Consider the following 72,089-nt stretch of genomic DNA (forward strand, 5'->3'; position numbering starts at 1 on the left):
TCTTCTCAATCTTTCAGCTCTTAAATTCCTTCCGCTGCTTCTTCTGGGATATTCTCTAACCCTTGGTAGTGACAGTGGTGGTTCATTAAGATGACCTTTTTAGGGTATTTTAGGGCTTTCTTGTTCTTAGTGTTTTGATAAGTTATGCATCTATCTATTGACTGCTGCTCACTGCAATGGGAAGCTTCTCTGACTAAGGTTGAGAGCAGTCAGGTCTACAGGTATAAACCAAACACAAGTGTTTACAAGACAAATTGACAGCATGACCATGTAACAAAATTAAAATAGTAGGTTCTGCCATAGGGCCTATGACCTCCCACCATAGGCATTTGACCCAGATTACAGTAGTAGGAGTGAAATCCCAGCCTATGGAGCAGGCCCCAAATACAATCAGAAAATGATTATCTACCCCAAGTCATCAAGCATGCCACTCTCATACCAACTCACCCATATTACCAGATAGATTGGTATTGCAGCATACACCATCCAATGTTGGGCAAGACAGCTGATGAGTTTTCCACCTCAGCAGCCTACACTCCACCTTTTGACACTAATAAAGCATGACAGTGTGAATAAAGATTCCTGGTCAATCGGATGTTCCTTTCTTCCTTACCCTATATCTGAAGTATTTGGTGTCTTCAGCAATAGGTTCTTGCCTTGTTGTTATAATATGTAACCAAAGGCAATAGCAAAGTCCCATGTTGTTCTAAGGAACCTCTGGGGCCCCCTTGATCAATAACTCAGGGATGTATCCTCTGCATGGCCTTGAGATTTTCATTTAATAATCCATATCTTTGAGGAGTAAAGTTGTGCACCAACATAGAGGAATACTATTAGGAATGAAGTTTGATGTCCATTTTTTACACATCTCTAGTTTTGTTTGACACCACCCACTGCCCTTTATGTGCTTTCATTTCCATACATCTGTCTTAACTAGCATTTTAACCCCTGGTATTATTCCTTTTCTCCCACATTTGTTTTATTATCCCTGCTCATGTTAATTTATAGGTTGAATTGTGAGAAAGTAGACTTCCATATAGCTTACATCGCCCCTTCATTTTGGGTTTGTTTTTGATTTCCTTATTTCAGACTACTCCCATGTTCCTTTCTGCTTTGTGCCTGCCAGTATTCTACCTCACAACTATAATCACCTAAGGTCTAGTACCCTCCCATTATTTAGTAAGTTCGCTCCCCAAACATTCCCTTTCTAGTTGCCTGACTTGCACTTGAGCACCAAGTGAAAGACATAAAACAAAAGTACTGAATCTAGGATCTACGTGAGTGAGAAAACAAATCACCTACAATTGGTTTCTGTTCATATCCATAGCTCATTTTTTAATTGGATTGATTATTTTCTCAATGTTTATGCTTTTGCATTCTCTGCATATGTTAGATACTTATCCTGTATGGGATGAATATATAGTGAAGATTGTCTTCCATTATGTGGGGAGTTTAATTAGTTACATCACAATTCCCTTTACTATATGGATGTCTTTTGTTTCACGAGGTCCTATTTGTCATTTTTGAAGTTGTCTCCAGTTCTACTGAAGTCTTATTCCAAAAGTTCTTGTCGTCACTTAAAAGTTAAAGTGAGCAGTTTCCTCTAGCAGTTTTGAGGTATCAAATTTCATGTCAAGATGTTTACCCATCTGTAGTTGAATATTGTTCATGGAGAGTTTGTTTGTTTCTCATTTTTCTGCATATAGAATCCAGTTTTACTAGCACAAGTTGTTGGAGGTGTGATTATTTTTCTGGAACATACCTGTAGAATCTGTCAAAAATCAGGTAACTGAGGTTACTTGGGTCTATATCTGAGTCCTCAACTCTATTGGCTATTGTCTTTGTGCCAATATAATACTGTTATTATTACTGTGGTTCTGTAGTATGATTTGAAATCAAGCCCAATGCTACGTCCCATAACATTTTGATAAGCATTGCTTTGACAATAGCTTGTCTTTTTTGCCTCCATACAATCTTTTGTGTTGTTTTCTATGTATGATGAGAATGGCATTGGAGTTTTTTTTTTTTTTTTTTAATAAGGCCTTGCATAAAACCCATAGACCAAGTTAGTAAGATGTAATTTTTACATTAATTCTGATTCATGAGCTTGGGATGTCTTTTTATTTTCTAATATATTTCTATATTTCATGCTTCAGTGTACACCATAAAACTATTCTTGCTAAATACATGGAAGATCTGTTCCAGGAGGAGTTAAAGTGGAAGTTCTGAGATTTTGTCCATTCCTGGGTTAACTCATTCACTCAGCAGCTAGTTACTTAGTGACAGGATGGTTTTGAAATAACTGGTAAGTTTTCAACAGAGGTGGATAAATGTTAGGAAGTTGATAAATTATATAGATCTCAATTGCATTTGTCTCAAAGTACTTTCAGGTACCAAAATAAAATGTATATATTTGTAACATTTGAACATTATTCAAAAGATTGTTAAAACAGTGCATTTTAGTGCAGTGTTAATTGAGTACACACATAGGTCACTGTAGAGAAATATTTCTATATCAATTACATTCTGACCTGGTTCTAAAGAAAAATCAACTGATATCTCTATTCAAGATATTACTAGAATTTATTATGAGTAGAAATAAATAAAAGATAATTCCCATGTTATGGATGATGATACTTTCAACTGTTGTCAAGCTCAAGAACCTTGTAGCTCATCGAATCAGACTAAACCTGTTTACATTCATCAGTAAAATAGGTAACAACAACAAAAAATTTAGTTTAAGACTTTCCTAGAAATGAGATGATTTATCAATTTATCAATCAGTGGTGTCAGTTTAACATTAAACAAGCAATTATTGTTGGACTTCCTTGATGAAATATTTTTGTCTGTGTCAGGTTGTAGTGAGCTTTGCTCAAGTTTGCTTTTGGGCAGTCTTTTGCTAATATTATTGTGTCCTGTGATATTTGTCCAAGTTCCTCTACCCAGGAATTATAGTTGTGATTATGACTGGTCAAATTCCAGAGTTTAATCAACAGGGGGATGTTTTAAAAGAAAGACATCAGTGTACATATTGAACAAGGCATTTTAAGTCAATGTCATTTTAAGTCAATAATAGACAATAAAATTTTTAATCAACTTTGCTCTGCAAACCACAGGTATTACAGTAGATGATATTCTAATAGTCTAAGCTTGGTATCATAGGATGAGTAATTAATATCCATATTTAGTAATACAGTAAAAATAAATTCTATAGTTCACAATCACTCTACTGTGATGCAATACAGCAAAAATGTTCCACATAAAAAATTTGTTAGCAGTGAGCTAACAACAAATCATAACTGTTGTTTTTTTGTGTATACATAAGAAAATTGATCCTATTATATTTATTCATTAATACATTCTTTATCTTCAACTCAATTCCCCAATTTCTGTAAGAAAATTATTTCAGTGTATCCAAAGAGTAACTGTTGACTTTATATTATGTATTCCTTTATAGCTTTCTCTTCAGTGTAAGCTATTTGTGAAAATAGTTTATCTTACTTTATCAATTTTTAAAATTTAGTGTCCTTGTAACATTCTTCACATAAGATATTGTAATATCTGTGAAAAAGTAAAAGTTAAAAGACTGTAGTAATTAAGAATCATTCAGTTAGTGGCTTGGCATTAATCAGAAAAGCAACCTTAGACTATTTCTTGAAGATTTCTATATCATAGTTTACTCATTTACAAGTGTATGGAAGAGGATTTTATTATTGTCCTTATTCTGTTTAGTTTTTTGCTTACAAGAAAGAATATGGGGTTCTCATGGTGACCAATATTTATGTGTTGGCTATACATGCACTTTCTGAATCCTTACAACAATCCAATGAGGTAGACAGTGATAGCACTATATTTAGGGGCATGAACTGATGCTCAGAGTGATAACTGCCATAAAAAGTCTCCCAGATAATGGTTATAACCCCTCTCCAAATGTCTCACCATAGCACTTGACATGGAGGAAGTTCACAATGAATATCATCTGTAGCTATTGTTTCTACTGGAGTCTCCTTTGATTAATGAAGCTTCTTTGATTGAATTTGAAATCTTTTAGGCAAGTTATTCATTGTCCAGTTGACTGCAGTCTTTCTACTCACTATTGTCAAAGTTATTTATAAGACTTCCTTCCATCCTCAAGTTTTGGGCTCAAAATATTTGTAAAATAACCCTTCATTTGTTTTTGTATGTTTGCTTGTTCTGGTATTTTGAATTCAGTAGCCTTTGTATTAAATATACTTGGAAATAAAAAGCCCATCGAAGTGTTATGCTCTCAAATAGCTTCCCATCACATAAGAGACAACAAGAATCTGTACTGAGTCTCATGAAGGTATTTTTGACCACTTGAACGACATGTTTGCCAGACCACTCCAATATAAAATGAAAAGTCATCCCTCTACAACTAATATGCGTATTCCTTGGAAAGATAGTGAGCCTATGTAAATATCCCTTAATGCTTCAAATTTCTAATTAATATATTTACATTACTATAACTTTAAAGCTAAATCCCATAGAATCCAATACTTATAATCCACTTATACCATTATTTTTCATTTCTAAACATTTTTGCTTTAGAATGTTTGAGATTCATGTAAAATTTTAGAAAACTATTATTATAGTGACAGCAGTTATTTCTAGTCTTCCCTCTCTCTCACCACCCATTATCAATGGTTTATATTCCAGGTCATTTTTATGAAGGCAGGTGCAATGCCATAATAACTGAAATGCTACTTTAATTCCTAGTTTGTTATTTCACATCACCATTGTCTATTATCAATCCTAGCAGCCAATCAGCTTGATAATTTGCCCTTACTCAATTTAGGGATAATTTCTCTTTGACCTCTGATCAGTGACAGTTCTCAATCTTTCCCATTGACTGTGACCTTCCAGTTTTGAAAATACTCAGTTGAGGTTTTTGAAGAAAAACTTCCTAGTTTTCCTTCCTAGACAACAGTCAGGACAAATCTCTGTCACCCGCCAATCCCACAGCTGCTCAGACCCAACCAAGTAAACACAGAGACTTATATTGCTTACAAACTGTATGGCCATGGCAGGCTTCTTGCTAACTGTTCTTAGATCTTAAATTAATCCATTTCTATAAATCCATACCTTGCCATGTGGATCGTGGCTTACCGGCATCTTCACATGCTGCTTGTCATGGCGGCGGATGGCAGTGTCTCTCATTCAGCCTTCCACTTCCCAGAACTCTCCTCTCTCCTTGTCCCGCCTATACTTCCTGCGTGGCCACTGGCCAATCAGTGTTTTATTCATACAGAACGATATCCACAGCAACTTCCCTCTTTGATTATCTAATATTTTCTTATGATTGAATTCTGGGCTTCATTAAAGATTACTGCAGATGAGAAATGTCCTACTCATTCCAATAAATCAGCAGGTACATGAATTCAGCGTGATTTATTGTTGGTGATATTAAACTTGACTACACAATGAACTGATTTCTACTAGATTTCTCAAAATTGAGTGTGTGTGTGTGTGTGTGTGTGTGTGTGTGTGTGCAGGTATATGAATATCACAGCCACATGTAAAGGTTAGAGGTGCACTTTTAGGAATCAGTTCTCTCCTTACCACGGGCTCTAGAATTTGAATTCTGTTCCATAATTCTGATCAGCATGTGCCTTAATTTGCTGAGCCATCTCATGGCCCCTGTTCTGCATTGCATTCCACAACTACTCCTAGTCAATGCTTTTCTCAAAGTATTTGATATTAACCTTATAGTATTTGTACCTATCACTCTTTATTGTTATGCCATTCATTATTGAAGACTATAGTGTCTTTGCAGTTTCAAATTTCTTGATTGAACTCATATTATTTGCTGTACAATCCTTAGGCTGGGTCCTCCATGCATGGTTTCTTGAACACTAAATGACTGAAGCCTCATCATAGATTAAAAAAAAAAAAAAAAAAAAAAAAAACCTGCTTGAGGACAGCAGAGCCAGGCCTGAGATCTAAGTCTATGCTCTATGTCTCAAGTTTTAGCTTCCTCAAAAGCTTTTTCAAATTACGAAATGACCTTTCCTTAGGACCATTTGTCCATAGAAACAAATTTAACATGTTCTGTCTCACAGATTATTAGAAATTCTAAGTATATATTGGGAAATACATCTTCAAAATTGTATGTAAAATCTAAACATAACCTTATTTATAAAAAGTGGTCTTCACCTAAAACTTAGTTAAAACTTGAAGGGAAAGAATATAGATTTGTCTTTGTTTTCCTTCAAATAGCTTAACAAATTATATAGCAAATTCAATACTTTTTGAATTTTCAAATAATTGTTTAATTTTGATCCATTCAACCATTGACTTGCTTTTTTACTTTCCATTATTTTGTGAAGCACACAATTTCACCTGATATTTGAGCCTTGCAGACAGAGCATATCTGAGAGAAAATTAAATGTTCCATCCTTTTATGTCTGTAAGAATGCTTGGATTAACCTGTGTCTTTAGAATGCAAATATGTAAATAAGTATGCAACTGAGATTATAAGGTTATTTGTTTAAAAGTTCCAATGATTGAATGACGGTACCTGTGGCATTCATCTTTCTTTCCAGTGCAAAGTTATTCATAAACACCAGAACTAAAATTTACTGTTCATCAAAATAGGCTATAGAAGTATACCCATACAAAGATCTGCTGAAGATTACCTAAATAAGGCATATTTCACAGGAGAGACTTATTTTTTATGCCATGTTGTCTACCATTCATGGGCTTCCTTCCCTATATTTCCTACAAATACCAAAAAAAAAAAAGTAGGAATGTTGTGAAGACAGTTAATAGTGTGGTATGTTTTTCCTCAGACATAGGCTCTGTTCATATTACATATAGGTCAAAATGTTTTCTATAGTCTCTCCAATGTCAAATTACTAGTATATGTAAAAACCACTTATGTTCACAATTTCAGGGGTACATCAGTACAGCAAATATACTTTCAGTGCTTCATAAGATTTTCAAACACACCGGGTTATCAGGAAGTATTATTTCTGAAAATCAAATATATAATGGCAACATCACTTACAGTAACTGAGCTGTCAAAGAAGGAACCTCAACTGAAGAAATACCTCCATCAAACTGGCCTCTAGGCAAGCCTGTTGGGCATTTTCTAGATTAAGAATGGATGTGAGAGGGTTTAACTCATTGTGGCTGGTGCTAGATCTGGGTAGGTGTCGCTAAGAAAGCAGGGTGGGCAAGCCATGGAAAGAAAGCCAGTAAGTAGAATTTCTCTGTGGTCTCTGCTTCAGTTCCTTGTCTCCAGTTTATGACCTTGAATTCTGGATTTGGCTTCACCTGATGCTAGACTATAACCTCTAGGTTAAATAAACCCCTTTCCTCCCCCAAGTTTTGCTTTGTTGTTTGATTTTTTTGAGACAGGATCTCTCTGTGTAACAGCTCTGACTGTTGGAACTCGCTTTGTAGACCAGGCTGGACTTGCCCTCACAGAGATCCTCCTGCCTCTGCCTCCCGAGTGCTGGGATTAAAGGTATGTGCCACCACCACCTGGCTTTTAGTCAGTGTTTTATCACAGAAAAAAACAAAAACAAAAACAAACAAAAAGTGAAACAATACTTATTTGTGTACTTAGGTGTCAGTGAATACTGAAATATTGAAATGAATATTTATTTTTTAGGACATTCCTTTTGGAATTTTTGTTGTAAGTCAGGTTGTGATATAATTTATTAAAATAAATCATTTTAAATGTGCTCCTATTTATTCAGTAAGTAAACAAAAGCAAACCTACGTAGTTACCAACCACAGAATACAGCAGTGCTGTAAATTCATCTGATTCCCTGTTATCCTTGTTATAAATTTGATCTTTACTGCATAATAAATACACTGAAAGGTTATTAGTAATTTGTTTCCTTTTCCATCTTAAGCAAAATTGCAACAGTCGGATATATATCAGGCTTTTAACTTTTCATCCATAGAGGACATATAAGTTTATTTCAGTATCTGATAAGTATGAGTAAAATTAGCATAAGTTTTTACATGTAATATATGTCTAAAAGAATGTGTAAATGAACATTTATTTGGGTTTTGTTGGATATTAACCTAAAAAGTAAAATTCCTAATTCATGTGATAAGCATATATTTAGCTTTTTGAAAAAAACAGCTAATTTGTTTTGCAAAAGGGCTGTATCATTTCATATCCTTATTGAATGCTTGGAGGGTATCCAAGCATCCCTTATTTTAAATAAAAATCATTGAAATTTGGTGTATCATATCTTGACTCTAATTTGTATTTGTCTGACTGATTATATATACTTTTAATTGTGAAACCATCTTTTCTAAAGTTCTTTTATTAGTTTGAGTCTATCATAATATTATGTTTGATATTCTTCATACTTCTGAAGTCTCAAAAATATTTTGTTGCAACTTGTGGTTTACATTTTAACATTTTTTCCACAGTTTCATTTGATATAAAAAGTTTTTGTTTTTGATAAGGTCACATTTTATTTTTCTTTCATGGGCCCTGTCATTGCTGCTAAGTAACATGGATCTAATGAGAAATCAAAGGTGTTTTTTCCAATGGTAACCCTTAGGGATTTTATACCTCAGGGCTTAAGCTCTTGTTTAGTGTCTGAGGTGTGGGTTGAGAGTTCTTTTGACTTTTAGACCTTCATTGTTCCAGAATCCATTGTGAAAAGCAGGATTCTCTCACCTATCTCTAAATAAACTGACTGTGTATGCCTGTGTCTGTTTCAGAAGCTTCATTGTGCCCCTTTGATCTCAGTATCTATCCTTGTACCGGCAACACACTACCTGGATTACTGAGCCTTTGTGTTAAGCTTTGGAATCAGATATTGTCAGTTATGACTTCTGTCAAAGTCATCTGCACTCTTCTATCTCCTTGCTTTCCAACAGACTGATCAAAATCAGACAGCTGATTTCAAAAGAAGAAAAGTGAGTCATCAGCTGTTCTTTCCAATGGAAGTTGATTTCCATCTTTATATTACTTTGTGGACAATAGGTAAATCAACTATACTGAATCATTTGGTCCATTCACTTGAATCTCCATTTGTTTATATCTTGGTTTATTTTGTTTTATTGACCTACATGTTAAACTTTTCAGCATAGAGACATCATATTTATGTTATTCAGACAACTGAAATGAATTGTCCTTAGTATATGTTCTTGTAAATTTCAATTTTTATTGGCATGGTATGAAATATATTAGATGTTAAAATATTTACCTTACAACTTGACAAACGCAAAATAATGGAATTAGTTCTAGTAGCTTTTTTGTAGTATTTTGGGGTTATGTCACCTAAACAAAATGATGGGAACTGAGAAATCTGCATCATGAGTAATCCATCTCAGAACTACAAGCCCTGGCCTCACTCAAAGGTTCAAGAAACCATGGCCCCAGTGACATTTGACTCCAAACATTTTAGGCCCTAAAGCCAAAAATTCAGCTAATCAATTCCTGAGATACTGACTCACAAAATCTGCGTATTTAAAAAGAAATAAATAATGCCTGAAGAACCTGTGTTTTGAGACACTTTGCTCTGCAACTACGCACAAATAATACAGGTCCCTTCAGTGCACCTCAGGTCTGAATTCCACTTTCCTACTTTGTGCTTACAGTATAGATCTTCACCTGTGACTACTGGTCTTAGCTGAATAAATTTCTCCACAGCAGGCTGTATGTATATGTTCTTGCTTCATCTCAGTAACAGATTGCATATGGACATGTGTTCACTAGCCAGGATCTCAGAGCAGAGAATCTGAACAATTTTCTATCTTTCGAATATCACTAGGTGCTGGGTCTCCTGGATGATATAATTTTTTTTCATGTGATTACTAAGCTCTGCTTGGAATCTTTGATGGCACTTATGCAGCTTATTTTCTGCCCTTCTCCAGTTATAGATCACTTGATTACAGGTCCAGGATGACTCATGATCATATCTCAAGGATATGAATTATTATTTTACACATTTTACTGTTACCAGGACACTTTGGAACTCCCCCTATGTTCACAGTGGCAAGGTTTATCGAGATATTTTACAATCAAGTTGATTTTTTTTTAAACTAGAAGTGAACAGGAAGAAGGATCAAGATGAAATACTAGCTTTTCCTGTATAGGCAGATACTCTCTTCCTCTTAGGACACAAAGGAAGCTTTATTCCAGTCTCTCAGCCTACTCTCTACGTTAATGATTGACTGCCAGTAGAGACTGACAGGGTTATGAATTTATGACTAAAGTGCCCAGAGGTGCTAGGCTTCTGTGAAGATCTGCAAGCTTGCTGAAATGTGAATTAACTATCTCATTTGAATCCCTTTTCTCAGATCTGCAGTGGGTCTATCCATACTCTGCCACAGTGATGAAGAGAGAGTCTGTGTTCCATCTCTTTTGGGTAGGTGCATCTTACATATCAGATCACTTTTTAGTGTTTTTAACAGAAATTTCTGAGGTAATTAAGAAAATTTACACTATCTGATGTTTTCTTGTTATGAAAGCAGAAATGGCAGAAGTCTCCCAAATAATTTTCTTTGATTACTTTGTATAACCACTGAAATATAATAAAATTTTCTCTACATGAATAGGTAAATTATATCATCTGTTAATTTTTTCATTATACATAACAAAAAATCTGACATGAATGTTCTTAACAACATTATCCTAATAACAATACAGGAAAAATAACTCAAATTTCCACAATTTGGTTGCATAAGCAACAAATGCTTAAGGAAAACCTGAACTACTGATGTATGCAACAACATGGTCACATGTTAAAATCATTATGTTGAATAAAACAAGCCATTCTAAAGAGGATGTGCATGATATGAATTCAGTTTCACTTATTAATATTTTATAGAGAAATGGATTGCAATTAGGCTTGCCAGCTCTTTCAAGGTGTGAGAAATCTATATATGAATAGTAGTAGGAATTTCAGAACCATAAAGGTCTATCCAAAATTATTTAATTTGTAATTTAAATTGATAGTTTATGTTATATACTTAAATGTATTTTAAAAATTATTGGATTCATCTTTTTCATATTGGTGTATGTGGAAAATAAATAAATGGATTCCATTACGTTTAGAAAAGAAATATCTATACTCTGATATTCACTATACATCATAGCAAACTGTGTGTATAATAGTCACAATGCACTTGAATGCCCCTTCTGTAAAATGGGGACCTTGTCTGGCTTGTCTATTTATTGAGATACCCCAAAGAACAAAATATGACAAACATATAGTGGATATTGCTTTCTTCCACTTTGTCTTTCAACCACTCTTGAATTTTTGAAGGGTAATTTCAACGTATTTTTTCCCAGTGTGGACCCATCTATTCAAACTATAGTGACTCCCATTACCTAGTTCATAACATTTTTTCTTATTTATTGATTAAATATTTTAACTGACTCTATGTTGTTTCACATAGCAGGATGAATTATGTATTTTTTATGGAGAGACAGGCTGATGTGTTTTTGATTTGCATGTGTATATGGATAAGCAATACTTTATTAATAATGAAATTATAATGTCAAATACATCATGATAAAGTTTCTGTTGCATTTCTATAGCTTAAGAGACAGCATACCATGCATTTTAAGAAGGAACACTTTAAGGATTGAAAGATGACTCAAGAGTTAAGACTGCTTACTGTTTCTGCAAAAGACCCAGACTCACAACCATATGTAATTCCAGTTCCAATGGATCCAGTGCCTCCTTACAGCTTCTGCTGGTTCCTGAACTCATATGGTGCATATAAACTCATGCAGACACACATATAGTCACATAAAATAATAAGTAAAAATGTTAAGGAGGAGCCAGTCGGTAGTTGTGCAGGCCTTTAATTTAATCCCAGCACTCAGGAGGCAGAGGCAGGAGGATCCCTGTGAGTTTGAGTTCAGCCTGGTCTATAGAGTGAGAACCAGGATAGGCTCCAAAGCTACACAGAGAAACCCTGTCTCAAAAAAAAAAAAAGAAAAAGAAAAAAGAAGGAATATTTCCATAGGAAACACAATACAGAAATTGTGACTTTGTTTCCCTTGAATTCTTCATTAATTAATTTTTTCATTTAATTGACATATAGACCAGTTTCCCCTCACTCCTCTCCTCCTGTTCCCTTCCCCCCACCCCCTACCTCCCATCTACCTTATCCCCAACCCACTTCTCTATCTCCATTCAGAAATGGGCAGGACTCCACGGATGTCAACAAAGAATGGCACATCAAGGCTGAGCAAGGCTACCCAACATGGGGAGTAGGTTCCCCAAGCCAGTTCAAGTGCCAGGAACAGGACCAGATCCCACTGCTGGGAGTCTGACAAACAAACCAAGCTGTAGAACTGTCACACATATGCAGAAGTCCTAGGTTGGTCCCATGAAGGTTCCCTAACTGCTGGTCCCTATTCTTGGAGCTTCTACAAGCTGAGGTCAGCTGTCTCTGTGGGTTCCCACATTGTGACCTTTACGCTCCGTGACTCATACAATCCCTCTTCTCTGACTTCAGGAGGAATCTCAGAGCTTGCACAGTGCTTGGCTGCGGATCTGTGCTTCTGGTTTCATCAGTTACTAAATGAAGGCTTTCTGATGATGATTAGGGTAGTCATCAATCTGAATACAAGAGATGGCAAGTTCAGGCACCCTCTATGCTATTGCTTAGAGTCTTAGCTAGGGTCATCCTTGTAGATTCCTGGGATTTTCCCTAGCACCAGGTTTCTCCCTAACCCCAAATGTGCCCCCCCATCAAGATATCTCTTTTGTTACTCTCCCCCTCAGTCCTGTCCCCAATCCACGCAATCTGATCTTTAGTGTTCCAAACCCCACCCCTAGTTTACCTAGGACATATAGTCTATTTCTCATTCCCAGGGAAATCCATGCATCCCTCTTTGTGCCCTCCTTGTTACTAGCCTCTCTGGGGTGAATTGTAGCCTGGTTATCCTTAACTTAAACCAAATACCCACTTATGAGTGAGCACACACCATGTTTATCTTTCTGGGTCTGAGTTACCTCACTTGGGATGATTTTTTCCTAGTTCCATCTATTTTCCTGAAAATTTCAGGATGTCATTTTTTTTTACAGCAGAGTAATAAATACTCCATTGTGTAAATATATTACATTTTCTTTATCCATTCTGTTGAGGGGCATCTAAGTTGTTTCCAGGTTCTCCTATTATGAACAACACTGCTATGAACATAGTTGAGCAAGTGTCCTTGTGGTATGATTGAGCATCCTTTGGGTATATGCTCAAGAGAGGTATAGCTGAGTCTTTAGGTAGATTGATTTCCAATTTCCTGAGAAATAGCCATATCAATTTCCAACATGGCTGTACAAGGTTGCACTCCTATCAGCAGTGGAGGAATGTTCCCCTAACTTCATATCCTCTCCAACATAAGCTGTCTTCAGTGTTTTTAATCTCAGCCATTCTGACAAGTGTAAGATGGTGTCTCAGAGTCATTTTATTTTGCATTTCCCCGATTGGCTGAGGATGTTGAACAGTCCTTTAAGTGTATCTCAGTCATTTGAGATTCTTTTGTTAAGAATTCTGTTTAAATCTGGACCCCATTTTAATTGCATTATTTGGTATTTTGATGTTTCGTTTCTTGAGTTCTTTATATATTTTGGAGATCAACCCTCTGTCAGATGTGGGGTTGGTGGAGATCTTTTCCCATTCTGTAGGCAGTCATTTTGTCTTATTGATAATACCTTTTGCTTTACAGAAGCTTTTCAGTTTCATGAAGTCCCATTTATTAAGTGTTGATTTTAGTGTCTACATTATTGATATCTTGTTCAGGAAGCTCTCTCCTGTGCCAGTGCATTCAAGGCCTCTTCCCACTTTCTTTTCTACCAGGTTCAGTGTAGCTGGATTTATGTTGAGGTCTTTGATCCACTTGGACTTGAGTTTTGTACACTGTGATATATATGAATCTATTTTTGTTCTTCTATAAGCTGACATCCAGTTATGCCAGCAACATTTGTGAAGATATTTTCTTTTTCCATTGTATAATTCTGGCTTTTATGTCAAAAATCAGGTGTTCATAGGTGTGTGAATTTACATAGGGTCTTCAGTCCAATTCCATTGATACAGCTGTCTTTTTTATGCTATTACTAAGCTGTTTCATTATTACAGCTCTATAGTAGAGCTTGAAGTCAGGGATGGTGATACCACCAGAAGTTCCTTTATTGTACAGGATTGTTTTAACTTTCCTGTTTTTTTTTTCCATGTGAAGTTGAATATTGGTTTTTCAAGCTTTGATGGGGATTTTGATGGGAATTGCATTAAATCTACAGATTGATTTTGGTAAGATTGCCATTTTTACTATGTAAATCCTACCAATGCATAAGCATGGGAGATCTTTCCATTTTTGATATCTTCTCCAATTTATTTCTTCAAAGACTTAAAGTTCCTTTTATACAGGTATTTTACTTATTTGGTTAGAGCTACCCCAAGATATTTTATATGATTTGTGGCTATTGTGAAAGATGTTGTTTCTCTTCTTTCTCAACCCATTTATTATTTGTATATAGGAAGGCTACTGAATATTTTTAGTTAATCTTGTATCCACCCACATCACTGAAGGTGTTTATCAGCTGTTGTAGTTACCTGGTAGAATTTTTGGGGAAGCATATATATAAATATATATATATATATATATATATATATATATATATATATATTTATATATATATATTATCATCTACAAATAGCAAAAGTTTAACTCCTTCCTTTCCAATTTGTATCCCCTCGATTTCCTACTGTTGTCTTATTGATCTAGCTAGAACTTTGAGTATTATATTGAATAAATTTGGAGAGAGTAGACAGTCTTGTCTTGTTCCTGATTTTAGTGGAATCATTTTTAATTTCTCTGCATTTAATTTGATGTTGGCTGTCAGTTGAATTATTATCTACATTCTTTCTTTACCTTCTGACATCTTCAAAATGAACTTTCAAAATACCTGGAAAAATCTCAACAAAACAGAACAAATTTGGGCAATATAAGAACTATAATGCTGTGATAGAGTATGAATGGACTTTAACACATCCAAACCATCACAAAGCAAAAGGAAGTATGCATGGCTCACCACTAATTAACTTAATTCTAGATATAATAGTATAGAGCCTCTGCCTGAGAAGTCTCAGTAATTTTGGATGTGTCTGTTTGAGTTGACTGGAATCAGGAGGAGCTCTAGCTTCATTGGCGGAGACACGTCTCCTGTAGGCAAAAATATGTGTAATTACACAACCACAAAGCCATTCTTGCAGCAGACATTTCTACTCTTCTTAAATTATCAGTTGTGCCCTCCTTCCATCAATGATTCAATAAGCAAACTTCATTTGGTGTTCCTCCACTTTTGATTGTGCTGTGAATTCCATGTGACATAGAAATGAACAAAGGATAAGAATGGTATCGCTCCTATGTTGTTACCTTTCTCTGTAATCTCTAGTGTATTTTCATTTTTTCTTGGTTTTTGCAGATGCTGAGTGAAGCAGTTGCTCCTGTTCTTTTCATTTCATTTGGGAAACAAATTAGATTCAGAAATTTTGTATTCTCATGATCCCATAAATAACTTAGAAACTTTTTTAGGTGTATTGATCTTAATGTCTATACATTTGTCACTACAGGATCTCAAGCAAAGAAAATAAGTGAATGTCAGATGAGTGATTAATTGACCAACATGATTTTTATAGGAAAAAGGGACCATTTCTCCAAGAAACAAAGTCAAGTATTTTCTCCATTTGTATCATTTTATTTATTCTAGGCCCATGAAGTACATGTGTCCCATTTGCCTGAAGCATTTTCAAGAAGGATATGAGATTAATGACTGCCCTGATATTTGCTAGTTGCATGCCTGCTGTCTACTAATATCCCTTTGACATTTTGATGGATATGGGTCAGAATATTCTTCCAGGTCCATACTTTTATTTAGCCATAGGTGGTGTGAGCTTTTTCTAATTGATCACAAATGTATCTGAGTTGGTGAAACTTTCTCCTGGTAATATGTTTCCTAAGGTGATACATGTGTTGGTTTTCAAGAAAGATAAGTCATTCTTTTAAGGTTAAACCAAAGCAGAGGTCCCTGATATTAACGCTTATTTTCTAAAAATCCAGTCACTTACTTAAACGGAATAAGAAACCATGTATTAAAAATGTCATAACATGGTCACTTACTTGTGTGGCTTGTTGCTGGTTGAAAAATCAACATTAAGGTTTTTATCCATAAGGCGATAGTCATTGTAAAAAAAGTAATTAATTTGAGTTTCTCCTTCTCTGGCTTAAGGTGGGAAAACCATAACACATTTAGCATTATTTTCAACTCCAATGTTCTACCATTCTGTATTCACAAACTACAAGTATGAACCAGAGAGTGTTTGTTGCATTTTCTATGGTGGCAATTCTGTGGTCCCTTTTAGAAATATCTGATTTTACAGGTTTTTTTCTCACCAAAAATTAATGTATCTAGCAAAGTTACTATCATAACTACCTGCTTAGTCATTAGATCTAAAAATCAATTTATATACACATGCATGTTTATTTAAAAGATAAACCACCGGTATCCCTCATTTGTATCTACCAATGAAAATCTTCTATTTTACCATTAACTCTTAGATTTTAAGCTATTTAAAATATTTCTTAGAGGCAGAAGAATACTATTTTTATCTTAAATCAGAATCAAATCATGATGGTTGTATTAGTCATCTATCTAATCTTTATCTAAATGGAAAAAGAATCAAAGCTGCATAGAGTTTAAAAGTTTTAATTATAGTCACTCAGTTTTGATTGTGTCTGCTTTCTCTCTATATGATTTAAATTGTCGGCAGCCCCAGTTGCAGGCCAGCAGGCAAGACTCATGCAGGCAGGCCAAACCACCACCACCTACCATTGAACCATATAATCTAAAATCCCCACTCCTTCCCCCAAACCCACCCATCACCAGAGACTGCAACTGCACCCTGAGACACAGACTCTACCAGCTCTGATTGGCCCAAGAGCTCCTACTGAAGCAAGCCTGCCAATTGAACCTAGAGCAGTTCCCTGAGACACAGACACTTCTTGTGCTTATTGGGGGAAAAGATGGACAGATGCCAGGACAAGAATAAATTCAACAACATAAAGACCAATATGGCAGCAGAAGAAGCGAGTGGTTCCACTACAGCAAGGCCTAAATATCTCAGTGTAGAAGAAACAGCAGAAAATGACCTTAAAATGACTTTATGAAGATGATAGAGGTCTTTAAAGAGGAAATGAAAAATTTCCTTAAAGAAATCGAGGAATAGACAAACAAAAAATTGGAAGAAATCAATAAATCCTTTAAAGACAGTCAAGAAAACCAAGAATAAACAATCAAACTGATGAAGGAAACAGTTTAAGACCTGAAATTTGACATAAAGGTAATAAAGAAGACACAAAATGAGGGAATGCTGGAAATGGAAAATCTGAGTAAATGAACAGGAACTACAGATACAAGCATAACTAAGAGAATGCAAGAGATGGAGGAAACAATCTCTGACTTTGAAGGTGCAATAGAGCAAATAGTTTCATTGATCAAAGAAAACAGTAACGCCAACCAAGTCATAACACAAAAATGTCCAGGAAACCTGGAACATCATGAAATGACCAAACCTAAGGATAATAGGGATAGAAGAAAGAGAAGAATACCAGCTCAAAGGCACAGAAAATATATTCAACAAAATCATAAAAGAAAACGTTCCCAACCTAAGGAAGAAGATGTCTATGAAGATACAAGAAGCTTACAGAACACCAAAAGACTGGACCCCAAAAAAGTCCCCTCACCACATAATAATCAAACAACTAAACATACAGAATGAAGAAAGAATATTAAGAGCTGCAAAGGAAAAAAATTCAAGTAACATATAAAGGCAAATCCATCAGAATAATACCTGAATTATCAATGGGGACTCTGAAAGCCAGAAGGTCCTGGACAGACATTAGGCAGACACTAAGAGAGCACAAATACCAGCCCAGACTATTATACCCAGCAAAACTCTCAATCACCATAGACAGAGTAAACAAGATATTCCACGAAAAAAAAAACAACAAACAAACAGATTTTAACAATACCTATCCACAAAAGCAGCCCTATGGAAAGCACTGGAAGGAAAAAAATACAACATAAGGAAGTTAGATGCAACCACATAAAGAAGACAATAGATAATGCCACACAAACAAATCCAAAAGAAGGGAAATACACATGCACTACTACCAAAAAATAACAGGAATTAACAATCACTGGTCATTAATATCCCTTAATGTCAATGGACTCAATTCATCTATAAAAATACACAGGCTAACAGAATGGATTTGAAAGCAGGTCCCATCTTTCTGCTGCATACAAGAAACACAGCTCAACTTCAAAGACAGGCACTAGGAAAAGACTTTCCAATCAATGGACTTAAGAAGCTGATGTAGCTATCTTAATATCTAACAATATAGACTTCAAACTAAAATTAATTAAAAGAAATAGAGAATGACAATACATATTAATCACAGGAAAAATCCATTGAGAAGTCTCAATTCTGAACATTCATGCCTCAAATAAAATGGCACCTACATATGTAAAAGAAACATTACTAAAGCTTAAATGTTACATTAAGCCCCACATACTAATAGTGGGAGACTTCAACACCCCTCTCTCACCAATGGACAGGTCTGCCACACAGAAACTTAACAGAGAAATAAGGGAACTAAGAGATGTTAAGACTCAAATGGGCTTAATAGAAATCTACAGAACATTCCACCCAAACACAAAGAATATTCCTTCTTCTCAGCACACCATACAACCTTCTCTAAAGCTGACCACATACTTGGACTCAAAGCAAGTCTCAACAAATACAAAAAAATTGAAATGACCTCCTGTATCGTATTGGACCACCATGGGTTAAAGTTAGAATTCAACAACAATCCAAATTACAGAAAGCCTACAAAGTCATGGAAACTGAATAATGCTCAACTGAATCACCAATGATTCAAGGAAGAAATGAAGAAAGAAATTAAAGACTTCCCAGAGATCAATGAAAATGAATGAACAACATTCCTAAACTTATGGGACACTATGAAAGTAGTACTAAGAGAAGAAATTCATAGCTCTAAATGCCTACATAAAGAAGTTGGAAAAATCTCATACTAGCAAATTAACCGCACACCTAAAAGCTCTAGAACCAAAAGAAGCATACTCATCCAGGAAGAGTATAATCAAATTGAGGGCTAACAATAGAAACAAAGGGAACAGTACAAAGAATCAATGAAACAAAACGTTGGTTCTTTGAGAAAACCAACAGGATAGACAAACCCTTATCCAAACTAACCAAAAGGCAGAGATAGAATATCCAAATTGACAAAATCAGAAGTGAAAGGGGAGAGATAACATAATGATGAAATCCAAAGAATCATTAGGTCATACTTAAAAAACCTGTACTCCACAAAATTAGAAAATCTAAAAGAAATGGGTAATTTTCTGGATAGGTACCACATATGAAAATTAAATCAAGACCAGATAATCCATTTAAATAGACCAATAACACCTAAAGAAATAGAAATAGTCATCAAAAGTCTCCCAACCAAAAAAAATTCCAGGATCAGATGGTTTCAGTGCAGAATTCTACCAGACTTTCAAAGACAAACTAATACCAATACTCTTCAAATTGTTCCACACAATAGAAACAGAAGGAACACTACCAAACTCTTTTTATGAGGCTACAATTACCCTGAAACCGAAACCACAAAAAGATGCAACAAAGAAAGAGAATTACAGACCAATCTCCCTCATGAACATTGATGCAAAAATACTCAACAAAGGCCGGGCGGTGGTGGCGCACGCCTTTAATCCCAGCACTCGGGAGGCAGAGACAGGTGGATCTCTGTGAGTTCGAGGCCAGCCTGGGCTATCAAGTGAGTCCCAGGAAAGGCGTAAAGCTACACAGAGAAACCCTGTCTTGAAAAACCAAAAAAAAAAAAAAAATACTCAACAAAATGCTGGCAAACTGAATCCAAGAAAACATCAAAAAAAGTCATCCACAATGATGAAGTCGGCTTCATCCCAGATATACAGGGATGGTTCAACATATGAAAACATATCTGTCAATGTAATACACCATATAAGCAAACTGAAAGAAAAAAAAACTGCATGTTCATCTCATTAGATGCTGAAAAAAGCCTTTGACAAAACCCAACACCCCTTCATGACAAAGGTCTTGGAGAGATCAGGAATACAAGGAACATACCTAAATGTTATAAAGGGAATTTACAGCAAGCTGACAGCCAATACCAAATTAAATGGAGAGAAACTCAAAGCAATTCCACTAAAATCAGGAACAAGACAAGGCTGTCCCCTCTCTCCGTATCGGTTCAATACGGTACTTGAAATTCTAGCTAGAGCAATAAGACAACAAAAGAAGATCAAGGGGATACAAATTAGAAAGGAAGAAGTCAAACTTTCACTATTTGCAGGTGGTATGATAGTATACATAAGTGACATCACAAATTCTACTAGGGAATGCCTACAACTGACAAACACTTTCAAAATAATCAGTAGCACTCATATACACATGATAAATGGGCCGAGAAAGAAATCAGAGAAACATCATCCTTTACAATAGCCACAAATAATATAAAATATCTTGGGAGAAGGGGATGGGGTGCGTCAGCAGGGTCTGTGGAGGAGCAGATTGAGGAATGACAGGGAGATCTGTGGTTGGCATGTAAAATGAATTTAAAAATTTAATAAAATGAATAAAATTAAAAAATAAAATGTCTTTATATTCTTGTTATAATATCAAATGTGATTAATATGATGTTTTTTCCCACTAATATTATATCCTCAAATAAGACCATTGGCTTGTCAGGTCATCCAGTTATTAATCCCTTAGGCACTGAGGTATTGGACCCAGTGGCTAACAAGAGAGTAGTGTAATTAATGAAAATGTATTTTATTTTTGTTATTATGAGTATCCCCCCATCCCCTGGTCTGAAAATCAATAAATCAAGCTTCAGTTGAGTGAAACTACCAAAGAGTGATTTTTGTCTTCCTAGAGATTTCACACCAGAGACAAAGAGAGTAAATGCCTGAAATATTCAACAGTTTGCATTTTCAGTCAAGTAATGATTTCCACTGTTACATCATCCAAACATAATTTGAATTATGATATATTTAATTGTAATACATACTTAACATTTCTTTCTCATGTGGCCAGGATAAATAAAAAAAGAAGCAATATTCAATTGTTACATATGCATGTATAATATTCTTAGGTGTCTGAATTTATGTTTCATGTAGGATTATACAGCACTATGCCCACAAACTAGCCAAGCACACATTAACAATTTGATAAGTTGGCATAATTAAATGTAATTGCTTAACAAATAGATTCACAGATTTCTCTGTTTATTTTTCCCTGAGTACATTAATGCTCACTTTCAGAATCATTTGGGTCATTCACACATCTCCTCCCTCTTCTGTCCTTAGACTGAGTGTGGTGTAGATTGAATTCTCTTTGAATTTTAGGTGTGGGTTTATGACATGCCTTGGCAAATAAGAACAAATGTGCTCAATCTCTTCTGAAAGAAGCTTGAAGAAGGAGAATACCATTTGCACACTGTAGATGTATCCAACCTTCTTATTAAATAAGAAACACAGAACCAATGCAAAGAAGAAAGCCAAGAGGTCAGAGCTAAGAGCTAAAACCTTACCCTTCCTCCTGCAGTGGTCCTATCTCTCCGAACCAGAGCTACCCCTGTTTTAAAGTCTTTAGATAGAGTTCCTGTCCTGCCTTCTCATTGGTTGTAAACCCAATCACATGACCGCCTCCTCACGGCCTGTCTGTATAGGCCTCCAGGTTTTCCATGATTGGTATTAAGATTGAAGGCATGTGTATCCAATAATGGCTGTATCCCTGAACACACAGAGACTTACCCAGCTCTGCCTACCAAGTGCTGGAATTACAAGCGTACGCCACCACTGCCCTGCTTTCCTATGGCTTGCTAATAGCTCTGACCCCCGGGCAACTTTATTTATTAACATACAAATAATATTTTAATACAAATAAAATATCACCACACTGCTGTCTCTCTGTTATAGTAACCAAGGAGCACCCAGATCATGAGCATTTATTTTTAAGACTCAGTCTGGTCCTGAACAACTACTGTGCACAGAAGTGTTCTGCTGACCCAGTGAAATATTTAGCTGAGGAATAAATATGTGTGCATCATGTTATACCACAGGGATTCAAGGATGGCAGAGTCATGCCTGTCCTGGGATAAACAGTCTCAAAGATAACTGATGATAGATTTGTTTTATTGGTTAGAAAGATGACTTTTCACATTTTCTGACCATCCAATTCTCAACTGCATGAAATATAAAATTCATTTCTCTTGATATGCCTTATTATAATCTTCTTAAATGTATTTCAATCTATAATTATTTCTAAATGAAAAGCTAGAAAATCACACAGTGGGGATTTGATAATCAAAGAAGGCACAGTCCAATTTACAATGCTTTTCTTTAAATTTCACATACTGACATAAAGTTCCCATTTGAAATTGAGTTGAAAAGTGAATTGGATTTCTATGATATTTTGCTTTAAATCTAAAATTGTTCTAAATGTAGTCTGTTTTAAATGGGGGGGTGGTGTTTGTAAATTTTTATTTCCTTTTTTTTCATTATTTTAGCTAAAATTTGTACCGATTATCTTCCCTACTTAGATGGTTATATTTTCTTCATTAAAGCCACTCTTACTCATTGGCTTTCAATTTAAATGTGATGTGCACAAGGAAATATTGCCAAACCCTCAGATTTTTAGAATCTCATGATTGACTAGCATTATGTGTTTACTTTTAAAGGGTGTATCCTAGAGGTGCGTAATTCACAACAACCATATCTCACTTTGTACAGTGTGGATTTTGCTGATAACTGCAACTTGAACTTTATTATGACAACTCTATAATATGACTTGAGATTGGGTATAGTATCACCACTAATGTTATTTTTTTCTGCTCAGGATTACTTTGGTATTGCAGGGCATTTTGTTTTTCTGCATAATTTTTAAAAACTGTTTTTATTTTTAAGACCATAATATAAATGCATGACTTCCCCATTCTTTTTCTAATTTATAAATTTTGTGTAAAAATATTTTTAATTTTTAATTTCTGTCTATTAATGTAAATGTTTCCATGGACATTTAATGGAACTTGTGTTAAATCTGTATTGATTTTGTCAAGCTGTTAATTGTCACAATAGTAATTCTACAAATCCATGAGAACAATCTTCTAGTGTGTTACTTGATTTTTCTTCAAAGTTTTTGAATGTTTTTTTCTTCAAAGTTTTGTAGATTTCACTAATAGATGTCTTTCCATTCTTTGATTAAGTTTATTGCAAGGTAACTTATTTTGGTTTTTGAGGCTATTTAAATGGTATATTTCCCTGGTGTCTGTATCAGTGTGTTTCTTATTAAAATATAGAAATGTTACTGATTTTGTAAGTTAATTTGTTTTCTGTCACTTTAATGAAACTGTTGACAATTTCTAGTTTTGTGGTGAATATTTGTATGTATAACCTCATATCATATGCCAATAAAGTTATTTTAGCTTATTCTTTCTTATTTGTATCCCATTTTATCCTTATCTTGTCTATATCTAGGTAGGATTTGAACACCATATTGAAAATGTGTGGTTACCACAAACAGTCCTACATTGTACCTGATTTTAATGGGACAAATTAACAGTTTTCTTCATTTAAGATTATGGTGGCTGTAGATTTGTTATACATAGTATCTGTTATGCTGAAGTGTTTTCTTTTCAGTCCTATTTGATCTAGAAATTTTTCATGAATTTATTTTTAATTTCATTAAATGCCTTCATAATGTCTTTTGAATTGGCTATGCCCAAATTCTCAAAATATTGTTTATGAATGTTTATTTTTACTTAAAAGATGTTGATTATAAATGCAATCTCTTTCTAAAGAAGAAAAGGGGATATAGATACGACAGGGAAAAAAGTAGATTATTCAATCTACTTTTGTTTTTTTTTTTTTTTTTTTTGGTTTTTCGAGACAGGGTTTCTCCATGTAGCTTTGAAGCCTGTCCTGGAACTCACTCTGTAGCCCAGGCTGGCCTCGAACTCACAGAGATCCCCCTGCCTCTGCTTCCCAAGTGCTGGGATTAAAGGTGTGCGCCACCACTGCCCGGCCCTATTCAATCTACATTTAAAGAGCAACAACTTGTTTCAAATGTTTTACATTGCTATGGATTTTGGTTTATTGATACAAATTTAAAGTTAATTTATTTATATATATATATATATATAATACTTCTATTCTTGTTTAAAGTATTATGTTTATGCAACTCATTTAAAATATAATGTATAATTAAGAAATACAAATTAATAGGCAAATTTATTGTCATGTTAAGTTTTCTAGGTATACATAGTATATTTCAATTAGGTAGGTAACCTTCAAACAAAAGACCTACAGAATATGGCATTTAAAATATTTTAAGAACTTAGACATTTCTGGAGAGTGAGACACATCTGCTCCTGGCTGCACCAGTTACTTCAAAGAGGATGTTGGGCATTGATGAATCTTCATATGGATTTTGCTTTCTTAACGGAAAAAATTACCATTGGGCAAGAAACTTCTCTTGCCTAGACTGCTTGATAATATGTTGTATAAATTGGACATACAGGACTCATAGAAAAATGACCACTGAATTTTGCCAAAACAAGGTGAAATGGTCCTTCAGATTCCTACCTCATAGAGGAGACTGACAGACATTCTGCAGGACACAGGGGGAAGCAACTAATGAACTTTGCCAATAGGAGAGACTATCCTTCAAATTTCCTGCTTCACTGAAAGCTACACCAGAGACTCTAAGCCTATAGGCTGAAGATGGATGCCCCAACATTACAGAGGAACTTTGGATGACTGTCTGGGTAGCCAGATGTCTCATCATTTCTAGAATTATGGAAGTTGCTCGCAATTCACTTCCTGTTTACTCAGGTAATATTATATCATTCTTGGGTATTAGATGTAGTTGAAAACTAGATAGTTATAATTTTCCTTGGTTAAGATAAAAGATAAATTAGATATGAAACTTTAGACTCACAAATATAGAATAGATGATAGAATGTTTTCCTTAATTTTGCCAAATACAAATATGCTAGCTATTTTAACTGTAATGCTTGCTTGATATATATATATTTACTATGTTAAAATTGAAACTTTCTTTTTTGATTAGAAAGTAAAAGGGAGTGCTGTGGGATGTCTTCTGTTCTCTCTAAATATGGCCTATGGCAAGTCAACTTAGAGACAGACAGGAAATTCAAGCAGAGATACAGAGAGAAGGACAGAGTCAGGGAGATGCCAGCCTGCTGTCCAAGGAGCAAAATATAACGGGACACAGGTAAAGTCACCGACCACATGCCAGCATTTTAGATTAATTAGATTAATAGAAATGAGTTGAGTTTAGTTATAAGAGCTAGCTAGCAATAAGTCTGACTTATAGGCCGTACAGTTTGCAAGTAATATTCTCTGTGTGTTTACTTGGGACCACGTGGCTACAGGACATGTGTGGGAGAGATTTGTCCTGACTGTGGGCTGGGAAGGATCAGAGAAACTTCCAGCTACAATTATGCCTTCCCTAATACAAGAGACTTTGTTGAAGAATGGGTGGAAACAATGTTGTGTGCTGAAAGATAAGAAGAAATACCATGAAATGCCATCTTTTGGGAATTGCACAGACAGTCCAGTTATTATCTCAGTACGATGGTAACTAGCTCTACTGAGCTTGTACAAAATTAAACCTCTAAGATGGAGATTGAGCTCAAGAGGTCCAGTCCAACCCTGTATTGAATTATTGACCACTTATAAATTTTGGGAAGTCAGAATTCACTTTCATAAGTTATGTAGTCACTGTTGAGCACATCAGGTCCCATTGAAGAACTTTCAGCTGATGATTCCAGGGATGAACCTGATGAAACTTATTGGGTTAAAAACCAAAATGCATGAATATGGATACTGGACTTGTAGGGCTGAAAGGAGCTTGACAAGGATGAGAGGATGACAACAAAAGAGGTTGAAGATGACAGTAATCATCACGCATTGTATACTTGTATGAAAATATTCAAGGATAGTTTTAACTTTAACAATCACTGATTTTTATGAAAAGCATAATACACATTTTAATAAGGTAGAACATAACCTTTGAACGCAATACAAAAAAAAAAGTGGAACAATGTGTTTTCCAAGAAAATTTCTCTAGGAAGAAGATTGAAAGAGAAGAGAATGTCATACAATAGTGACTTAAAATTCACAATTATTTTGTTGAATATCAGGAAATATTGCAGGTGTATCACTGGGATATGGTGAGGTTAAAGGGATTTACAACATTGAATTCACCTTAGTGGTACAAATGAGAATAGAATTCTAAGAGGGAAGCTTACCACATAGACTTGCAGTACCTACAGGGAAGTTGCTATTCTGTATGCCATTTGATACTCAAAAGACGCTGTCGCAGCATATGCACAGGGTAGGAGATCAATAGTTGCTGAATGAATATATATGATTATGTTTATAGAGGATACCTGAGGCCAGAGAATTAAACTAGTGTTCTCACTGTGAAAACATATTCAAAGAGAGGGAATTTGGAGCAGAATAAAAGAGGTGCATTATAAAAACATGCCAGCTTTTGCCCATGCTTCCAGGTGAAACCTCAGGCTAAAGCAGCCTGATAAATAACTCAGCTTCATTACAAACTTGAAGATACAAAAGTATAGAACCATAGTGACATTTGTCTGATGGGAATGGCAACAGCTTTTCACTTTAAATGATTAACTGAGGAGCAAACAGAAAGTAGTGAAAGAGGCACACAATCCCAGCACCAAATTGTGACTAGTTTTGTTAGAGAACATCAGAAGGAGCATAGGTACCCTCAGGCTCACTGTCCTGGCTCTTTTCTGGCTCTCTGTCAAATGGTCCTTGTAAATTTCTTTTCAAGATGAACAAAATAGCATGGAAATAAGTGCTGTAGAACCATGCTTTGTGGAAAGAAATCATACTTTGTGCAATGAAAAAAACTGAAGATCAATTTTTTATGACTTTACTTACATTATTGATATAGTTATTCACAAATTTCCTAAAATAACAATATACATAATTTGCCATTAATTATATATTGCATTGATAAGTACTAAAGCCTCCCAGTAAAGAATAAATTACCCACCCAGAAGTGATGGTGTTGTACACCTTTAACCCCAGGACTGGGAACAGAGGCAGGCAGATCTAGAGAGTTCGAGGCCAGTCAGGTCTACAGAGTGAGTTCCAGGATAGCTAGAGCTACATAGAGAAAACCTGTATCAAAAAACAGAAATCAAAAACCAAAAAACAACATAAAAAATAAGCCATAATCCCCATAATCCACAAATATAAAAGAGTAATATTACTAAAAGAGCAGTAGAAATTACAAGAGATATTCAAATTTTAATAAGAGTATACATATACAAAACAGTTAAATTTAAAAATGGATGATGGGTTTTATATTTGGTATATAAAACATAAAAACATAAAAATGGTCTGTAGCTGAAGTTTTCTCTAGTCCTGTCTGACCCACGGTCAGGACAAATCTCTCTCACCCGCCAGTCCCACAGCCACTCATACCCAACCCAGTAAACACACAGAGACTTACATTGCTTGCAAACTGTATGGCCATGGCAGGTTTCTTGTTATCTAGTTATTCTATCTTAAGTTAACCCATTTCTATTCATCTATACTTTGCCATGTGGCTCATGGCTTACTAGTACTTTACATCCTGCTCCTCATCATGGCGACTGGCAGCATCTCCTCCACTCCGCCTTCCTGTTCCCCCAATTCTCCTCTCTGCTAGTCCTGCCTATACTTCCTGCCTGACTACTGGCCAATCAGTGTTTTATTTATCAGTCAATCATCCACAGCAATGGTCCATTGTTTAGAAAGACAATTACTTGATGAAAAATGAAACATGAAATCTGAATAGCCTTCCTTATGAAAACTATTGTATACAAATTATGTATATTGATACAAATTTGATATTGATTTTGTTAGAAAATACTGTACATATATTTCTAATCTTGTTCAAGTTATTTTCCCTATACAGTTCATTTAACAATGTAATGAAGTTTGCTAATCCTTGAAAGTTATTATTACCAACTATTAGGATATAAAAAATGTAAATTAGTTAGTCATTACAATCAAACTTTTAGTCATATTAGGTATGTTTTCAAGGTCAAGCAGAGATATATTTTAAACAGACAGATCATATTCAGATGTCTAAAGAATATGGCATTTAAGATACTTTAATGATATATATATATTTAATATATATATATATATTTATATATTTTTTTTTCTTTTTTTTTCTGACAAGAAGACATGTCTGCTCATGGCAGCACCAATCTACTTCAGAGAAAATGATGAGCATTGAAGAAACTCCACAGGGAGATTACTTTTGTTGTGTCAAATGTTAGCCACTGGGCAAGAAAGAGCCTTCCAAGCAAACATTGCAGTACAATTCATCACATTAAATGTTAGAAGAAACAGTGTCATCTTTATTGGGAAAAAAGACATGAAATGAAAAGAGGAACAGTGGGTAATAAAAATGGAGTCACAGGAATAGGAAGGAAATTAGACAATCATACAAGCTAATATGATCATGAGACATTGTATACATGTTTCAAAAAGAACCCAGTAGCTAGAAATAGAATCACTGAAGTAATCTGATAAAATTCACACACACACACACACACACACACACACACACACACACACACATGTGTATGTGTGTATATATATATATATATATATATATATATATATATATATATATATATATATATATATATATATTGAAAAGTGACTCTGTGCCAGACATTTTGAAGTTTAGGAGAAATGATTTCAAAACATGACTAAATTTATCTCTGTATTGTAATAGATAATAAAAGTTAAGATTTAATGAGCACTGATGGCAAAAATTAGAAAACAAGGAATAGAGGAGATGCAGAGCTGATTAAAGCATTGCTGAAAAACATATAGGGACTCTATGTGCACAGTTGCATGACATTTGGAATATAATTGAGCCTTTAAAATAGGAAAAATGGTCATTTCAGGCAGCATAAATAAGACCATACTAATTGAAATCTTGAGAGAACATGATGATGCCAACTTCCAAATTTCTGATTGGGGAAAGGTAGACCAAAGATGACTGAAGGAAACTTTTAGGAGCTATTTAATAAAAAGTATATTATTATTGTAAAAGAGGGGGTGATGGCAAAAATTTGACTCATGAATCTCAGGAGACAGAGAGAGATATAATGGTAAGAGATATTAAAATTTCCAGTATAAAATAGAAATCCAATTTAGATGCTGAGCATAAAAAGAGACAATGATAGTATTTCACAATCATGAGAAGGTTAATTTGAGTGAACAAGGTTGCTCTGAAACAAGTTCAAAGAAGCCAAGTTCATTCATGCTGCCTTCACCAAAACCACAAATCTTCCATAGACAAAGGAGACAAAGGGTCTTGTACTGAAAAACCATGACAGAGATGTGGCCAAGCGTGACAGCTAATTGCAAAGGTGCTTTTCCACAAAATTTTCAGGAAGATCACCACAGGGGAAACAAGTAAAACGTAGGATGACAGGTGATCATAATACCCAGATATGCACTGAACTTCCTTTAAACACAGACATCCAGTCTGAAGACAGGCAAGAATCAAATATCCTTTAGGTATGCACAGGTTACAAAGGAGTAGGAATGGAAACATCTTTTGTTATTGGCTGAAAATTTCACCACAGCAATGTTGGAGCAGGGGATTGTCTTAGTTACATTTTTTATTGCTGTGAAGAGACACCATGACCAAGGTAACTCTTATTAAGGAAAACATTTGTTGGGTAGCTCACTGAGAGGTCAGAGGTTTAGTCCATTATCATCACGGTGGAAAGCAAGGCAGCATGCAGGCAGACATGGTGCTGGAGAAGGTAGTTGCGAGTTCTTACATCCTGATCTGAAGGCAACAAAAAGTGAATTTAACCATTCTGTGTGGCTTGAGCACAAAAGAGATCTCAATGCCCACCGCCACAGTGACACACTTCTCCCAACAAGGCCACAGTCATCTCCAACAAAATCACACCTCCTAATAGTGCCACTTCCTTTGGGGGCCATTTTACTTCAAACTTCCACATTCCACTCTCTGTCCTACAAAGGCGTGTATAGCCAAATCATAATGCAAATATGCATCCAGTCTAACTTCAAAATTCCCCATAGTCTATCACAGTCTGAACAGTGATTAAAACTCCAAAATTCAAAGTCTCTTCTGAGATTTATACAATCTCTTAACTGTAATCCCCTATAAAATCAAAATATTAACAATAATAATAATAATAATAAAAGCAACCAGATCACATACTTCCAACATATAATGTCACAGGATATACATTAGCATTCCAAAAGTGAGGAAAGACTAGACCAAAGCAAGACTAAAAACCAGCTGGGAAAGCGCCAATCTCTGCATCTCCATGTCTGATGTTGAAACTTTTCAGGTTTCCAACTCCTTTCAGCTTTGTTGACTAAAACACACTTCTTTCTCTTGGTCTGATTCCACTCCCTGTTAGCAGCTTTCCTCAGCAGGTATCCCATGACTCTGGCATCTCTCACATCTTGATGTCTCCCAGGCAATAAAGGATTCTCCTTCCCAGTTTTACACAAGGACTTTCTGGGCCTACGTTCAGGGACACCCCTGATGACATGCCTGACCTCAGCAGCTTTCTTAATCCCAGAGGAAAATTCCATACCCCATTTTTTTCTATCCTTAAAGCTAGGTCCACATGACTGAAGTTATAGGGTAAAAGGGCCAACCAAAGAAACACACCCTGACCCTGAGACCAGAGCCAATTCACTGACCCTGAAACCAGAACCAAAGGGTTTAAAAGGGCCTGTGACAGAAACATAACCTGGCCCTATAATGAGAGCCAAAGAAACACACCCTGGCCCTAAAACCAGAGCCAAAGACCCTCACCTTGGCCCTAAACCAGAGCCAAAGAAGCACATCCTGCACCTGACCAACTCAGCACAGAAACCAACCCGGCCCTGAGCATGAAATGAACCAATCCTTGAGCATGAAAACCAGCCAATCTCTGAGCTTCTCCCAACCCAGGGATTGAAATCCAACCAATTCCCACCCCGAAAATCTTCACCCTGGAAAACTCCTCCTCTAAGAAACCTCAAACAATCCCTATACCTCTTCCGTTTGTAGTCTTCCATGTTCCTACTCGTATGACCCATTGAGCAGCCATTGAGCTTTCCTAACCCAAACTCCCAAAGTCCACATTATTCCAAACAAAAACATGGTCTGGCCTATCACAGCAATACCCGAGTACCTGGTATGAACTTCTGTCTTAGGGATTCTTTTGCTGTGAAGAGACACAGTGACCAAGGTAACTCTTATAAAGGAAAACATTTAATTGGGTGACTCACTTACAGATGAGAGGTTTAGTCCCTTATTGTCATGCCAAGAAGCGAGCATGCAGGCAGACATGGTGCTAGAGAAAGAGCTGAGAGTTCTTACATCTTGATATGAAAGCAACAGGTAGTGAACTGAGACACTTGGTGTGGCTTGAGCATACATGAGACCTAAAAGTTCAGCACCATAGTGACAATTCCTCCAACAAGGACACACCCACTCCAACAAATCCACATGCTTTATTAGTGTCATTCCCTTTGGGGACCATTTCTTTCCAACAACCACAGGGACCTACAGCTATTAGCTATCTTTGCAAGGCACAGAGGGTAGGGTTATTGCCTTGAAGAAGGTCAGGTGTGAGCAGCATTGTAGTCCTGATGGAAACAAGGTATAAACAGAGACTGATGAGGACTTCTAAGGCACCAGTGTTCAGGTATCGGAACAACAAAGCAGTGAGCTAGCTCCTGAAAATCAAGGCACAGCACCACAGCATGGTATAGCCCAGTGCCTTTAATTTTCTATCTTTAAATTTAGTCTCTGTTAAATGGACTATACATATTCACACTCTATATATTTTAATGCAGTCAACCCTTATGATGTGCCCTTCAGTCCCTTCCAGCTGCAGAAAATAAGATTGATTTAGTTTCTTTTCTGGTGGGTTGACACCAGGAAAGGTTGCGTCCAATATTAATATAAAATATTATATTTTTTCTTTTAAAAATATTATGATCCAGCAATTAAAGAAATAGCATCATTGTCCACAAATTTACTTTTTAACAGTAACTTATTACAATAAAATACTATTTAAAAGATAACTTTATAGAAAGCATCAATGTATTTCAGGGTATAACAATAAAACTATTATTTTATATTTTAAAGATTGATAACTGGAAACAGTTAAGATATAAAAAATAACAAAACATTTTTAACATTAAAATAATCAAAAAACATATTAAACAACTATTGGGTCAAAGGGTGAACACAAAGGTGCTGCAATTTTTTTTGAAAATAAGGATAACAATAATAGGCTACAAAAGAATTTGTGGCATATGTCCAAACAATTGTGAAGAAAAGTCCTATGATATTGAACACCCTTGGCAATAAAAATGGGTGGAAAATAGAATTGACTGTCTCTCCAATTCAAAAACTCTAGGAAAAGAATGACAAAGTAAGTGAATAAAAGAAATAAAGAATTAATAAAGAGCCTTTAACATGATTCATAGATATGGAGGAGAACCTGCAACCCAACAACTTTCTAAACCAGCATATTCCCTAATTATACCCTAAATAGTTGTTGTTACACCCACAAATAAATGTAGTCTTTGTCTCTTGTCAGGAAAACTTCTCTTTGCAACAGACAGTGAACACTGTATAAAAATCACAATCAATCAAATTTTGGAATTGTGGAGCCCAGTGTCAGTGGGCAATCTACAAAACTATCTCTGCACCAAACCTTAGAAATTGCTGCTGAAAGTGGGGAAGAATGATTGGAGTAGCCAGAGGACCAGTGGTTGTGTTGTGAGATTGTGTCTGCTAATAATTTCAGAAGCTACACCCATAAAGTCTCACCAACATGACTGCTCAAACATGAACTCAACATGGATGTCAACAATAGACTTGCCAAAGCAGACAGAGAAAAGCCCAGGGGGGGCTCAGTCCTACACTAAGAACCTAAATCAAGGAAGGAATGATGAGTACAGGAGAAATAGTCTTCTCCAGGGAAGAGCACACAAACTGGTTATCCAATACCAAATGGTCAACTCTGAAAACATAGATAGATATGTGTAACTTTATGCAGAGCAGGTTATGTTTAGGAATATACACATATGTGGTGGTATTTTGTTCCCCAAAATATTGTGCACCCTAATAAACTTATCTGGAGTCAGAGAATGAAAAGCCACTAGATACTTAGGATAGGCAGTGGTAGCACATGCCTTTAATCCTAACATTCCAGAGGCAGAAAACCATCTGTTCAAAGATATACCCAAGCATGGTGACACACGCCTTTAATCCCAGGGAGTGAGCCTTTAATTCCAGGGAGTGATGGTAGAAGGTAGAAAGGGCAAGAAGAACAGGAACTATAAGCATTTGCATTTGAATGGTTAAGCATTTGGCTGGTTAAACTTTCAGGCTTCTAGCACAGTTCAGCTGAGATCCATTTGGATGAGGACACAGAGGCTTCCAGTCTGAGGAAACAAGATCAGCTGAGATGTTGGCCAGGTGAGGTTAGCTGTGGCTTGTTCTGTCTCTCTGATCTTCCAATGTTCACCCCAATAACTGGCCCCAGGTTCATTCTTATTGATGACTCTTTAAGATTCATGCTACACACATATATTCCTATATGCATGTATAACAATTAATGAAAAAAGAGGCTATGTATAAGGAAGAGAGAAGGAAAAATATATTGTAGAGTTTGATGGGAGGAAAGGAAAGGACAAAGTATTGTAATTATATTACAGTTTCACAGTTAAAAGAAAAAAAATAAATAAAAAGAAAGTTGATTACACTAGAAGTAATAAATACTAAATCTGGGTTCTGTGTAAAATGTTTTTTTATCAAAAATAAAACCTAGATTAAATGGACAATATTCTGAAATATTTATCACAGGAGACAAATTAAAAGTCAATGTATAAAAGAAAGAAATTTTACCATAGAAAAAAAGGGAAATTTTTTATAGACTACCCTATCAAACCTTACCTATATCAGTTTACTTCATAAAGGAGTTACATCTAAGTTTAAAAATAAAGAAATATTAATGACACATAAAATTTTGTAAAGCACTGGAAAAAAACAACTAAATTTTTCTTTAACACATATGCATATGGACATACATTAAGCTTATTTATTGAGTGAAATGGTTAGAATATAAATAAATCACCTGTAAACATCAGCATAATATTCTTTTTAAAATTTTTTTGTATTAGTGTTATATTTCTTTGGTCACACATGCCACTATCCATGCACTTAATTTGTTGGAGGTCTCTTTGTAGTAGGTTCTCTCTGTTCACACTTACATGGTCTCTAAGTATTGACCTTAGGTCATCATATGCTTTGGTAGCAAGCACTGCTATCAGTCCTTGAACCACCTTGCTGGCCCTCGTGGTATTGTTCCCAAGTATATTAGTAACCATAGAATCCAAAGTGCATTAAAATAGAACTAAATAAAAAAGACTACTAATTTCAGTAAAGTTAATAGAGTTCAATGGAAAGGTGGTCATAAATAGCTCCATGAATACAATTATATAAATGGAGCTTAAAGGAAAGAAGACATGACCGTCTCTCAAGATTTAGAGAAAGCTTTGGCAAAATTCAGCATATGAAGCTATAAAATATCCTCCATAAAATGAGAATTAATGGACATATCATTAACATAACAAAGTATAATCCTAATCAATAAATAAACACTTTAGTTAAAAGGAGAACACTAGAGACTTCGTGGATGGAGCCAAGAAAAGAAAGGCATGTGTTCTATTGAGAAAAAGCAACTAGATAAGAGGTCCCAGTATATGAGATCCAAGCTTTAAGGGAAGCTTATTGAGTCACACTCTAACAGCGCATATTCTCTAATTAGAGGAAGTCTTGGTTAAAGCACAACAAGGCTAAAATGGGCATGAGCCTTCCTGGATTAGAGCCACTTTTGACACTAATTTTGAGATCTTGCAGAATATATGAGAAAAACTTTAGGGAATATATCAGTCTCTAGAGATGATTTTTTACTGTGTAGTCAATATCCTGCATTCAATTATAGATGTGTAACACACAAACACACATACACACAGACATGCACACACACACACACACACACACACACACACATACACACAGGAAGGGTATTGTAAAAAAGAAAATAAATATAAACAGATATAATCCAAAAGCAGTTGTGTCATTATAGATATTTGTTTGGAACAGACAGTGAATTAACTGTGTTTATGAAAGAAGTAAAGGGTAAAGAATCCAGCAAACAATATAATCCTTGAAAAAATCAATTAAGTATGAATCTAATATTAAAAAATAGAATATTAATAATATAGAATGGAATAAATGAGATTTAATGACTGAGCAAACACAAAAACATAGAAAATTAAGGGGACCACAAGTGAGTAGTTTCATAAAACTAATGAGGCATTGAGCATTCCTAAAACACCATGGCTCATGCAGGAAAAAGTAGAGTAGAAAGTTGGTCATAACTGGAATCATAGAAAGAAAAAAAAGAATAAAATGCAGAAACAATATTGGGAAAATAGTGTTTGCATTTTTTTCTTCACAATTGGTTTGTATCATTGGCATTGTACAGAGTCAGGATAAGCAAAGGACAACCTATTTTGTGTATACAAGGATATTATGAAAAGTTCTGGAAATCTTTTAACAATAACAAAAAATAATTGCACAGGCTTCTATTGAGACAAGAGACTAATAAAAAAGAAACACTGAAATCACTTCTCCAACCAGAAGCAAATAACTTCAGAGAAAGACATAGAAATTCAGAGAGAAATGAAGCAAAGATATACTGATTACAGGGTCTGCAGCACCATTAAGTATCACAGAGAATAACAGAACGTGACTGAATAAGTCTGTAGGTCCTTGGATTTTTTGCAAAACTGTGCAGACAAGCAAGACAAGGCATGAAATCCAATCGTGAAATGAGATGAGAGAGGCCTGTCAGGACACTGAAAATGTACATTAATCAGGGTTCAAAGGTTCAAATGAGATGCAATGAAAAGTCAAGGGAAACATATATGCACCTCAATCAAATAATAAAATGCTGTTGCATATGTGCAAGTATGCACACAAGCATTAAGATTATATTTCATATAACTATAATAACTGAGTTAAGGTAAAATAAAAAAATAGAGAAATAAACATATACAATTTTCCTTCCTTTCTTTAGTTTATTGCGTGTGTAGAAGGACCATCTATAATCCAATTTCATGGAACTCGACCTAAAGAATGCTAAGAGTTATATGCAGAGGAGTGCATTGATGTGTAGTCTTCATCATATGACCGGTCTGTTGCATGCATGAATTCACAGTGCTGTGGTTATCTGTGCAACACCTGGAAAACGTAGAACCAGTTAAAGTTTCAACATCATGGAGTAAGGGAAGCCAGGACACCTTGACTAATGGAAGAGCACTATTGACAGTTACTTGCTAGAGGAAGAGGGAAAGTTAATTTTGTTTCAGAATATGACCAGTAGTAGATTGTGCATGGACAACTAGATGACCCCATACCCATACGCATACAAGAAGCAGTTATTAGATGATGTGTGTTATTAAATATATAAATAAATTTGTTCCTGAAAAAATTTATATATTCAAAAAGGCTACCAGAATATATCCAAATTTTAACAAAATTTCTATGATTAAGGTTATATAAATAAATAAAAGAAAATAGACATAAGATTCCCAAACCAAAAACCAGGCATAAAGACACATGCCTTTAATCCCAGAATGTGAAAGGCAGAGACAGGAGGATCTCTGTTAGTTCAAGGCCAGCCTGGTCTACAAAGTGAGTTACAGGACAGGACAGGCTGTTATATGGAGAAATTCTGTATCAAAAAACAAACAAAAAAGGTACCAAAACCAAAAATTACAATTATCAAAAAACAAAACAACAAAAAAGTCTTCAATAAGCAAAAATATCTCATGACCGCTGATTTCAGAAATCAATTTTAAATGCATAATGATTTTACCAAATGTTGATATATATAAAATCTAAACTGAAACACAAACTGTATGAGTGATTGACAGTGGTTTTGAATTTATATGGAGAATGCAGACTAAAAGACAATGAAAAACCAGTCAGCCAGAATTCCTTAGTTTGAAAACAGAACTCCCAACTTCAGGCATCACTTCTTATTTTAATATTAGATAGACAAATAGATCAGGTCAATTTATCATCCTTTAATATATAGCAATGGTGAGAGGGAGATAAAGTATTTTGTCAATGAGGTTGATGTGAGCATTCTACTTCAGAAACACAGATGCACCTGTCTCTTTCCACTGTGTCAGAATGTAAAGAAGAACAAGGCACTAAGGTGTGCATAGATTCTGTGGGGGGCTTCAACTTGCCAAGTACTCCTGATTTCCCCTGATAGTTGGTGTATTAGTTAGGGTTTTTATTGCTATGAGGAGACACCATTACCATGGTAACTCTTAGAAAGGAAAACATTTAATTAGGGTGTCTCACTTATAGTTTCAGAGATTCAGTCCATTATCATCAAGATGGGGAGGTTTGTAGAGTTCAATTCTTGCTAGCTTAGGTTGTATAAGGATAGGTTGGTTAAATGATATCATGACAAAACCTTAGAGAAAGAGACAGAGACAGAGAAAGAGAGAGAATTTGATTTGATTACAGGAACACTCATCCACTAATAGATTAATACAACTCTGTTTACATAGACTCATTACTTGGATAAAGTAGATGAACTGTTCATACTAATAATTCATCAATGTACTCAAGATAAAATAATTTGAACAGACCTGTGACTATCAATATTTTAATTTATAGTTGAAAACTTGTCTGAAAATATCCAGGCCAAATAATTTAACTGATAAATGATTCAACATAATTTAAGGGTGGAGAAGTGGTGATAACCAACAGCTCTCCAATTTGAGTTAAGACTCACTCACTGATAGAGAAGTCATGTGCAGCACTGTAAAAGTATGTACCTAGGGTAGTCAGGCAGTGGTGGTGCAGGACTTTAATCCCAGCACTCAGGAGGCAGAGGCAGGCAGATCTCTGTGAGTATGAGGCCAGCCTGGTCTACAAAACTAGTTCCAGGAAAGGCGAAAAGCTACACAGAGAAACCTTGTTTGAACCCCCCCGCCACACACACACACAAAAAAAGTATGTACCTAGGGCTAGTGAAGTCCTGGATCTTGGAGGAAAACCCATAACCACCACCTTACCAAAACAGCATAATCCCTAACTATACTCTAAATAATATCCTTATAGCCATACATAAGTGTGGTTTTAATCTCTCATCAAGGTAATTTGTCTTTGCAATAGATTGAGACCATACATTACAAAACAAAACACAGCCAACCAAAATACAGAGCTGTGGAGCTTAGATCTAGTGAATATATTTACAAAACACTTCCACACCTAAGGCTCCAAGAACATGGCAAAAGTGGGTGCAGAAAGATTCTAACAGCAAGATAATCAGGGAGTTTTTTGAGAAATTAGTTTCCTAGTAGTGCCAGAAGCTATACCCATAATGTCTCACCAACATGACTGCTTAAACAGGAGCTGTACAAGGACAAGAGCAATAGACATGCTAAAGTGCCTGGAGGAAGCCCATGGGGCCTCAAGCCAACACAAAGAACTACAGGCAGCTAAGGAGTCCAGAGAATAGAAGAATTAATCTACTCCAAGGAAGAGCACACATGTTTGTTATACAATACCTAATGCTCAGCCCTGGAAATATGCATGCAAGTAACCTTATGCAGACTGAGAAGATGTATTTAGAAACAAATATGTATATGCATATACATATTAATTGTAACAACAATTAATGGAAAAAAAGAGGCCATGTATATTAAAGAGAGTAGGAAGAGGTATATGACAGTGTTTGGGGAAGGAAAGCAATGGGAAAATGTTGTAATTATAATCTAAAAAAACAAAGAAAATAAAAAAGAAATAACAACAATTCTATAAAAAATGTCCCGAAGAAAACAGAAAAGATAGCAACTTTCCCAAATAGTATTGCCTTGATAAGAATTTAAACAGAATTTTCTATGGAAGAAATCAGATGTCAAAGCAAACTACAGACTAAGCTCCTCACAAATATACAGATATGTCTTGAATGAACTAAAAGGAGATTGAATTTTTAGTAGAGTACAAAAGCATTTACCTGATGGGGAAAGAGCTGTTTCTCAGGTATGCAAAGGGATTTCATCATTCTAAAGTCAAAGTAATTCAAAATATGAAGAGAAGCAGAAAAAAGATCAATATGTAGTTCTGGCTAAACTGTACAATACCACATGTCAAATTTATGGTAATTATTCACAAAGCACTCATTAAGAATAAAATAGAATTGCATGTGTGCCATATGTGTATGTGTGTGTATTTGTGTGTGTGTGTGTGTGTGTTGTGTACATGTGCGCATATGACTGTGCATATGCTTGTTCATGTACATGAGAAGGCCAGAGATTGACATCTGGTGTCTTCTGTCGATCTCCAACTTTCCAAGCTATTGGGGCATTAGACAAACTCAGTTTATGCTAATATTTATTTTTTCATTTTAATTTCTATGTATGCATTGTGTCTTAGTGCAAGTTTTTTTTGCATAAGCACAGGTGCCTTGGAGTCCAGAAGAGGGTATGGGATCCCTGCAGCTAGAGTAACAGGCAGTTGTGAGACAGTTAATGTGTGATCTTAGAATCAAGTTAGGGTTCTCTGCCAGAGCAACCAGTGGAATTTCTCTCCACCTCTGACCTGTCTGCCATGGGATTCATTGTTTCACCTAAACATACACCTGAATTTGCAGCTAGTGGGAGCTGATATGCTTTTCCATGGTAGGACTACCTATCTCTTGCTGACTTAGCTACTAAAGTTTGTTTCTGTTTCCCTCTTCCCTACCTTGGAACAGAGTGGCTGAGGCTCTGCTTTGTTCAATTCTTTCAAGCTAATGACTCATCTTTTCCTAAATACATTTTGTACTGTAGAAGTAACCATCTTATTAAATAAGAAACACAGAGCCAATGTAAAGATAAAAGCCCAAGAAGTCAGAGCTAAGAGCCTTACCCTTCCTGCTTAAGGGATCCTCTTCAGCCAAGAGAGACCTACTTCCTGTGTGTCTGTCTTTATATAGACTTTCTGTTCTGCCTTCTCATTGGTTGTAAACCCAACCACATGACTGCCTCGCCACTGCCTGTCTGTACAGACCTCCAGGTCTTCTATGGTTAGTATTGAGATTAAAGGCGTGTGTCTCCAATGCTGGCTGTATCCTTGACCACACAGAGATCTACCTACCTCTGCCTACCAAGTGCTGGGATTAAAGGTGTGCACCATGAACACCCAGCTCCGCTATGGCTTACTATTAGATCTGACCCCCAGGCAACTTTATTTATTAACATACAAATAAAATCACATTTCAGTACAAATAAAATATCACCATATTGTACATTCCTCTGTACATCATTTAACTCAATTCATGAAGGATTTCCAAAGCTCACTCACTCATTTTCAACAAGGCCTTGCTCCCCTTCTCCTCTGGAGCAATGGATATTTATTTTTTTTCTTTTTCTTATTCTATTTTCTTCACCAAGTCACATAAAGGGGTCTTCTAGCCTGCCATCTTACTCAAAAGTCAAGTCCTAGGCAGAGCTCCAGGAATCCAATCGATAACAGAAAGGAGGGATTCTATGAGCAAGAGATATCAAGACCATGACTGGAAAAAGTACAGAGACAACGAGCCAAACTAATGGAAACACATGAACTGTGAAACAATAGCTGAGGAGCCCCCATGGAACTGGACTAGGCCCTCTGGATAAGTGAGTTGTTTAGCTGGAACTATTTAGGGGGCCCCCAGGCAGTGAGACTAGGACCTGTCCTTAGTGCATGAGCCAGGTTTTTGGAACCTAGTGCCTATGCTGAGACACTTTGCTCAGCCTTGGTGCAGGGAGGAGGGGCTTGGATCTGCCTTATCTGAATGTATCAGGCTCTGCAGACTCCCCAGGGGAGACCTTGTCATGGAGGAGGTAGGAATGGGGGGTAGGTTGGTGGGAATGTTGGGGCATGGGAGGAGGGAAGACAGGGGAATCCATGGTTGATATGTAAAATAAATACAAAAATCTCTTAATAAAAAAAAAGTCAGAAGGATATCATTAAAACTACTTTTCAAGCCTACCTCTGATATTATGAGATTTTACATTCAATGATCTGTCCTGAGTTATCAGTATTAAATAAAAATAGCGCCGGGCGGTGGTGGCGCACGCCTTTAATCCCAGCACTCGGGAGGCAGAGCCAGGCGGATCTCTGTGAGTTCGAGGCCAGCCTGGGCTACCAAGTGAGTTCCAGGAGAGGCGCAAAGCTACACAGAGAAACCCTGTCTCGAAAAACCAAAAAAAAAAAAAAAAAATAGCTTTGGTTCTCTCCAACTGGGCGATGTCTGTTTGTTTCTATTGAGGAGGTGTTCCATGTCCATAGGAACAAAATAGGAAAACAATCCCAAGGCAAGTCTCTATCTCTTAACAAGAAAAAAGCCATGTTTCACTTACAAAAAGACCAACTGAAGGTCATCAATTTAACTACTAAAAAGAGATATGACTTATGTAAACAAACCAGTAATTTGGAAGATGAAGTAAAACTGGACTCCAGCCATAAATACTGTTCTAATGGAATGGGGAATCACTGAGAACTAGGTATTGCAATATCTGAGGTGCAGGAAAAACCATATCAGGATGAGTACCCCAAGGACTGCTCAACTAGAAACTAACTAAAAGTAGAATTTCAACATCTTTAAACAAAATCACTGAGATATGTACAATAGCCACCAAAAAAAGCTTTATTCTATGAGGGTCACATCAGAGCCTGAATCACAGTCCATCTGAGGCTTTCAAGGTAGAGAGCCATGGCAGTATCTGATATTGATAATATCACAATGACAATATATAATCAAACTATGACAATATTAATGACAAAATAAAAGAAGATCATGATATCGGGAAGATTAGGTGAGGGGGCACTGGGGGCCTTGGGGAGAGGTTTAGTTGAGGGATATGATTCAAATACTTTGGATAAATATACAAAGTTTTAAAATAATAAATAAAATATCACTTTAAACATAAATGTATAATTTCATTGTATGTTATTTTTTTCAGTTTTCAAGTATGCTACATTACTAAAAAACAAAAAATCATCAAAAAGTCCTCTTCTTCCATTCACTCAACTTATATTGAGGGTTATCTCTGTCAGCTGTAGCAATGACTGAATCCTGGAGCCAAGCCAGCATCACAATTCTCACAGACAAAGGGCAATGACTCTATAGGTTTTGCTGTCAAGTTCTCAGCCTTTTGTTTTTTTATTTTCACCCTCACACTCCATTTTCATCTTTGCATGTGGAAAATTTTTTTCCTTATAAGTAGATGAAGAAAATCCTTTGCTTATGAATAAGTTCAAGGAGGTTACAAATTAGCCCTTTATATATATATAAATTGGCTTCATAATAATACCTCCCTTTATAGAGGCCTCACAAGGGCTTTTTTTGCCTTTCCATATGGTATTGAGAGATTAATGGGAATGTGGTGTCCACATATTTGTGTTACAGCCAGACTATACCACTTATCTGCAGCCAGTGTCAGGGTCTTATGACGATTAATCACCTCTCTGGTCCCTGAAATAAAATCTGCATTGTACAATTCTTGGACCGAGGAGAGGAATGGGAATGGTATGGTTTAGGGCTGCTTCTCATCATTAATTTTCAATTATGATTTCAAGAACCATCCCAGTTAAGCCTCACATTGGAGGGCAGAGGGTAAAAAAGCCCCAGGGAAGATTAATAAGGGCCACATGGAGGGAGGGGTCTGGGAATTTTAAAGTCTTTTCTTTTCCCTTTTTTTTAGAAATGAAAAATAATGCACAATTATAAAATTTCTCACAGAGCAGTAAAAATACGTGCAAGCTAAAGTCACCGAGAGGACAAAACCGAAAGGTTTTTGAAAGGTGTAAATAAAAAGAATTAAGCACCACCTTGGCTTAGAATTAGAATTGTGAACCCAAACTTTGTGACTATTTAAGTTCATTGTTTCCACTTAGAATAACTTTATGACTACATCTTTAGTCCCACTGAGACTTTTCTTTGCCCAAGGAAAATGTTTTACTGTCTTCAGAGGTTTGTTTGCAGTCATTCCTGCTGGTGTGAAATGAGCAAACCTAGGCACTTCTTTTACCAAGTGTGGTAATTTGAATGCAATTGGTCCCCATAAGCTGATTGGGAGTGGCACTAATATTAGGTGTGATTTTGTTGGAAGAGATGTGGCCTTGTTGGAGGAAGTGTGTCACGGTGGGGGTGGGCTTTGAGGCCTCCTATGCTTAAGATACACCCAGTGTATCAAACCACTTTCTGTTGCCTGTTGGTCAAATTGTAAGAACTTTAAGCTCCGTTTCTAGTATCATGTCTGCCCTGATGCTGGTCTTGCTTCCTGCCACAATAATAATGGACTTTGAAAGCCAGAAGGACATGGACAGAAGTAATGCAGACACTAAGAGACCATGGATGCCAGCCTAGACTAATATACCCAGCAAAACTTTCAATCATCATAGACGGAGTGAGCAAGACATTCCAAGACAAAACCAGATTTAAACAATACTTATCCACAAACCTAGCCCTACAGAAAGCACTATAAGGAAAATTCCAACCTAAGGAAGTCAGATACACCTTCGAAAACACAGGCAATAGATAACACCACAGCAGTAAAAACCAAAGAAAAGTACACACACATTACCACTAAAAAATAACAGGAATGAACAATCACTGGTCATTAATATCCCTTAATATCAATGGACTTAATTCACCTATAATAAAACACAGGCTAACAGAATTGATACAAAAGCAGGGCCCATCTTTCTGCTGCATACAAGAAAAACACCTCAACTTCAAAGATAGACACTACCTCAGAGTAAATGACTGGGGAAAATATTTCCAGTCAAATGGTCTTAAGAAGCAAGCTGGTGTAGCCATCCTAATATCCAGCAAAATAGACTTCAAACTAAAATCAATCAAAGAGATCAAGAAGGGCACTACATACTCATCACAGGAAAGATCCACCAAGATGAAGTTTCAATTCTGAACATTTATGCCTCAAACACAAGGGCACCCACATATGTAAAAGATACATTACTAAAGCTTAAAATCACATATAAAACCCCACACATTAACAGTGGGAGATTTCAACACCCCACTCTCACTGCTGGACAGATCTGCCAAATCAAAACTTAACAGAGAAATAAAGAACTTAACTGATGTTATGACTCAAATGGACTTAATTGATATCTACAGAACTTTCCATCCTAACAAAAAAGAATATAACTTCTTCTCAGCACCCCATGGAACCTTCCTAAAAATCGACCACATTCTTGGCCACAAAGCAAATCTCAACAGATACAAAACAATTGAAATAACCTCCTGTGTTCTATCAGACCACCATGGTTAAAAGTTAGATTTCAACAACAACAAAAACTACAGAAAGCCTACAATCTCATGGAAACTGAATAATTCTCAACTGAATCACCAATGGGTTAAGGAAGAAATAAAGAAAGAAATTAAAGACTTCCTAGAAATCAATGAAAATGAAGACAACACATACCCAAACTTATGGGACACTATGAAAGCGGTGCTAAGAGGGAAATTCATAGCACTAAATGCCCACATAAAGAAGTTGGAGAAATCTCACACTAGTGACTTAACAGCACACCTGAAAGCTCTAGAACAAGAAGAAGCAAACTCACCCAGGAAGAATAGATGCCAGGAAATAATCAAATTGAGAGCTGAAATCAATAAAATAGAAACAAAGACAGTAATACAAAGAATCAATGAAACAAAGAGTTGGTTCTTTGAGAAAATCAACAAGATAGACAAGCCCTTATCCAAATTAACCAAAAAACAGAGAGATAGCATCCAAATTAACAAAATCAGAAATGAAAAGGGAGACATAACAACTAACACTGAGGAAATCCAGAAAATCATCAGATCATACTTCAAAAACCTCTATTCCACAAAACTGGAAAATCTTAAAGAAATGGATAATTTTCTGGATAGATACCACATACCTCAGTTAAATCAAGACCAGATAAACTATTTAAATAATCCAATATCCCCTAAGGAAATAGAATCAGTCATTAAAATTCTTCCAACCAAAAAAAGCCCAGGACCAGATGGTTTCAGCTCAGAATTCTACCAGATCTTCAAAGAAGAGTTAATATCAATACTCTTTAAATTGTTCCACACCATAGAAACAGAAGGAACTTTACCAAACTCCTTCTATGAGGCTACAATTACCGTGTTTCCTAAGCCAAACAAAGATGCAACAAAGAAACTCCGAACTGTATGTGAGCCAATCAATTAAATGTTTTCCTTTGTAAGAGTTGCCTTGGTCATGGTGTCTCTTTACAGCAATAGAAACCCTAAGACATGGGGGGGAAGCTGAATAATAGAAATGTGTTCAGAACTTTAGAAATGGCTTTTATAGAGGATTTTCCAATCTTGTAACAGTTTAAATATAATAAATAAATATCACTTATGTACATAAGTAACTGAGAATTTGGAGACAAAAATCACATGAAACATTGTAGGTTAGAGGCTGCAAAGTCAGCATGCAGCTGTCCCTCCCTGGACTCTGAGTCATGCCGCCATTGAATCTTTAGCAACTGAACATGAAAAGCATTTGTTTGCTGTTATATATTAATATTAAAATGAAGACATCATTTTTGTTGACATAGAATGTTATCACAATTATACACACCCACACACTATATACCATATTGGATATTAGTCAGTCTTGGATTGTCTATCTTTCCATTCAACATCTATATTTCCTTTGTGCATATATATATATATATATATATATATATATATATGTATGTATGTATGTATGTATGTTTGTGTGAATATATGTATGTATGTGTGAGTGTGTTAATGTGTTTGCAAGTATATGCATGTAGAAGCCAGAGACCAATCTTATGTGTAAAAAATGTCATTCACTTATTTTTTAGATAGAGTCTCTTGCTCATCTAAATGTTACCAATTTGCTAGTCGAACTGGCCAGTGAACCTCAGGCATCTAACTATTTCAAGTGTGTCCCAGTACACCAGCCTTTTATGCATGTATCAGTGGATCAAACTTAGATCCTTGGATTTGCAAGGAAAACACTACATATTAAGGCATCCCTTAAACCCCCCACCAATATCTACTTTCTTATTTTATTCTGTTAATCCTTAAAAACAACCTTTGTTATAAATGTTTTGGAAAGATCAGCTGTTATCTACAAAATTTCTCTAAGTCAATCTATTCTACACTTATTGTTCTTAACCACTCAAGCACACCCTCCCAGCATATTGACTTTTCTGTCACAGGAGGAACAGTCTTGCTAATGATGGATACTGACTAGGAAGTCTAAAGATGATAAATGATCTGCTTCATCATAGTTGTATGAGAAGGTTGAAGTAAACCTCAATGTTAGAGGAGGCTCTGCTGACTAGTTTTATGTCAACTTGACACAAGAGTCATCTGAAAGGACAGAATCTCAATTGAGAACATGTCCATAAGATCTGGCTGTAGGGCATTTTCTTAATTAGTGGTTGATGGGGGAGGGCCCAGTCCATTGTGGGTGGGGTCATCCTTGGGATTGTGGTCCTGAGTTTTATAAGAAAGCAGCCTGAGCAAGCCATGTGTAGCACCCCTCCATGGCCTCTGCATCAACTCCTGCCTCCAGGTTCCTGCCCTGTTTGAGTTACTGTCCTGACCTCCTTCGACAATGAGCTGTAATTTGGAAGCATAAGCCAAATAAACCATTTCCACCCCAAGTTGCTTTCATCATGATCTTTCATCATAGCAACAGTAACTCTAACTAGGATAGTCCCTCATTCATATATTCCATCATTTACTCTTCTGACATTCTATCCCTTTTTTTTTAAGAAGTCAATATTCAGTAAACTAAACTCAGGAATGAATTTTGCTCCTTTGCAGCCCTGAACATCCATGGATTGTGATAACCCTAATTAACATGATACTTATATCCCTGATTTCAGATCACACATTAAAATAAAAAGTTAATTTCTTTTAGATATTTAATTGAATCTCAAGGCATTAGAGACAGACTAGAGCAGAGTCCAAAATATCTGTCGGAACTAAAACGCAGTGTTCTCAGGAAAAATGTTGGAGTGTCTGTACCACTATACTCCCATAGGAATTTTAAGTTTTATGATTAAATTTGAACACCTCAAAGGAGGTGTTCTTTTTTTAAATCTTTGTTTAACTCAGACTTACAAAGTTTATAAATGTATTGAGAAATATGAATTAGTGTTTAAATTGGCTGTGTAAGATCAAATCAAGTAATGAGCAAACAATGTTAGTCTTTAGTGGATATTTTAAGAATTGAAAAAAAAAAAAAGTATGAGTACATTCATTTCCCAAACTTAATCATCCAAAATATGACTGTTCTCACTGTTACGCTTGCATATGTTTAATTGCATATTCATTGTAAATGTTTACAATAAGAGCATAACAAATGCATAATATATTTTGAGAGACACTTCCTGATTAACCAAGACTGAAACACATTCACGTGTCCAATGAGTTAAATTTAAGTTTTCTTCCCATTCCAGTTTTCAGTTTGATCAAGATGTCTGATTTTTTTTTATGTAATAATAATTCTAGCCCAGGAGGTGATAATGGTATATTTCATGGAAAATGATCCTGTATTGGTGGAATTTCCAGCTTTATTTTCAAGGTTCATTATGAGTCTTTTATGTTGTTAGGACGATGTCACTAAATGTGCTTTTATGGTCATATAATGCCAAAGAAAACCACTGGAGAACAGGCGATTTACGTAGTCAGTGTGTGAGAGGAAATCCCTCATTCAGTGGCAACAGCATGTGCTAAATCTCAAGTTTGACGAGGCTGACACTAGCCTTTATTTATAACGACAGCTGCCTGTAAGCTGTGTAGACAAGTGAGATTAAGAATTTCCTGATGTGTTTTCTCCAACAATCATGTGGCTGGAAGGACTCAAGACACAGCTATTATAGTAAAGAATACAAATTCTGTTCACTACTTACCTTTCAGAAGGAACTGTAGCAATTGATAGTTTAAGGTGCAAAATGGAAGAGAAATAATCCCAGTTAAAAAATTAAGAAATGACCTAACTCATGCCAGGGAATGCACTAATAAAAATTTATTTTTATCTTTAATATTTAAATTAGATTCATATCAATAAGCATTGATGTTTTTTTATACTCAGAAAAAATTAAAAACAACAAATATAATTTGTATGTTTTAACAATTTATTGCTTATGGGAAGAAAAGGTGGGAGAGAAGAAATCTGAAGAAAAAGGAATTGGAAAAAATGAGAAGGGGACAGAAGAAATGGATAAGAATCAAACAATATGGTCCAGAAACTAATTTATGACATCCATATTAAAGTCACGCTTTGGGCTGTACAATCATTATGACCCCAGAGAAGCTATATGGATTGATGGTAACCTAGCTTTATTATATACAACATAGATTTAACTTTGACCCTACTTCATGAAGTTTATTAAAGATAAGAGCAAGATAACCAGGGTGTTTATAACAATGCTTGGAGTATAATAAGCAGTGTTTATTTGCTACAATTAGTATCTTCATGCATGGTGACTGATCACCTAAAGTAATCATATAAGTGCTCACATCTGTTCCAGATCTGATTTGGAGCCCTAGTACTATCCACCCTTTCTTCGGAGTCTGTTACCCAAAGGTAACAAACGTAAATTGTACTCTGTTGCTGTCTGTTTTCCACATACACTGTATCTTACTTTGTGTTTGCAAAATTTCCAAGTCATACTTCTTTTATTTCTCTTCAACGTGCCTTGACTTCTGTTAAGACTTAACCTGTGTCCTCCACAAATCCATATGTTGAAATTGTGAACTCTAACGCCACAGTATGTCACAGTATTTGGAACTGTGTCTGTATCAGATGTCATTAAAGAAATTAGCTAGAGCCCCTATTGAAAGGGAGTGGATTTCTAATCCAGTAGGGCTGAGAATCTCATAAAAAAAGGGGATATTATAATACACAGAGCAAAAGAATGAATGTCACATAGAAACATTGGTGTAGCCAGGTGGTGGAGGAGCATGCCCTTAATCCCAGCACTTGGGAGGCAGAGCTAGGTGGATCTCTGTGAGTTCGAGGCCAGCCTGATTTACACAGCAAGATCCAGGACAGGCACCAAAACTATGCAGAGAAACCCTGTCTCAAAAAACTAAAACAAAACAAAACAAAACAAACAAACAAACAAACAAAACCACTGGTGTACTAGAGGAACACTTTCTATAGTCAAGCAACACTAAAATCCAAGAAAGCCATGGCATGGACACCCTCGTTGGCCCTGAAAGAGGAGCCCTGCTGTGGTTGATATATTGTGCACCCCAATAAACCTATCTGGGGTCAGAGAACAGAACAGCCACTAGATAAACACAGAAGTCAGGCATGGTGGCACATACCTTAATCCCAGGATTTGAGATTTCATGTCTTGCTTGGGAAAGACACACACCTTTAATCCCAGGAAGTGATGGCAGGAAGCAGAAAGGTACATAAGGCATAAGGACCGGGAACTAGAGGTCCTTTTAAACTTTTAGGCTTTTTAAGCTTTTGGCTTTTAGCAGCAATTCAGCTGAGATCTATTTGGGTGAGGACTCAGAGGCTTCCAGTTTGAGGAAACAAGATCAGCTGAGAAGTTGGCAAGGTGAGGTTGGATGTGGCTTGTACTATTTCTCTGATCTTTCAGCATTCACCTCAATACATGGTTCTGGCTGTGTTTTTACTAAAAAGACCGTTTAAGATTCATGCTACACCCTGCCAGCAGCTTAATTTCAGACTTAAGGCCTCTGGAGCTGTGAAATCCCATGTCTCTGCTCTTACATCTAGGCAGTGTGGTCTCTCTGTTATGAAGGTTGTTGCAAAGTCTCATGGAAAAGAGTTGCTACTAGAAAATTGCCTAAGTTTATGTATGTGGGAACATCCCCATGCCTAGAAAAAGTTCCTCTTGGAAGTGGTGTTTCTGTGCTCATGATACATGGACAATATGTAAATTGCTGTGTCTATAGTAGCACATTTTCCTCCATGCATGTGAATAAGAAAGGGTGTGTAGCTGGAGTTTTTCTCTCCAGCTGCTGCCAAGCCCCCGCAGTCCCACAGCCCACTTGTAAAATAATCACTCAGTTGCTTATATTACTTATAAACTGTATGGCCTTGGCAGGCTTCTTGCTAACTATTCTGATATCTTAAATCAACCCATTTCTATTAATCTCTACCTTGCCACGTGGCTTGTGGCTTATCAGTATCTTTACATGTTGCTTGTCATGGTGGAGGCTGGCAGCCTCTCTCTGCCTCAGCCTTCCACTTCCCAGAATTCTCCTCTCTCTTTGTCCCGCCTATACTTCCTGTGTGGCTCCTGGCCAATCAGCATTTTATTTATACAGAGCAATATCCACAGCAGGGGTGTAAACATGAGTCTTCTAGGTAGACAGGTTTCTCTAATGCTACCACGTGATTCAGCTTTAGACCAAAGAAATGCATAAAAGAAAAGCTGTTGTACTTGTAGTTTGGGTTGGTTTGCTCTGCAACTTGAGAAAGTATACACTTTAGGTGATTTGGCGATTCAGCCCCCTCAGTAGTAAACAAATGTGAACATTTCCATGCTCCATTTTAGTACATATGGGAATTGTATGGGGAGGAGCAGATGAATGCATCGGGTATGCTTGCTTTTGCTGTTTCTACAATAGCTACTAAACCAGGCACTGGATTTAAAACAAAACCAGCAAATAGCTTATCTTTGAGGTACTTGCAGAGATACACATACAAACAGTTAGAATGCTGGCTTTCAAAATGCTGAAGTAGAGCTGTTTCAGGCACTGTGTGAGCATGGCTGAGGAAAGTACTGATGTCCTGGAGATGCTGATTTGTAGTGAAACTGGATGTGCTAAGAAAGTGTTTATTCATGCTAGTAGTTAAAAACAACTCTACTTTTTATGATGTTAAAACTGAGCTTTGAAAAACAAACACCAACTTACTCAGAGAAAGATAAAAGGGCAGAAGCACCCAGTCTGTGTACACTCATGCAGACATGATTTTTTTGAGGTTATGTGAAGACAAAAGTCAGATTTATGTACAATCGAGAGATGTACATCGAGAGATGAAGCTGGGAAACAAATGACGTCTAAGCCTGCAAACCTGGAAGAATTAACCAAGATTGAAAAGCACCTATCTTACAAGTTCTGTAAAGGGGAAGATGAGCACTTCATCAGCCATGTTTCTAAATTTAATCAAAACACATTTTAAAGTCATCTGAATCTTGTGTTGTCAACTTGTATTCTTTGATCATAATTCTGTGTCACTGTATCATCAGCCTGCTCATAGTACTGACTCAGCCTGTAAGGGCTAAACCTTCACCTAAATATGTTGGCTTACGCATGAAGATCCATAAGCTCCATGTTGTCTTAAACCATGCATACAGTCAGTAGGTTCTGTGTTCAGGGATACTATAACTTACAACTAGTTCTTATGATTAGCTAGCATCAACTCCAGGTTTGATCTCATATTTGGACACTCTTTCAGACTTGGTTCATTATGGCTCCTTCATTTAGATATTTCCTAAGCCTTTCTCCATATGTCCTGAGCACCAGGATATTGTTTTATGACAAGTGGAAGCTGCACCAAAAATTCTTCCAGTAGGCTATATTGTTGCTAAGCATGCTGTCCTCATAACAGGAGCAGCTGTAGGAACACTAATAGTTGTTGAGTATGGATAATGAGACACACATTGATCTGCTGGCTCACAAAATTCATACTCATTAAATATTCTAGTATTTTAGAGTTTAAAGTTTTAATGTCCCTTAAAAACACGTGTTGTGAAAGCTTGGCTTCCAGACCACGAGAAATGGTGAAACACATAGGAGGTGAGGATTCAGATGAGTAGATACGATAATTGGGGATATGTTCTTGAAATAGAGAGCTGGATCATGGCCTTTTGTCTTCTGTCTGGTTTTACTTCCTGCTGGTCATAACTAAAACAACTCTCATCTCCAGCATCATGGTGTATACGGCTGCCACAGACCCAAAGCATCGGAGTAAGAGACCCGGTGGAAACCTTTAAAGCATTGAAGAGAAATAAAACTTTTCTTTTATTAAGGTGATTAACTCTGGTGTTTAATTATATGAAAGTTAACCAATACAATTACCCTGATATTTCATTTTCCAGACATGATTGTCATTCCAAAGGGGCTAGTGGCTTTTGCAGAGAAGTAGAACAGAGATATGCTTTCATTTTGAGCTGATTTTGTAGTGAATGTTCTTGTGTACACAGGGTCTATAATGTTCAACATTGAGTACATTAGAAAGACTTGGGGCAACAGTGTACCTGCCTTGATACAGTATAAATCTACTCTGTTATTGAATATGAAGCTGAAACAACACACTGCTTCCAGAACTGCAGATAAAATCCAATCTCACAGGACAGCATATTTGCACTTTTGCTAAAATCATAAATATTAAAACCACAATTTTCTATATAACAGTTTACTTTAAACACTTTTGAAATTCATAAATTATTGTAAACTATTGCTTTTAAATTTTAATATGTAATAAAATGCATGCGTATGTGTTAAATTATATGTAATTATATATTAATACCTTAGAATTATTTACAACAAAAGTGTGAAGTAACTAATTCTCATTGACATGTTTTATTCCAATAATTCCTCAGTACTGAAAACTGTCAAATTTTTGTTTTATACATAGTTAGAACTGGGAATAAGCTTTGACTCATGGATGTGTGCATAACATAGTGATATTCGTTAAGTACATAGTTAATTTTTCTTTAAAATTTTATCCTATAAAGTAAATAATAAAGAAAAGGGTACAAAAATCCCTGACATTGCTCAGGACTTTCCAGTCCACTTCTTTTAGAGCAGAAAGCAATTGAATACCTTTATTTTGTCATAGAGTACAATTAGCAGTCTATTAGCAGAGATTTCAGTGAATGTCTTCCAATTTCAGGTAGAAAATAATAATATCTGCTCTTGACAATTTATCTTTGTGAATAAATATAACGTAACTAAATATTTCATATCCATACCATAAACAGTGACCTGAGACTGAGAAAATCAATTCTGATACTTGACATGCCCTGGGAAATGCTAATTGAATGACAGAAATTATTCCTAACTGGTGAAGGTTCATTACAATCTTCCTTGTTCATAAGATTAGAAAGTAGATAGACAACACAGTCATTTTTATAAGAAATGTAAAGCTCCTGAACTGTGACAGCAGCTAGCATCAGTTTTGATTTTGTTTTATAGAGTTCCACACTCAAAGAACTACTTGCTAGAATGTTCAGGACTAGCATATACAAAGGAAAAAAAAAAACGTTAAATAATCTGTTTTGTTCAAGGTCGTTTGAAGTAAGACCCTTGGGACATAGCAACAATGTTTTCCTTAGGCTCTAATGTGACAGGATCAAAGAGCTTATTAAAATGAATTACTTGAGAGGATTCATTGGTTACATTTCCCTTGCCTGTAAAAACAAACCAAAACTGAGAAAGGCCAAAAACAGTCCTGAAGTCATAAGAGAACAGAATGGGAGGCATGGTGCCCACGTGTGCTTAAATGATACAGAAGGACAACGTGTTAGTAATCACCCCTTCCACATATGCTCTCCTCAGTGAAGGATTAACACGGCAGTGTTTAAACATGTAGACAGCTCCTGAGTTGGTTTTAATAAACAATGAGGATAATATTTAAAGATTTTGAAATAATTCTAGGTTGACAGGAGAATGACAACAATGGTTACCCAGCTATATTTGACATAATCTTGTATGCCCTTGACTACTCAGGAGAGCTAAGAATTAACAATGGTTTGTGGTATTGGATAATTTGTCACTCCATCTCATCTTTTTCAGACTTTTCACTAATACCCTTTGCTTTGGTTATACCATTTTCCTCCTGTCTCCTCCCACCCGAAAATGCCATGCGTTTCTCTTTGACTTTATGTTCCTCTTGCGTTTTCTCCTTCTCTTCATTGATTGTCCTTATTGTCTCCTTTACCCTTTTCAGAAGTCTGTGTCAGGATTTCTTCTTTTAATATATAATCTTCCTCACATTCAGTTTGAGTTTGGTGACATCTTATCATGACCAGGCAGTTGTAGATTTTGAGGAAGAATACCAGACTGAGAGTCAAGGAAATTGCTTATTTTTTTTCAGCTGAAAAGGTGAAAAAATAACATGACTTATTTCCCCGTGTTGGTATTCACATGGACATATACGATGTGGTAGGTAAAATAATCAGTTAACAACATTCTCTGTTCTATATTTCTATATTGTATTTGCTGGACTCTGGTCACTAAATCCAGTCCATAGCTATGGGAGATAAAGTAATTTTCCCCTTTCTGGAAAGTATGAACAAATCTACAATATATTAAATAATACAATAATTTGTAAATACTTTAGGCTAAATTCACTGAAAATATCTTGTTGCTTTGTAAAGTTTTACACACTGATTTTTAACATTCATCAAACAGATACAGGAATTACTCCACTACAGTGAAAGTGTTTATCTTTTTTTTTTTTTTTTTTTAGTTTATACATTCTTTTTTTTTTTTAATTTATTTTAATTTATTTTGCAATACAATTCAGTTCTACATATCGGTCACGGATTCCCTTGTTCTCCCCCCTCCCGTCCCCCTCACCTTCCCCCCAACGCCCCCCCCCCCGCCCCATTCCCATCTCCTCCAGGGCAAAGCCTTTCCCACAGACTGAGGTCAACCTGGTAGACTCAGTCCAGGTAGGTCTAGTCCCCTCCTCCCAGGCCGAGCCAAACAATCCTGCATAGGCCCCAGGTTTCAAACAGCCAACTCATGCAATGAGCACAAGATCTGGTCCCACTGCCTGGATGCCTCCCAAACAGATCAAGCCAATCAACTGTCTCACCCACTCAGAGGGCCTGATCCAGTTGGTGACCCCTCAGCCATTGGTTCATAGTTCATGTGTTTCCATTCATTTGGCTATTTGTCCCTGTGCTTTATCCAACCTTGGTCTCAACAATTCTCGCTCATATAAACCCTCCTCATTCTCGTTAATTGGACTCCCAGAGATCCACCCAGGGCCTAGTCATGGATCTCTGCATCCAGATCCCTCAGTAGTTGGATGAGATTTCTAGCACAACAATTAGGGTGTTTGGACATCCCATCACCAGAGTAGGTCAGTTCGGGCTTTCTCTCGACCATTGCCGGCAGTCTGTTGTGTGGGTATCTTTGTGGATTTCTGTGGGCCTCTCTAGCACTTTGCTTCTTCCTGTTCTCATGTGGTCTTCATTTACCATGGTCTCCTATTCCTTGTTCTCCCTCTCTGTTGTTGATCCAGCTGGGATCTCCCGCTCCCCCAAGCTCTCTTTCCCTCGACCCTCGCCTTTCATTACCCCCACTCATGTCCAGGCTGTTCATGTAGATCTCATTCCATTTCTCTGTCATTGGGCGATCCCTGTGTCTTTCTTGGGGTCCTGTTTTCCGGGTAGCCTCCCTGGTGATGTGAGTAGCAGACAATTCATCCTTGTTTCACGTCTAGTATCCTGCTATGAGTGAGTACATACCATGTTTGTCTTTCTGAGTCTGGGTTACCTCACTCAGGATGATTTTTTCTAGATCCATCCATTTGTCTGCAAACCTCATGATGCCATTGTTTTTTTCTGCTGAGTAGTATTCCATTGTGTATATGTACCACATTTTGTTTATCCATTCTTCAGTTGAAGGGCATCTGGGTTGTTTCCATGTTCTGGCTATTACAAACAATGCTGATATGAACATAGCTGAACAAGTGCTCTTATGGTGTGGTTGAGCATTTCTTGGGTATATGCCCAACAGTGGTATAGCTGGATCTTGGGGGAGATTGATTCCCAATTTTCTAAGAAAGTGCCATATTGATTTCCAAAGTGGTTGTACAAGCTTGCATTCCCACCAGCAGTGGAGGAGAGTTCCCCTAGCTCCACATTCTCTCCAGCATAAGGTGTCTTCAGTGTTTTTGATCTTAGCCATTCTGACAGGCATAAGGTGGTATCTCAGAGTTGTTTTGATTTGCATTTCCCTGATGATTAGGGATGATGAGCAATTCCTTAAATGTCTTTCGGCCATTTGAGTTTCCTCTGTTGAGAATTCTCTGTTTAGTTCTATAGCCCATTTCTTAATTGGACTGTTGGGCATTTTGATGTCTAATTTCTTGAGTTCCTTATATATTCTGGATATCAGTCCTCTGTCAGATGTGGGGTTGGTGAAGATCTTTTCCCATTCTGTAGGCTGTCGCTTTGCCTTGTTGACCGTATCCTTTGCTCTACAAAAGCTTCTCAGTTTCAAGAGGTCCCATTGATTGATTGTTTCTCTCAGAGTCTGTGCTACTGGTGTTCTATTTAGGAAGTAGTCTCCAATGCCAATGCGTTCAAGACTACTTCCTACTTTCTCTTCTAGCAGGTTCAGAGTAGTTGGATTTATGTTGAGGTCCTTGATCCACTTGGACTTAAGTTTTGTGCACGGTGATAGATATGGATCTATTTGCAGCCTTCTACATGTTGATATCCAGTTTTGCCAGCACCATTTGTTGAAGATGCTTTCTTTTTTCCATTGTGCACTTTTGGCTTCTTTGTCAAAAATTATATGTTCATAGGTGTGCGGATTAATGTCAGGGTCTTCAATTCGATTCCATTGGTCCACATGTCGGTTTCTATGCCAGTACCAAGCTGTTTTTATTACTGTAGCTCTATAGTAGAGCTTGAAGTCAGGGATCGTGATGCCTTCAGAAGTTGTGTTATTGTACAGGATTCCTTTGGCTATCCTGGGTTTTTTGTTTTTCCATATGAATTTGAGTATTATTCTTTCCAGGTCTGTGAAGAATTGTGTTGGTATTTTGATGGGGATTGCATTGAATCTGTAGATTGCTTTTGGTAAGATTGCCATTTTTACTATGTTAGTCCTGCCTATCCATGAGCATGGGAGATCTTTCCATTTTCTGACATCTTCTTCAATTTCTTTTTTCAGGGACTTAAAGTTCTTGTCATATAGGTCCTTCACTTGCTTGGTTAGTGTTACCCCAAGGTATTTTATGTCATTTGTGGCTATAGTAAAGGGTGATGTATCTCTGATTTCCTTCTCCACTTCTTTGTCCATTGTATATAGGAGGGCTACTGATTTTTTTGAGTTGATCTTGTATCCTGCTATGTTGCTGAAGGTATTTATAAGCTGTATCAGTTCCTTGGTGGAATCTTTGGGGTTGCTCAAGTATACTATCATGTCATCTGCAAATAGGGAAAGCTTGACTTCTTCCTTTCCAATTTGTATCCCCTTAATCTCCTTATGTTGTCTTATTGCTCTGGCTAGAACTTCAAGTACTATATTGAATAAGTATGGGGAGAGTGGACAGCCTTGCCTCGTTCCTGATTTTAGTGGAATTGCTTTGAGTTTCTCTCCATTTAATTTGATGTTGGCTGTTGGCTTGCTGTAAATTGCCTTTATTATGTTTAGGTATGTTCCCTGTATTCCTGATCGCTCTAATACCTTTATCATGAAGGGGTGTTGGATTTTGTCAAATGCCTTTTCTGCATCCAGTGAGATGATCATATGGTTTTTTTGTTTGAGTTTGTTTATATGGTGTATTATATTGACGGACTTTCGTATGTTGAACCACCCTTGCATCCCTGGAATGAATCCTACTTGATCATGGTGGATAATTGTTTTGATGTGTTCTTGGAGTCTGTTTGCCAGTATTTTATTGAGTATTTTTGCATCAATGTTCATGAGGGAGATCGGTCTGTAGTTCTCTTTCTTTGTTGTATCCTTGTTTGGTTTAGGAATTAGGGTAATTGTAGCCTCGTAGAAGGAGTTTGGTAATGTTCCTTCAGTTTCTATTGTGTGGAACAATTTAGAGAGTATTGGTATTAACTCTTCTTTGAAGATCTGGTAGAATTCTGCGCTGAAACCATCTGGTCCTGGGCTTTTTTTGGTTGGGAGACTTTTAATGACTGTTTCTATTTCGTTAGGGGTTATTGGACTATTTAAATAGTTTATCTGGTCTTGATTTAACTTAGGTATGTGGTACCTATCCAGAAAGTTATCCATTTCTTTTAGGTTTTCCAGTTTTGTCGAATAGAGGTTTTTGAAGTATGACCTGATGATTCTCTGGATTTCCTCAATGTCTGTTGTTATGTCCCCCTTTTCATTTCTGATTTTGTTGATTTGGATGCTCTCTCTCTGTCTTTTGGTTAGTTTGGATAAGGGCTTGTCTATCTTGTTGATTTTCTCAAAGAACCAACTCTTTGTTTCATTAATTTTTTGTATTGTTCTCTTTGTTTCTATTTTATTGATTTCAGCTCTCACTTTGATAATTTCCTGGCGTCTATTTTTCCTGGGAGACTGTGCTTCTTCTTGTTCTAGAGCTTTCAGGTATGCTGTTAAGTCTCTAGTGTGAGATTTCTCCAACTTATTTATGTGGGCATTTAGTGCTATGAATTTCCCTCTTAGTACTGCTTTCATAGTGTCCCATAAATTTGGATATGTGGTGTCTTCATTTTCATTGATCTCTAGGAAGTCTTTAATTTCTTTCTTTATTTCTTCCTTAACCCAATTGGTGATTCAGTTGGGTATTATTCAGTTTCCATGAGATTGCAGGTTTTCTGTAGTTTTTGTTGTTGTTGAAATCCAACTTTAGACCATGGTGGTCTGATAGAACACAGGAGGTTATTCCAATTGTTTTGTATCTGTTTAGATTTGTTTTGTGGCCAAGTATGTGGTCAATTTTAGAGAATGTTCCATGGGCTGCTGAGAAGAAGGTATATTCTTTTTTGTTAGGATGGAATGTTCTGTAGATATTGATTAAGTCCATTTGAGTCATGACATCAGTTAAGTCCTTTATTTCTCTGTTAAGTTTCAATTTGGGAGATCTGTCCAGTGGTGAAAGTGGGGTGTTGAGGTCTCCCACTATTAATGTGTGGGGTTTTATATGTGAATTAAGCTTTAGTAATGTTTCTTTTACATATGTGGGTGCCCTTGTGTTTGGGGCATAAATATTCAGAATTGAGACTTCATCTTGGTGGATCTTTCCTGTGATGAGTATGTAATGCCCTTCTTGATCTCTTTTGATTGATTTTAGTTTGAAGTCTATTTTGCTGGATATCAGGATGGCTACACCCGCTTGTTTCTTAAGACCGTTTGATTGGAAAGTCTTTTCCCAGCCTTTTATTTTTAGGTAGTGTCTATCTTTGAATTTGAGATGTGTTTCTTGTATGCAGCAGAAAGATGGGTCCTGCTTTCGTATCCATTCTGTAAGCCTATGTCTTTTTATAGGTGAATTAAGTCCATTGATATTGAGGGAAATTAATGACCAGTGATTGTTCAGTCCTGTTATTTTTTGGTGGTGATGTGTGGGTACTTCTATACGTTGGGGTTTACTGCTGTGGCTTTATCTGTTGCCTGTGTTTTCGAGGGTGTATCTGACTTCCTTAGGTTGGAATTTTCCTTCTAGTGCTTTCTGTAGGGCTGGGTTTGTGGATAAGTATTGTTTAAATCTGGCTTTGTCATGGAATGTCTTGTTCACTCCATCTATGGTGATTGAAAGTTTTGCTGGGTATATTAGTCTAGGCTGACATCCATGGTCTCTTAGTGTCTGCATTACATCTGTCCAGGTTCTTCTGGCTTTCAAAGTCTCCATTGAGAAATCGGGTGTTATTCTGATGGGTTTGCCTTTATATGTCACTTGGCCTTTTTCCTTTGCTGCTCTTAATATTCTTTCTTTATTCTGTACGTTTAGTTGTTTAACTATTATGTGGCGAGGGGACTTTTTTTGGGGGTCTAGTCTGTTTGGTGTTCTATAAGCTTCTTGTATCTTCATAGGCATTTCCTTCTTTAAGTTGGGAAAGTTTTCTTCTATGATCTTGTTGAATATATTTTCTGTGCCCTTGAGTTGGTATTCTTCTCCTTCTTCGACCCCTATTATTCTTAGGTTTGGTCTTTTCATGGTGTCCCAAATTTCTTGGACATTTTGGTTCATGACTTTGTTGGCTTTAGTGTTTTCTTTGACTGATGAATGTATTTCTTCTACTGTATCTTCAATGCTAGAGATCCTCTCTTCCATCTCTTGCATTCTGTTGATTATACTTGCATCTGAAGTTCCCAATCGTTTTCTCAGATTTTCTATTTCCAGCATTCCCTCTGTTTGTGTCTTCTTCATTTTTTCTATTTCCCTTTTCAGGTCTTGGACTGTTTCCTTCATTTGTTTCATTGATTTTTCTTGATTTTCTCTCAGTATTTTATTGTTTTCTTCCAGAACTTTATTGATTTCTTCTAATTTGTTTGCCCTTTCCTCTAGTTGTTTACAGCGTTCTTCACATTTTTTTGTCTTTTCCTCTACACAAGCCTCTAGCTTCTTCATGATGTCATTCATAAGGCTGTTTTCTTCTGCTTCTTCCAATTTCTGATGTTCAGGTCTAGGTGTTGGAGGAGGGCTAGGGCCTGGTGATGCTGTATTGCTATTCATTTTGTTGTATATGTTTCTGCCTTGACGTCTGCCCATCTCCTTGTGGTTCGTTCTTGGCCTTATCTGCACACTTGGTTCAGACAGACCAGTGTTCCAAAAGGGAAGTCCGGAGCAAGATGGGAGCTGGGGGCCAGCCTCTAAGTCTCAGGAAGAGGCTTGGGGCTCAGGCGGATGGGCGTGGGGGCAGGGCGTGGAGACTGCAGGGCCTGCCAGGGGTCTTGGAGAAGGGGATCCTTCCTGGTGGGGCTAGCAGGGAACCTGCCCGGTGGCCAGAACCTGGGGCCAAGTTGGGTAGGTCTTCCCTGGAGTGGCTGGTGCCCAGGGATGGGGTCTGGGGCAAGGAAGGGTACTCACCAGTTTTCCAAAAGGGAAGTCCGGAGCAAGATGCTTATCTTTTTTTTTAATTGTCATGTTCTTTCTACCTTTATGATTCTGAGTTTTGTCGAGAATATCTATGACATTTTACTGTGCTTTAGTTTCATAATCTTATGTTTATCTCAGTCTTTGCACTTACTGCCAGTCACACATAATGTAATTATTACCCTGTATTATAGCATTTTGTAATTTAATTCTACTTTTACTATTAAATATATAGAAGCTGTGGCATATTTAGTTATATTCATTTATCTGGAGATTGTATTCACATTTTAGTGTGGACAATAAATATAATGAAAGCACTACAAATTTTCTTCATTATTTAGTATACATCTCAATAAAGCTCTCCTAGGTTTTGTCATTTTCTCCCTAAAACAACGTGCTTTTAAAATTTTTTTATTTGTTGTTTTTTGTTTGTTTGCTTTTTGAAAAGCAAAAAGAGAAGAATTAAATCTAGGTAAGACATTATAAATCAAAATTAATACACATGAGAAGGTCAAAAAAGAAAAAAAGTCAAGATAGAAGAGGAGGAAACTATCAGGACACATCTGATATACAAATGCTCACAGATGGGGACCAGCGCTCTAAGTAGCAAGTGATACAACACAGAGTTTTACCTAATGTTTCTAGTGATTGTGCAGTTGTACAGTAAAGATTAGAGGATAAAATGTATCCACAAAGGGAATAAATAAATGCAGGTAGGGTACAAAGCTAGACACTGAGCATGGACCTGATATTGTTTAAAGGAAATGAATGAATGTAAAGAAAATGAACATGTACCCATATATACCTAAAATATATGGCTTTTTATATGGATGCTGAGATCCAGTCTCCAGTTGTTACAATTGGACAACAAGCTGTCATAAGAACTGAACTATGTTTCTAGTTTCCAATATATTTTTTAAAGTATGAAAGGCTATACACCTGTGAAAGGATATACATTCTGGTGCCTGATGATCTATACAGTAAATATTAGAATTAATTATCTGATATAAAATCATTCACAGTTATTATGTGTGGAGCACACAATTCTTCTTTTCTATGATTTCTATACTGAACATACAGCAGTTGATATTTCAGTGAATAGTCGATGTTAAAACAAAGTGAGATGACTTTTTCTATAGGCTCTAATGTGTTTGACTGAGCTAACAACCGAAACAACATTTTGGGTGGGAGGGTCTTCATTAAAAATGGATCCCTTGTAATTCACCTGCTTGAGGAGTTAGCAGTTCAATACAAATAGTGTAGGTCACCTGAAAAACACACAGAATAATTGTAACTGCTCTAGGAGCCTTTGAAGTTATAGATTGAGCCAGTGGGAAATTAGCCAGATTGCCATTATAGCTGAAAAGTGCCGGAAGGCCCCAGCAGCCGGTGTAATTATGCAAGCTTTGTGAGCCTTGAACATTTTGTGATTGTAATGTGTGCTCTCAGCATTCGTAAAATTCTCTACCAACCTGCATCATTTCAGCATCTCCCTGGCCTAAGGCTGAGTAATGAAGTAGGAGAGAAAACAAATATTACATAATATTTTCTTCCTAACAAAGGTTTCTCTACCTGGTATGGTCACGGCTTAGATGCATGCTTTGCTCTTCAGTGAGAAGCCTGGTGCAGAAACAACCGCCCTCTGCATGGAGCCTTTGCTTAAAGAACAGACATACACACAGCTGTGTGTGATTATGACTGGAAGCTGAATAATAAAATAGGCCAGCTGGGGGCAGGCAGGTGTCATTGATAAGACCAGGGGCTCATCACTGTCTTTTTTTTCCCTCAGGGTTTATTTCATATATATATATACATGTATGTATATATATATATATATATATGAAATATATATATACATGTATATATATACATATATATGTATATATGTATAATTTTTTATTAAAACAGATTTCCTTTCCTTTTACATACCCCCTTCCTCTTCTCCCGCTCCCCCTACCCACCCCCTTCACACCCCAATCCCCTCCTTATAGAAGGAAGGCCTCCTTTGGGTAGTCAACACAGGCCATGTTGGGGCTAGACCTAGCCCCTCCCTCCTGCATCAAGGCTGAGTAAGGTATTGCACCATATGGAATGGGGTCTAAAAAGCTAGTTTGTGTACCCAGGGTAGGTCCTGGTCCCATTGCCAGGGGACCCATAAACACATCAAGCCACACAACTTTCACCCACATTCAGAGGACCTAGTTCAGTCCCATGCAGACTTCCCAGATGTCAGTCCAGAGTCCATGAGCTCTCATTACCTTGAATCAGCTATTTCTGTGGTTTTTCCCACAGTGATTCTGATCCCGCCCCCCTTGCTCTTATAATCCTTCCTCCCTCTCTTCAACTGAACTCCAGGGTCTTGGCCAAGTTCTTGGCTATTTGTCAGGGCACAGTTGTGTGGTTATAAAGAAGGACTCATGTGGGATGAATGTGGCCTTTTATTTTAGAAGTAGAATAATTAAAAGAAAGGGTAGGAAAGAGAACATACTTGTCTTAGTTGGAATTACTATTGCAGTGATGTAACACCATGAACAAAGCAATATGGGGAGGAAATACTTTAATTTTGCTTATACTTGTACATCACAGTCATCTTGAAAAAAGTCATGGCAGAAACTCAAACATGGCGGGAACTTGGTGGCAGGAGCCGATGCAGAAGCCATGGAGGAATGCTGATCAATGGTTTGCTACTCATGGCTTGTTCAGCCTGATTTCTTATAGAACCCAGGACCACCAGCCCCGGGGTGGTTCTACCCATAATGGGCTGGGCACTCACTCATCACCCACTAATTAGGAAAATGCCCTACTGGCTTGCCTACAACCCAATCTGATGGAGGCATTTTCTCCATCTTGGTTCCCTACTCTGAGTAAAACTTGTATCAAGTTGACATAAAACTAGCCAGGATGGACATTTCTGCAATCCAAACACCTTTACATTCACAAAAGACAGAACCCTAAATGAAGAAGAAAATGGATCTTCTCATGAGAAAGACTTTCATTGCTTTTATACATGTGCCTGGAGAAGGAATTCCAGAGGAGCTGAGACTAGACAATGAACAAGTGTGTTCCATCAAACTCACAGGGTAAAATGTGTCTTATGTGTGACCTTTGATTCCTTTTCATATCCCCTGCCAAAGATAGCACTACAGACAAGGAGCATCTGTCTGGGAATATTCAGCACCAATATTTTCTAGGACGTTCACCTTAAATTTTGAAGGGCAGAGATGACATTAAGAATTTAGAGAAAATTATCAATTCCCCTGTACATGGTTCCCCATGCACACAAAACTCATTAATCAGGAGTTCCAGAGGTCTCCTGATACTCTACTAAGGCACATAAGTGCACTAGTTCCCATTACCAATAACTGGGGCCCCCAACAAGCAATTTCTTATTGCATTCTCTCCTAGGAATGCAGGAACATTACTCTCTAAGCTAATCCATGTTGACTGCAAAAGATAGACTAGATTTTATAGATAAGAACACTCAGACAAAGAGAAGTCCACTGCTGCTGGTTAGCTGGCAATGATTCAAGAGTGAGACATGTGGCCCTCTGTTTCTTACTCTATTGTTCACAAGACCATTGTTCACATCTAATCTTACCCTTGTTTTTCACACTGTCAAGGGGGAGCTAGAATTTCGCATATATGTCTCTGGAGGCATTCGATTCAATCCACAAAAATATAAAAGAAATGGTTCCTTCCTGTTTTGCCATAATTTAACAAACTATAAACATGCTCCTGCAACATTCAAAGAAACATTTCTATAACTAAACATACATTGAAACAGAAGAGTTTGTATAAATACTGCAAAGTTAACTATGTTATTTTTAAGAGCTATTTTACAGCCATGAATTTACACTTAAGCAGCAAGAAAGATATTGTCAACTACTGTTTAGTAATTTTTGTATTTTTAATACAAAATTCAAAACAGTGAAACATAAATTAAATGTGATAATGATTTTAAACAAGTGAGAATAGTGATTAGATACTTAAATAGAATTTCACAACAATTTCCTCATTTTGCATTCTCTGCATTATTCGATGATCTGCTTTGGTAGCTGGAGATGAAGATGAATGCCCACCGTAACAGAATTCTTGCTCTCTGAATACGTTCACCTGTTCCCAAAGGACAAACTTTACAGATTATGTATCAAACATTCATATCTCATCCATTTTAATATGTCTATGTGTGATCCACATGCACACTCTGACATACACTTCCACACACATGCAAACACACACACACACACACACACACACACACACACACACACACACACACACACACAAAAACAAAACAAAACAACAACAAAAAAAACCTTACTTATTCCAATTCAGTTCTACCACAGGATTTTTTGTTTTAATTATCTGGACAAGTCATTTAGATTCATAGGTACTTATGGGGAAAGCCAAACATATTTTTGGTTGGTTGTTTTCTTTCGTGTGTGTGTGTGTGTGTGTGTGTGTGTGTGTGTGTGTGTGTGTGTGTGTGTGTAATATTTTGCTTTGTGTTTAATTGAGAAATCCTATTTATTCCTGGGTAGCCTAAACTGGCCAGGTACATACATGATCATGCCAGAGTATGAGAAACAGTTTCTGAGACAGGGGCTCCTTTAGCCCAGGATAACCTGGAACACTGGGCCCTACTATCTCCATCTCCCAAATGTGGGTGACATCATGCACAGCACCACTATGGTTTTTATTTTTAGTTTACTTTCTTTGAAATAAGATACTATGATGTACAGGCTGATGTGACATGTACATCACCACAGTTTCCTGGAAGCATCATGTTTAGTTACTATGTATCAGATCTCTGGAACATATTATTCTATTGTAGTCACAGATATCTTCTTCAAACTCTGTATTTTTGCCAGTTAGCTGCATCAATGGATAATATTTTTAATCCTGCTTCTATATAGCATTTGAAAGACATGTGCTCTTTTTTGTTTCCTAATCAGTCATTTTTCTGTTCTATCTAATAGAGAGAATTCAGGCATCCTGTCTTCATAACCTTCCAGTCCTTTTTAAAATTACACGTGTTTCTTGCTTTCACATATCCCTGGCTAAATGAAACTTGAGCTGGTGTTCTGCTGCCTCCCCTTTGTTTTTGTTTAATACTTGTTCACAATCAGCTTATGGTTTATAGAAAGGGTAAAATTACATTAGAGGTGAAGACTTTTCTCATTGTGTCTTAGCAGCTACACAGTATCCACTGAATTATTACTGGTAACATGAGTCTTGGTCACTTGTATGGAGTGGCACTTGTCTGGTTTGTTCTAATGTAAAATTACTGTCTCTTTCCTTTCTTTTCATCTCGACTCTGCACCCAGCTCTCAGTTGCAGATGATTTTCTGAGAATTCGGTTTGCAGAACCTTTGTTGAAGTTTATAACGTTCCAATAGTTGCTTAATAATTTTGTTCTCAAATTTTAACTATGTCAATAATTGCACATTAAGGAAATATAATTACAGTTAATATAATTAGACAGTTATAATGAAACTACACTAAGAAGTATATACTCTTGCTGAGTTTACATGCTAAATTCTTTTTGAGCAACAGTTTTAACTCAAGGTGTCTATAGAAATAACAACACAAATTTAACACAACTGCATTGTTTATATGTAATTTTATTTATGTCATGGCTTTATAAACAAAGTACATATGTCTTCTATCACATAAAACCACAGGACAAGGATTTATCTTTTATGTTTACCAATTGTCCAAACTACGGACTTTCAACCACAGTAGAAATTTAACCATTTTATTTTGTGTCCTCTTGAACCCACCCAAGAATATGACAGCTATGGAAATCACTATAATAAGTATAATTCACACTGAAAATGTCTGGCTCTAACATCTCCATATATTCCATCAAATCTCCACTGGAAATTCTTGAAAATCAGTCTCATTCAACTGTAGAAAATTGCAGTTATGTCAGCTTTATTGAATATCCTCTCATTTTTAGAGAAGATATATTTACTCAAGAATGGAAAAAAATTTTATTTTTTCCCTCGGTTTACTTTACTCAAACTAGAGAATTTCTAAGAAAAACTCTTATATTCTCTGTGGTTCCATGTAAACTCACGGTGTGGTATGTGAAAAAAAAATCTGTTCAAATTTGAGTGGTAGAGCAACTCAATTTTAATTTTTATTAAGTAAATTACTAAATTATCTGGCCTGATTGTGGAATGATTATTCTTTTTCATGTAATTTGGAAGTGCATTATTATATAATCCTCAAAGGGGCATTTAATCTGCCAAAAGGATATCTTCTCAGACAAAGAAGAGTTTGCTCCATTCTTCTCTAAGGATCAGTGGTGATTTAAGCCAGGGCCTTTGATGACATGTACTACAATCACCTTAGAAGATGAAACATTTTTCACTTTCGTAGACAGAGTTTTTGAGAAAAGTACATGGTGGTTCCACATATCATGTGCAATCCTGCAACAGGGTTATTCTTCCTTGGCAGAGGACACAAATCCTGAACAGCCTCCCTCTGACACAGCAGGGTCATCCCTATTATAAATGGAGTCACATAGATCAAGTTAAAATAAAATGCTCTGGGGATTGAAAGGACTGATTTTCCTCACCTTTCAGTGGACTGGCTCAGAGGACCATGCATCTCAAAATATATCACTTTTCTGTTCACTGACAAAGCCCCCCCAATCATCAAAGTAGCCTGAAGTCCCTTTCTAAAGCTGCAGTGCCTCTAGCACCATTCACTATTTCGATATCTTTGCTTGAGAGTTCCTCCGCAGTACTTACTGCTTGTGTTCTGTACTTCATTTTATATAAAATTTTCCACATTCTATGTTTTCTAAATGAGGATTGGTGAAAGAAGACAATGATTGTCTATATTTTTCACCTAATATCTTTAGTCATAGAATGATAATTATATGTAGTAGTTATTTAATATGATATTTTAAATGTTTTTATTTGTTGATAGTTGAAATGGAAGCCAGGATACCATGAATACTAGGCAACTCCTTTACCACAGAGCCTCATTCATAGTTAGGTGTTAGTAATCTGTAAGTAAAGTCACAAAACGGTTTGAACCTATCAACTGGTATCTTTGACCTATACAGGAAAAGGAAGTGTGCCTTCTTCATAATTTTCAGGTCCCTTAAACCAAAAGTGAATAATTTTCCTTCTTCCAAATAATTTATTGAATTTTATAATATAAAGAGCCCCTTTTCAATATTTAATGTATAGTTTATCATATTTTCAACTTCATTTTCTACATTTCCTATGAATTAAAGGAACGGTATGATATCATGTCTTTGTCAGATTCTTATGGCTGTAGAATGTCAGGTGCCTAAGTACTTTTGTCAATTCAAATAGGATATTATATAAACGATCATGTATATTTTTTCTTGAGACAGGGTTTCTCTGTGTAGTTTTGGTGCCTGTCCTGGATCTCGCTCTGTAGACCAGGCTGGCCTCGAACTCACAGAGATCTGCCTGCCTCTGCCTCCTGAGTGCTGGAATTAAAGGCATGAGCCACCACCACCCAGCTAAAGTTCATGTATCTTGAACAGTATTTATCCATATCAAATACTCTGTTGAAATACTTTTGTCAGAACCAAGATTTGATTACCTGAGGTTTGTCATATATATATATATATTTCTCTCAATACAGTTGTATTAACTATGACTATGGGGCTATTTTCACCCTCTGGGACTATATTTAAATAACTTGCCTGTATCCATCATGTCACCTTTTTAGATAGATTACAGTTGTTTCTATTGTTATCGAATATTCCAACCTTGCAACACAGAAAGTAAATGATTGAAAGTCACAGATAACTTTGAAATGGTTGGGTGTGTTGAATACACTCCTTTTAAAAAAGGCAGAGTGTATGACTTTAAGATTATATCTAGTTTTTCCATATTAATAATTGAAGCTGAGGGAAGAAGGTATTAGAACAGCATAGATCATTATCCTTAATTTTGCATGGCCTTCTGGAGGGTGACATTCCTATCGGAAGGTCACTTTCTGGTTAAACAAACAGTGAAAGCCTGCATCCTTTCTGAATCTCCTGATTACTGGCGTTCTGTTACAAAGTCACTTGCCAACACTGTCCACTTGTTACATTTAATCAGAGCTGTGATTTCAGTTCCTTGGGGCAGACAAACCTAGTTGCATTTGTCTACATTCTTGCAAGTGCACCACAAAAGGATATGCCACAAGTAATAAAACAGTGCCAATGGCTAGAGGCGGTGGAAGTGACAGTAATTCATCCTGTGCCATTTTGATGGTTACTAGCTATGGCAATCATTCCATATACACATTCCCAGCCTTTCCCATTCAGTGATGCTATGAAAATAGCCTCCAGGCTGAGATGACATACATGTCATCACCATGGCTTTGATGGTTTCATCACTCAAAGAGACAGACAGCAGCTCTGGATAAGCCCTCACTGGAGAAGGCTTCTCTTGGGTCCACTGGATTGCTATGGTTTATCATGTTTCTCAAAGTACCACATACTTGTCCATATCCAGGGCCAATAGCTTATTATTTCAATCAGACTTGCTTATTGCAGGAAACTTTCTATCAAAAGAGAGTGCAATTTATAACCATTTACTTTTAATGTGTTTTCAACACTTTTCTTGTCACTTTTCTTCTGTGTCAAAATGAGATGGAGACAAAACCTTCCCTTCTACACAAGGATGACCTTTATTGGCGCATTCAAAGGCAGGGACTCTGAAGACCAGGAGGAGGGAATCCATTTCACCCAGCTCTAACGTTCTCTTTTTTATCCAATCCAATATTTCAAGATTTTTCTTCATGCATTGACGCTGTATATTAATAGAAGATATTTTAGAAGACTGAAGTGTCCCAAATGTAACTTTTTTCATGTAGTATCAGTAGGCACTAGATTTCAATAGCCTATACAACTTCGAAATGAAGACTTTTACTGTAGAAAAAATAATAAAAATGCTAGCAATGTATTTTTTGCTTGTACCTATTAATTTTTAGGTGAAAAATGCCCATTAATAAGTGACTCAGGAAAGTCACTGCTAATGTCAAAGTGGAATAATGTCAGCTCACTGACACAAAATATTTGAAGTGATTCTCAGAGAAAATCACCCCTAAATACTGACTTTATTATCAAAATCCAGTTTGTACACTTATGAAAAATCCCACATTGAATCTAATCATGCTAGATAATTAACATGCAGAGAAAACACTTAAAATCTCTAGACTTAACTTTTTTGATTTTTGTTAAATATTCTAATCTGTCAGAGAAATAATGAGAAGTTTTTATCTCTTCCTAAATGATGTTACTTTGTTCCTATAGATAGCAATCAAACTATTCATAGATTGCGGTTTCTTTAGGTGGGGGTGGGGCATTGTTTCTCATGAGTCACTGTAACACGGGTATTTTCTATTACCTCAGATGAGAGCTTGAACGGACCCTTATTTTTCCAGTGTTCTTGTACCTATTTCTGTCACTCCATTGTTGAACCAGTATTTGTTGAGCACAGCCTATTAAGATAGATCAGTGTACAGTGTTGTCCATGAGCTCTGATTTTAACTTTTTTTCTATGAATTCATGCTTACCAATGCAAACCTAATCTCTTAGTACATCTTTTCATTATTATGCATCATTTTCTCCAGGGAAGTAGAGCATGTCCATCTGAAAAAAAAAAAAATCTATGTTGCTTAAGGACACACACATTTTGTTTAATGAAATATTTTTGTACTATATGGAATATCAAGTAGCCAAATTTGGTACTACAATTGATGAAATTCAGATCCCTGAAATCCTGAAACCAGATTCCTTTCTCGGTTTAAGAATCTTAGTGACTTACTAAGCTTTTGCTTCTCCCTCATTTGGGGGTGGGGAGAGCGATATTTACAGGTTAGTCAGTTTTATTTGTAGGTCCTCAAACACTTCAGTCAGCTCACAAGTTCCTGATACTTTTACCTAAGTAAGTATGGACTGCAGTTGACTGAGGACATCTGGAGGAATGGAAATGGGTCGTTTTCAACACCTGGAAGCTTTTCCTTGGGTAATGGGCAGTAATAACCATCCTGTCAGGCATGCATCCCAAGGTTCCTGCCACCTCCAGTACTGAATTCCTCTCTAACAGGTTGGAAGGGGTGGTAGAGACTAAAGAGGTGAAAATGATCTTTTATTGCAAAGATTCATTCTCCAAATCCGTGTAAAGCTGTCTGGAAACCACACATTTGGATGCAAAGCAAGATTCTGAGATTTGAATATTCTGACCTATAGTTTGCTTTTCTAAATGAGAACGTTAACATCGTTTCATGTTATTATGATGATTAATTCCAATACCATATGTTAATCAACTTATTATTAAAATGAATTGTGTTATTTCACTATATCAATTTTGAGGAGGAGGATAATGAAGACCCTAGTTATTTTCCTCAGATTTAAATAGTAACTGCACACTAGGAAAAGTATAACACTCAAAAGTATAAAGATAAGAATTAAATGACTCTAAATGTTTAAACCTCCCTATTTGATTTCATGAATATTGAATTTTTTTCCAAATAGTTTGTAGTTATAACAAAATTATGGTGATGAATATTGGAGCAATTAAAACTTACAACTGCTTTCAATTACATCCATATGACAAATCCTTACATCTGCTAGTTGGTATTTTAAAGTATTTTCTGTATATTATCATATTGCTATACAGACAAGCTTATTCACTGTATATTAATCACAATAGTATACTATATCGATTATCTTATTTATTATTGTATCTTAAATATTCCTCATTGACAAAAGGGGAGTCCATGTTTGTGTTTTTAAAATATATTTATTTCCAGGAAAAATAGGAACTTTACATCTCACGTTTTTTTTTTTTCTAAGTTTGGATCAGGATCACTCTTCCAATTTTTTGCTAAGATCTCTGTCACTTGCCTTATATTATCTTAGTGTGTGTACTCCATGGGCATCTCTCTGTTTGGTTGTCTCTGTGCATTGTAAGTGGCAATTTTTCTGAATTTTGATCATTACCTTCTACATATTTTTAAGTT

This window comes from Peromyscus californicus, unplaced genomic scaffold, assembly GCF_007827085.1.
Source record: "Peromyscus californicus insignis strain IS unplaced genomic scaffold, ASM782708v3 Scaffold_15__1_contigs__length_86483966, whole genome shotgun sequence".
Lineage (NCBI taxonomy): Eukaryota > Metazoa > Chordata > Mammalia > Rodentia > Cricetidae > Peromyscus > Peromyscus californicus.